Source organism: Ziziphus jujuba, chromosome 1 (genome assembly GCF_031755915.1).
Source record: "Ziziphus jujuba cultivar Dongzao chromosome 1, ASM3175591v1".
Lineage (NCBI taxonomy): Eukaryota > Viridiplantae > Streptophyta > Magnoliopsida > Rosales > Rhamnaceae > Ziziphus > Ziziphus jujuba.
This window is the reverse complement of record NC_083379.1, coordinates 32,629,390-32,683,953: the sequence shown is the minus strand read 5'-3', so window position 1 is coordinate 32,683,953 and position 54,564 is coordinate 32,629,390. Positions and strand designations below refer to the sequence as shown.

General features: G+C 31.3%; 5 protein-coding genes across 19 annotated transcripts; 3 read left to right on the top strand and 2 right to left on the bottom strand.

The window, feature by feature from the left end:
• The first annotated feature begins 8,531 nt into the window (after window positions 1-8,531).
• On the top strand, window positions 8,532-14,785 carry LOC107404743 (UDP-N-acetylglucosamine transporter UGNT1). 2 transcript variants are annotated; one of them, XR_003054058.3, is made up of 10 exons: window positions 8,532-8,861; window positions 10,186-10,262; window positions 11,092-11,250; window positions 11,332-11,465; window positions 11,932-12,062; window positions 12,161-12,205; window positions 12,288-12,332; window positions 13,492-13,599; window positions 14,130-14,186; window positions 14,297-14,378. XR_003054058.3 is itself a non-coding variant. In XM_016011733.4 (10 exons), exons 1-10 carry the CDS (start codon window positions 8,753-8,755, stop codon window positions 14,369-14,371), a joined length of 993 nt encoding a protein of 330 aa, XP_015867219.1. In that variant the 5' UTR covers window positions 8,535-8,752; the 3' UTR covers window positions 14,372-14,785. The 2 variants fall into 2 exon arrangements, 1 of the variants encoding a protein (XP_015867219.1); XM_016011733.4 differs by having other exon boundaries at window positions 8,535-8,861; window positions 12,288-12,385; window positions 14,297-14,785.
• A 771-nt stretch (window positions 14,786-15,556) lies between these two features.
• On the top strand, window positions 15,557-25,238 carry LOC107428221 (U11/U12 small nuclear ribonucleoprotein 25 kDa protein). 8 transcript variants are annotated; one of them, XM_048470587.2, is made up of 8 exons: window positions 15,591-16,200; window positions 17,367-17,432; window positions 18,981-19,037; window positions 20,063-20,152; window positions 22,646-22,794; window positions 22,922-23,021; window positions 24,046-24,145; window positions 24,652-25,236. In XM_048470587.2, the coding sequence occupies exons 4-8, from the start codon at window positions 20,103-20,105 to the stop codon at window positions 24,688-24,690; spliced, it is 438 nt and encodes a 145-aa protein (XP_048326544.1). In that variant the 5' UTR covers window positions 15,591-16,200; window positions 17,367-17,432; window positions 18,981-19,037; window positions 20,063-20,102; the 3' UTR covers window positions 24,691-25,236. The 8 variants fall into 8 exon arrangements, with proteins under 8 accessions (XP_060671616.1, XP_060671614.1, XP_048326544.1 ...); XM_060815623.1 differs by having other exon boundaries at window positions 15,592-16,200; window positions 18,981-20,152; XM_048470585.2 differs by lacking the exon at window positions 17,367-17,432 and having other exon boundaries at window positions 15,593-16,200.
• Window positions 25,239-25,757: 519 nt separating this feature from the next.
• Window positions 25,758-31,061, bottom strand: LOC107428205 (serine/threonine-protein kinase PBL35). The gene is made up of 7 exons (XM_016038701.4): window positions 30,558-31,061; window positions 29,520-29,842; window positions 29,272-29,407; window positions 27,955-28,088; window positions 27,747-27,870; window positions 26,492-26,939; window positions 25,758-26,058 (listed from the first exon to the last, which is right to left on the bottom strand). Exons 1-7 carry the CDS (start codon window positions 30,676-30,678, stop codon window positions 26,040-26,042), a joined length of 1,305 nt encoding a protein of 434 aa, XP_015894187.2. The 5' UTR covers window positions 30,679-31,061; the 3' UTR covers window positions 25,758-26,039.
• Window positions 31,062-35,124: 4,063 nt separating this feature from the next.
• Window positions 35,125-38,845, top strand: LOC107404747 (uncharacterized). The gene is made up of 5 exons (XM_016011739.4): window positions 35,125-35,905; window positions 36,182-36,344; window positions 37,731-37,930; window positions 38,091-38,264; window positions 38,463-38,845. Exons 1-5 carry the CDS (start codon window positions 35,642-35,644, stop codon window positions 38,547-38,549), a joined length of 888 nt encoding a protein of 295 aa, XP_015867225.3. The 5' UTR covers window positions 35,125-35,641; the 3' UTR covers window positions 38,550-38,845.
• A 9,239-nt stretch (window positions 38,846-48,084) lies between these two features.
• Window positions 48,085-53,704, bottom strand: LOC107420605 (calmodulin-like protein 3). Of its 7 annotated transcripts, none has more exons than XM_060812407.1 (9): window positions 51,339-53,704; window positions 51,130-51,239; window positions 50,764-50,826; window positions 50,275-50,676; window positions 49,634-49,759; window positions 49,404-49,470; window positions 49,100-49,229; window positions 48,902-48,987; window positions 48,085-48,762 (listed from the first exon to the last, which is right to left on the bottom strand). In XM_060812407.1, exon 1 carries the CDS (start codon window positions 53,507-53,509, stop codon window positions 52,820-52,822), a length of 690 nt encoding a protein of 229 aa, XP_060668390.1. In that variant the 5' UTR covers window positions 53,510-53,704; the 3' UTR covers window positions 48,085-48,762; window positions 48,902-48,987; window positions 49,100-49,229; window positions 49,404-49,470; window positions 49,634-49,759; window positions 50,275-50,676; window positions 50,764-50,826; window positions 51,130-51,239; window positions 51,339-52,819. The 7 variants fall into 7 exon arrangements, with proteins under 7 accessions (XP_060668390.1, XP_060668389.1, XP_060668384.1 ...); XM_060812406.1 differs by having other exon boundaries at window positions 48,085-48,987; window positions 50,275-50,477; window positions 50,532-50,676; XM_060812401.1 differs by having other exon boundaries at window positions 48,085-48,987.
• Between the last annotated feature and the right edge of the window lie 860 nt (window positions 53,705-54,564).

Sequence of the window (54,564 nt, the reverse complement as noted above, 5' to 3'; positions counted from 1 at the left end):
AATAGATTTTTACTAATTTATGTTAATTACATGTTTTATGATAATATATACTTATATATTTTTATTCAATTAAAATAATGAAACACCTCGTTACACCCTCAAGCTTATAAAGCTTAGAGCTCAATCTTTGCTGCTTTATTTATTTAATTTTTTTTCGGGATAAAAAATATGCCTCGTGGTAGTATTATAGGCCCGCCATGCGACATCAAAGGTGTGGGATTATTCGAGACAATAACATGGCTTATCAAAACTCAAATCTCAACTTTTCGGATCTGCAGATAGAAAGCTGAATAGCTTCTTTATGCTAAGTTACCACCTTTCGGTGGTTCTTTGTCGCTTTATTAGATCTTACGTCTTTTAGAATCTTGATTTTTATAGATTTTTATTTTAAAAGATTGTATAGAATTTGAATTTCCTATGTGAATAAATATTTTTTTAAAAGAAAAAAAAAGGGTTATGAGTGAAATTTTCTATGATAGATATAAATTAAATATCCTTTAATATATATATATATATTATCTAACAAAAATGAAAACGTATCATATCAGTAGCTCTCATGATCAACAAGCAAATGTGATTTTGCAATATATATATATATATATATATATATAAGCAAATTCGTAAACAAGAACATTCCCATATCATCGTCATATATAATATATATATATATATATATATATATATATATATATATATAAATACTTTTTTCACCAGATAATTGATTCTTGTCCCGTTAATATATCTCCTGGACACACAAACAACATATACGGTCAATTGTTATAAAAGTTAAAAAAAATATATAATAATAATAATAATAACAATAATAAAAAGAATGAGTTAATTGTGTCCATGGAAAAGGTATAGGGAAATTATTTTTATGCTATTTCTTTTCTCTAAAATGCTAGGGGATATTAGAGAAGATACAAGAAAAAAATAAATAAAAAGAAAAAGAAAGAGTTAATTGTATCCATGGAAAAGGTGAAGGGAAATTTTTTTGATGCAATTTCTTCCCTCTAGATTGCTGGGGGCACATTACAGAGGAAAAAAAAAGAAAAAAAAAGAAAAAAAGAAATAGGCAGGGTGAAATCATTAAAGCCCAGTATGGTGCTGGAAATGTAACGGGAGAGTAGATTTGAAAATAAGGTGTAATGTATAGTTTCAATTGAAGTAATTTAACCCAAAAAAAAAAAGAAATTAAATCGGCAAAAGTTTTTAGGGTGAAAAGGGAGAAATTTAAAAACAAATGTTTCCCTTTTTAATTAAAAATCTATAAAAATCATTGACATTTTAAATACATCTAACTTTTATAAACTATTAAACAGTCTTCATTTAATACTATATGTCTTTTATAAACTTTTTAAAGGTCTTTAAAAGTCGCATCTATAATAATTTTGTTTATTACTAGATTTTTTTACTTTATCAAAAAAATAGATAGCTATTAAAAAATTTTTTCAGTGACTTATCTAAACACCTTATCAAGTTAATATGGTATTAAAACGAAAAAATATTATTAAAATAACCCTCTATTTCTAAAGGGTTTATTAACATTGTGAAATTTTTTTAAAAGTAAAGTTTTCTTAAAAATTTATTTTTTTTCAAAAAAACTTAATAAAATATATATAATTAATTAACAATTATAATTTGTGTTTTGTACATTAACATCAGAGAACAATTTTAAATTTACTGTATATTTAAAGTATTTTCAATAGTAAATATTGGTTTACTGCTTATGTAGCATATACATTAATATTGTTTGAATCTAAATAACCGTATAAATGTACAACTAATTAAGTATTTTAATGGTTTATTTTCTATTTTGAAATAATTGACTTTTTAAAGAAAATTTTATATTTTAGAAAATTGTGAGAATGTTTGAGAGATTCTCTAAAAGTGGATGGTCACCTTGACAGTATTTATTATTTTTTTTACCACATTAGCTTGATAAGGTGTTTAAATAAAACCTTTGAAGGTTTTTAACAATAAATAGAATCATTAGAGATGCTCTTATATCACTCAAATTTAGATGATATCAATTTTTATGCTACATAGGTAACAATCCATATTCATTAGTGTACATACTCTTAGTCCAAAAAAGCTCATTTTATAATAGTAAATGAGTCCAAAAACTAAAAAAAACAGATCTAATTAATCAAACTAATCCAATCCAATAGAAATCTAAATCGATTAATAGATGCATCACCAACTGATTTATAATGGATTGGATTGAAGATCGAGATCAAATTAAATTAGATAGAAATTTTCAAAACCAATTAAAATTTTATTGATTTGGTTATTCCTCAATGATAAATATCACTATAGCCCCATTTATTTTGCTATTTTTAAAATGCTACATTTCTATTATGAAAAGTATAAGTATATAACCTCCCTTATATTTTGCTTTCATTACAATTTAGCACTATTTTTTAAAACTCTTAACAATAGAATTACAATTTAATGTCATCAACTTTATAACTTACTTATTAAATTTTTTTCTTCAAAAAAAAAAAGAAAATAGTTTCAAACATATTCAACGTGTTTGAAATAATAATGGTTATTACATACAATCTGTTTGTTATTTTTAATAAATTGGGGGAAGGGCAATTCTAGCACCAATATTTTGAAAATTTAACAATTTTAAAAGATATATATATATATATATATATATATATGTGTGTGTGTGTGTGTGTGGAGTCATTCTACAGTCAGGATTATTCGGATAGAGTTACATGCAGACCCCTAAAAAGCAGATACTACACAAGAAAAAAACATCGGCTTTTCTTTCAGGAAAAAATCAGAAGCTACCAAAAAAAAAAAAAAACATCGATTTTCCGAAAAACATTGATTTTGCATCGACTTTGCTCCTGGTCCGCACGTAACTCTATCTGGACGGTCCTGATCATAGAATCGCCCTATATGTATGTATCCATTTTTATTTTTTTTTAAGTACTTAAAGATCATAACAAAAAAATAAAAAATAAAAAAGCCTAGTCAAATGAAGAGTTTTAAAAAAGAGGCTATATTGAAACAAAAAAAATGGAATGTAATGGGAGATATATTAATATTTTTCATAATAGAAATTAAATGTAGTATTGAAAAATTAATAAAATATAAAGGGTTATAATAGTATTTACCCTTCTTTAAATAGATCAATTATTTATGATGAGTAGCCTTATAAACAACAATACTCTTTTAGCAAATATATATGATTATATATATTCATTCCATTGTATACTGAAGGGAAAAATGTTGCATTGAAGGCATCTTTAAAATACACCTCTGCATAATGGCTTGCCGTCTTCTTGGTCATTTAACATTTTCTAGTATTTCTTTTTAGTGTAAAACTAGTTATCCTAACTTTGCTTTTCACATGGGTACTCCATGCTTTCGTCCAAAGCCTTTTTCACGTTGGCAGTCTGTATAAAGCTACTATAGGATTTATGTAACGACTAAAAGTTTATTGCACCAAGTTTTTAGGCCTATTTGATGTTTTTAGGCTTATTTGATGGAACACGTTGAAAATCACCCCTTCTTAGAGACTAAGATTTTCATAAATTTATTATGAATAGATTTTTACTAATTTATATTAATTACATGTTTTATGATAATATATACTTATATATTTTTAGACAATTAAAATTATAATAAAAATAAAGAAACACCTCACTACGTATCGGCCTCACTTACACACCCTCAAGCTTATAAAGCTTAGAGCTCAATATTTGCGGCTTTTTTTTTTTTTTTTTAGGCTGAATAAAAAAAATGTCTCCTGTTAGTATCATAGATTCTGTGCCAAGCAGCATTATGGTATGGGACCATCTGAGAAAATAATTGGATTTGCCAAGACTCAAACCTCAATTTTCGAACTCACAAATGTGAAGACTGAGTGGTTTTCTTCAACTAAGTTACCACGCTTAGTGGTTCTTTGACGCTTTATTAGATTTTACGTCCTTTAGAATCTTGATTTTTATAGATTTTTATTTTAAAAGATTTTACAGAATTTGAATTTCCTATATGAATACGTATTTTTTAAAATAAAATAAAATAAGTTATGAATGAAATTTTCTACTATAGATATAAATTAAATATCTTTATATATATATCTATATATATATATATATATATTATCGTAACAAAAATGAAAACGTATCATATCAGTAGCTCTCATTATCAACTATCAAATGTGATTTTGCAATATATATATTATATAAACAATTTCGTAAACAAGAACATAACCATATCATCATATATATATATATATATAAAATACTTTTTTCACCAGATAATTGATTCTTGTCCCGTTAATATAATTCCTGGACACATAAATAACATATAAGGTCAATTGTTATAAAAGTAAAAAAAATATAAAAAATAATAATAATAAAAAGAATGAGTTAATTGTGTCCATGGAAAAGGTAAAGGGAAATTATTTGCTATTTATTTTCTCTAAAATGCTAAGGGTATATTAGAGAAGATACAAGAAAAAATAAATAAAAAGAAAAAGAAAGAGTTAATCGTATCCATGGAAAAGGTGAAGGGAAAATTTTTTGATGCAATTTCTTTCCTCTAAGTTGCTGGGGGCACATTACAGAGGAAAAAAGAAAAAGGAAAAAGGAAATAGGGAGGGTGAAATCATTAATGCCCAGTATGGTGCTGGAAATATAACGGGGAGAATAGATTTGAAAATAAGGTGTAATGTATGGTTTCAATTGAAGTCATTTAAGGGAAAAAAAAAAAATTAAATCGGCAAAAGTTTTTAGAGTGAAAAGGGAGAAATTTAAAAACAAATGTTTCCCTTCCTAATTAAAATAATATAAAAATCATTGATATTTTAAATACATATAATTTTTATAAACTATTAAACAATCATTATTGAATACTATATATCCTTTATAAATTTTTTAAAAGTCTTCAAAACTCACATTTCTAATGATTTTGTTTATTACTAAATTTTTTTACTATACCAGAAAAATAGATAACTATTAATTTCTTTTTTAATGACTTATCTAAACACCCTATCAAATTAATATGGTATTAAAACAAAAATGTATTATTAATATGACCCTCTATTTCTGAAAAAGTTTAGTAAACATTGTGAAATTTTTTTTAAAAGTAAAATTTTTTTTAAAATTATAATTAAAAAAAAACTTAATAAAATATATAGATTAATTAACAACTATAATTAGTATTTTGTACATTAACATTAAATAACAATTCTAAATTTACTGTATATTTAGAGCATTTTTAATAATAAATGTTGGTTTAGTGTTTATATAAGTGTTTATATAGCATATACATTAATATTGATTAAATCTAAATGGCGTATAAATGTATAATTTATTTTAAAATTGTTCTCTAATAATTACGAGCATAAAAGCTATATATGTCAATTACTTAATTAATTAAGTATTTTAATAGTTTATTTTCTTTTTTGAAATAATTGACTTTCTAAATAAAATTTATATTTTAGGAAATTTTGAGAATGTTTGAGAGATCCTCTAGAAGTGGATGGTCATCTCGATAGTATTTATTGGTTTTTTTACCTCATTAGCTTGATAAGGTATTTAAACAAAACCTTTAAAGCTTTTTAATTTTAATGACTACCTATTTTTCTAATGTGGTAAAAAAAATTTAACAATAAATAAAATCATTGGAGATATTCTTGTATCACTCAAATTTAGACGATATCAATTTTTATGTTACATAGGTAACAATCCATATTCATTAGTGTACATACACTTAATCCAAAAAAGTTCATTTTATAATAGTAAATGAGTCCAAAAACTAAAAAAACCAGATCTAATTAATCAAACTAATCCAATCCAATAGAAATCTAAATCGATTAATAGATCCATCACCAACTGATTTATAATGGATTGGATTGAAGGCTGAGATCAAATTAAATTAGATAGAAAATTTTCAAAACCGATTACAATTGTATTGATTTGGTTATTCCTCAATGATAAATATCACTATAGCCCCATTTATCTTGCTATGTTTAAAATGCTACATTTCTATTATAAAAAATATCAGTATATAACCTCTCTTATATTTTGCTTTCATTTCAATTTAGCACTATTTTTTAAAACTCTCATTAATAGAATTACAATTTAATGTGATCAGCTTCATAATTCACTTATTCATTTTTTTCTTTAAAAAAAAAATAGTTTCAAACATATTCAACGTGTTTGAAATAATAATGGTTATTATATATAATCTTTTGTTATTTTTAATAAATTGGGGGAAGGGCAATTATAACATCAATATTTTGAAAATTTAACAATTTTAAAAGAAATATATATATCTATATATATATATATCTATATGCATATATGTGCGTGTCCATTTTTTTTTCTTTTTAAGTTCTTAGACATCATAACCAAAATAATAATAATAATAATAAAAAAAAAAAAAACCCTAGTTAAATGAAGAGTTTTGAAAAAACGAGGCTATATTGAAAAAAAAAATGGAATGTAATGGGAGATATATTAATATTTTTCATAATAGAAATTAAATGTAGCATTGAAAAATCAATAAAATATAAAGGGTTATAATAATATTTTACCCTTCTTTAAATAGATCAATTATTTATGATGAGTAGCCTTATAAATAACAATACCCTTTTAGCAAATATATAAAATTATATATATTCATTCCATTGTATACTGAAGGGCAAAATGTTGCATTGAAGGCATCTTTAAAATACACCTCTGCATAATGGCTTGCCGTCTTTTTGGTCATTTAACATTTTCTAGTATTTCTTTTTAGTGTAAAACTAGTTATCCTAGCTTTGCTTTTCGCATGGGTACTCAATGCTTTCGTCCAAAACCTTTTTCACGTTGGTAGTCTGTATAAAGCTACTATAGAATTTATGAAACTACTAAAAGTTTATTGCACCAAGTTTTTAGACCTATTTGATGTTTTTAGGCTTATTTGATTGAACACGTTGAAAATCATCCCTTCTTAGAGACTAAGTCAAACACTTAGCACCATCGGCTAACCCTTGGAAAATACATTTACCTTATCTTAGCCACATAACATTATGACGACATGATAATTTTAATATCATATATTTTTTTATTAGCTAGCCATTAGACTATACTAAAAACTATGATTTAAAATTTAAATATGGTACAGTATGGACTTAGTGATATACTAAAATTCTATTTAAAAAAGTGAATCATATTAGACTCCGATAATTAATAAATGTAATTTTAAATCTTAACTTTTGATATCATCTCAGAGTTGAAAAATAAAATCCTAACATTAATTATGATATTAAATATTTAATATAAGTTTGATTGATTATATATATACAATTATAATTTAGTAGGCTACCTAGCTTATTACATGGTTAGTTATCTATAAGTAAAAATGATAAATAATTTATGATAATATATAATTCAAAAAAAAAATTAAAAGAATATAAGCTACCATAATGAAATGTTTATGATTTATCAACCTTCAATAAATTGAAAAACTTCATAATTATTTTTTTTTGGTTAAAAAAACCAAATTAAAAAGATCTTGAATTACAATTTTTGGTGGCTCATTAATTTAGAAATTTATCAAAATATATATATTTTAAATTTATCCATACGTATAAAACTAGTTTCGTATTTAGTATTTATTTAGAAAATATTGATATTTGATATTAATTGAGAGGTTTAAAGTAATAAGTCATAAATATAGAAAACAATCAACCATATTTTTTTATAAGATACATAAAAAAAAATTATTATGGAGAGGATCCTAATAATATCTTCAAAATCTCACTTACAAGATACATACATTATTAGAAATAAAAAAAAGTTACAAAATTGTAAGGATTGAAATATCCTAAAAAAAGAATGGCATTGAAAAACTTACCTAATGAAAATAAATGTGTGCAAACGAAAATGGAAAAAAAGGTAGATATGTTCATAAGTATTTATTTAGAAAATATTGATATTTGATATTAATTGAGAGTTTTAAAGTAATAATTCATAAATATAGAAACAATCAACTATATTTTTTTTTTATAAGATACATAAAAAAAAAAAAATTATTAATGGAGAGGGTCCTAATAATATCTTCAAAATCTCACTTACAAGTTACATACATTATTAGAAATAAAAAAAGTTACAAAATTGTAAGGATTGAAATTTCCTAAAAAAAGAATGACATTGAGAAACTTACCTAATGAAAACAAATGTGTGCAAGCAAAAATGAAAAAAAAAAAAAAAAAGGGTAGATATGTTCATAAAGGCATTAAATAATTAGGCTAATAAAGTTTAAGAAGGTTGAAAGATAATATAAGTATATAAATAAATAAAATAATATACGGATTACGGCGGGATCTTAGTCATAATTACAGCAGTCAAAAGTCAAAAAAAAAAAAAAAAATTGTACGCGAACGCCCTGTGAAACGGGAACTTTGGACCAGACTATATGTGGACCCTCACTTCCACGAACTTCGCCACGTGTTCGTTAGCAATGTAATTTTCGGCTCTGCAGCGCACTTAAAACATTCCTTTCCTTCTCATTCACAGTCTCACTCTCAATTAGCATATTAAAAAATATAATAATAAAACACTTATTTTATTACTTGCAAATAATCTCTCTGCTTCCCAAGAAAAAAAAGAAAAAAAGAAAAAAGAACAAAACAAAAACACTTTCATTTCGGATTCCACTCGACGCGCTTTCATTTCGGATTCACAGAGTGTGTTTTTTCTTTTCTTTTCTTTTTTTTTTGTTTTTTTTTTTGTTTTCCGAAATGGGTTCGGAGAAGTACCAGGAATTACCCGTCTCTGATTCTTCGGACAAAGCCTCCTCCATGACCAGGAAAGGAGCTTATGCTGCCATTTCTTACATGGCCTCTGCAGGTTTGTTTTTCCTTAGTACCTTTTTTTTTTTCTTTTCTGTTTTTGGGTTCCTTTTGCTCTTTTTTTTTTTTTTTTTTTTGGTCACCCACCTACATGTAAATTAATATACTGTGTTTGTGGTACTATATGTTTTTAACTTGCCAAGTAGATCTATATGCCATTTTTCGCACATGGGAATTCTTGCTTTTGTTTTAATATGTTGTTTATTTGATTTTTTATTTATTTATTTATTTGGGTGGGGGGTTGTGTCTCTGTTTGGTTCGTGGGAAAATGCGGGAAAACGAAATAAGTGAGATTTTGATACTATTTTGTTCTAATTGTTTGTCAACAATATAGTGCACAAGTATAGTATTGTTGATAAAATTAATAAATAATTTGCTGAAACACGCACCTGTTGGAAAGAAGCTTTATTTATTTTATTTTGTTTTTGGGTAGTGGGGTTGTGTTGCTGGTGCGCTAAAAGCGGTGAGAGAATTAGCTAATTGAATCCTGGCTAAAAAAGGCCAAGCAGATAAAAAAAGGGAGAGGAAGAAAATCAACTTTGTGGAATATGGAATTTTTGATTCAGGAGGAAAGAAAAGCATATGATACGGTTCTTGGAGAGATAATATGGTGGGGTCATGAAGATAAAGGCATTCATAGTGGATATACGATATGTTCAAGGGCACAAAATAATGGAGCAGTAGCAAAACTGTGATGTTGATTGAAGGGATTTTTGGGGTTACCGAGGGATGCAGTTTCCCAAGTTCACAACTGATAAAAAAAAAAAAAAAAAAAGAGAAAGTCTCAAAAGCAACACCAATTTCATTCCTTTCATGGCGTTTTGACTCCATGAGAGAACTCACCCCCCTCATGTCTCTGCTACCATCTTAGAATCCTCACAAATTATCACATTTAAACCTTCCTTTTGCTTATTGTAAAAAATCTATTTAAATGATAAACCAATTTCTTGTTTCACAAGCAAAGGCTTTCCTGTTGCACTTGGTAAATATTAGACAAAATGCCACACAAATAACATAAGCTTAGTCAAAAAAAAAAAAAAAAGGGGAAAAAGAAGAAGAAGAAGAAGAAGGAGAAATTGAATAAAAATCCCAAAAAGTAACGAGGGCTTTTTATGAATAAGAATAGAGAAAAAGGGCAGTTTCTTGCATGAAATAATTTGTTGATAACAGTAAAGCTTTTGTTTTTGCCGACTATTTGGCATTATTTTCTAAATCATGTGTGTTGATTTTCTACCGTATTTATCATGTATTTTTGGTGAATCTTGATGAAGCCAGCCGTTCTTCCTCCTGATAGATATATGTTTTGCCCCTCAATTCTGCAGTTCTCTTGATAATGTTCAACAAAGCTGCCTTTTCTTCGTACAAATTCCCTTGTGCAAATGTCATCACACTTCTTCAGGTAGTGCATTTGCTTGGTTGTTTTCATGCTTTTGGTGTCATTGAGCTTATTATTAACTATACATTTGTTTGTTCTAGCAGTATTTGTTCACTTATCATTTACCAAAATAGTCTATGTTTTATGATTTTAGAAAACAATATGTAGACTGTGTTTAAAGCATGTTTCAGTGCTTTATTTATCCTTCTACATTTTCCCTTTCTTTATTTAATAATAATGAGTGTAGAAATTAATTTTCTTACTGTTGGACCATAATTATAAAATAAGCTGATAATTGATGGGCAATTATTTATTCCATAAAATGTAATTTAAGCCATTCTTCCTAGTTTGTGATTTTCAAATTTTCGTGCACAAAATGTGTAAATAATAGAGTATCTTCGGCTTTCAAAAAAAAAAAAAAAAAAAAAAAGAAAAACTTTTACTGTAACAGTGTCATGTTCTTCCCAAAACTGATCATTGTGGTCTTGTTAAATTCTTAATAATGTAAATTAATAATGAAGAATCTTGTCCGTGTAAAAGATTTAGGCTCTTTAAAAGATCATGCATGTATTCGTAAATTATTGTGGTGAAATTATGTCCGAAACTTTACAATCATATGGGTAATAAACTTAGAATCAACCTGAAGAGGGTATCTGTGCAAGTAGTATTGAGAATTTGTTGATGAATTTCCTTATATATAGTCATTTATTCAATCTCCAAAATACCCACACACACACACACACACACACACACACACACACATTTTTATGTATTATGTTTGTGTGAAACCAATTTAAAATTTGTTTGCTGAAAGTTGTTTCTGATTTTTCTTTGCTTGCTTTGGTTGTCGTAGATTCTAAGTTCATTGATATTGCTCTATGCAATGAAATGCTGGAAGATCATTTCTTTCACATCTGAACCACAGAGCACTACCAAGAACCCAACAACCCTAGTACCCTTTAAGACATTGGTTCACACTCTTCCTCTTGCAATATCATATTTGCTATATATGGTATGTATTTGATGTTGTTTCCTTGCTGGGGGAGCTATAACTTCCAGTATATTGATGCATGCTTGTGTTTTCTGTTGAAAGTTGGTCACCATGGAATCAGTGCGTGTCATAAATGTTCCCATGTATACCACCCTCAGACGGACTACTGTGGCTTTTACAATGATCATGGAGTACTTTTTGACAGGGCAGCAACATTCATATTCTGTTGTTGGCAGGTACATCGTACTTTTCTTTAATGATGTTGTCACTGATTTATTGCCAGCAAGGAAATGATTATCTTCTGTTTCAAATCCATTTATTTGTATATAAATGCTTTTGAGGCTGAGCTACTTACTAAAACAGAAATGAGTATGAGATTTTTGCAAATTGCTTAAAGCAAAGGAACAATGTACTCTGCCAATTTAGCAATATGTTGTTAATAAATACACGTATGTGTAAAATATGTGCATGACATGTGCCCACACTCTCGAGTTGATGCTATCAAATCAAACACATGAGTTTTTGATGTGTGAGAACATTCTCACTAGAAATTGAAAGAGCCTTGCAAAAGAACAATGCAGAAACAAGAAAATTGTATATTTCAGGTTGTTATGCTACTGAGATTTCATCTAGCATATATTTCAAGACAGACTTTATATTGCTAACAACTTTCTCAATGGTATAAATCCAAGGATTCATCAGTGTGGGGATAATAGTACTGGGTGCAATTGTTGCTGGAGCTCGTGATTTATCATTTGATGCCTATGGCTATGCCGTTGTCTTTATAGCAAACATCTGTACAGCAGTATATCTTGCCTCTATTGCTCGTATTGGTATTGTTTTCATCTTTAGCCCTGTCATGCGTTAATTTTGTTTTTATACAGTTTTGGAACTTCTTAGTGATATAATACACAATATAAAAATGATTCAGGTAAATCGAGTGGTCTCAATACCTTTGGCCTTATGTGGTGCAATGGTAAGATAAGAATTCTCAGTGAGACGTTTGTAAGTTGATCTTTCAGCCTTAGTATGAAAATCTGTCTTCTGTGTTGTTATAGGTATAATATGTGGACCATTCTTGCTCTTTTGGACATCAATCAGAGGTGAAATAGCGCTTACCATAAACTTCCCCTACTTATTCTCCCCAGGATTTCAGGTCTTCCCTATTCTTGGGCATTGCTATTATTATAGCCTTTTTGTCCTTTATTGGCTACTTAACTTTTCCATTATGCCATATCTTCACCTGTAGCTACAGTTTATTTTATAACTTTGTCCTGTTTCTGCTGGTGACCATTTATTTGTGGATTATATCAAATTGTCCTGTTTGAGAAGTAAACGGCATCATGTATATGTTTACCTCTATAGTAATTTTTCATAGCCATCCTGTGCTATCTTTCTTCAATATTCATATTTAAGTCTGGAGACTCTAACGCCCTGTAATACCTCTGTTTTGTGTTTAAGCTACAATTTATTCATTTCACTATCAGCAGTCCTCTATTTAATTTATTCAGTTTCTGTTTGGCAGCAAGAACAAAATTCTACTTTTTCTTTCCAACTCTGGCCTTTTTTCAGAAGTTTTTCCTTATCAAGGCACTATTACCATTGTCAGAACAACCCGATCGCAATAGCCTTCACCCTGTAATTGTTCTTTTTGTTTTGTCCTTTCTGTTTGTTTTTTGTGTCTTTCGATGGTCGATATACTAGTCAAACCCACTTCTTAATGGTTCAAACTTTTGGAATTGATGGTCACTTAATAATTACCATTTAGAGTCTTATTAGCCGTTTGTTCTTGTGTTTGAAACTTCTAGTAATTCTTTTGGTTCTACACGTGTAAACCAGCATTTGCTTTCCAGTTGTTGAGGAACCTACATGCGAGGGGATTGTTAGTATTTGTTTATATTGGCTCAATATACATTGTTTTCTTTATTCCTTAATAGTTTAAATTTTTGGGTCTAATGTTAATTTAATCTTGATGTTTGCTCAATACATTTTTCTTTTTTTTCAATGCAATATGACTGTTCTATCAAATTTCTTGGGAATGCTTTCGTATGATCTTTCCTTATTCATGCATTTTAATATTTTTCGTTTTTGTATGAATGTGTTGGTGATATGTTTATGTATTTACTAAAAAAAATTGATATGTTTATGTAAAAAAATATATTCATGTACACATGTACTTTGGTGATTATGCATATGAATATCTTACTATATAATATGATGGCTGTAAATTAAAATTACTGTTGTAAATATTTTTTTTTGCAGGTTGTGATGCTTCTTTCCTGTGTTATGGCTTTCTTAATAAATTATTGTGTGTTTTGGAATACGGTACTCAATTCAGCACTCACACAGACAATTTGCGGTAACTTGAAGGTGTGCAATTCTCATTTCTCATCATATTTTAAACTACAAATATGCAGGCTTTTTACCGGTATTATTTTATGCACGTGCTATGGTGCATCACTGTTTTGTTTATAGAATGTCAAGCCCAAATTTCTTCCACATCATAATTTGTCTTCAGGACGTAAAATCTTCTGCTCAGCTGGTCATAGAATTCTCATGCATGTAGTCATCCTTTATATCGACTGCCTGATTAAGCTGCAGTTTTATTGCAATATTAGCTATTTAGGCCGTCATTTGGTACAGTCAATATTCTAGTATGTAACAATTTATTTATTGGTTTTGATCGGCAAAAGCCATATATACAAAGTTGTGCAAGTTTGAAATAAAACAGTGGGGGTTTAATTAAAGGTTCAAAATGCCGTTTCGGAAACAAAAGTTCCATTCAAGCCAAATCAAAAGGATTAGTTTTGGTTAACATGTTCATTTGTCTGCTAAATTCACTTAAATTACTGAAAATGTGTACTAGCAGGGATTGTATCTCATCCCTATACTTGTTACAGGATCTTTTGACAATTGGACTTGGGTGGCTAATATTTGGTGGGCTTCCATTTGATTTGGTGAATATCACAAACTGTCTATTTTTTTGTTTTGTTTATTTATTTACTTTATTTATTTTTTTATTTGTTTCCCTCCATTAGAATCACTCACTCTCTTCTTGTGTTTTCAGTTGAATGTTGTTGGCCAATCTCTTGGTTTCCTTGGGTCCTGTTTGTATGCGTACTGTAAACTCCGAGGCAAATAAGAGGCAAGCTTTCTGCAAGAGTCCTCCACTATACAGCTCTCAAATTACTTAATAATGCCTGGTTATATGCATCATCCCCTCAGCTTCCAGATTTTGACTTGCTGAACTAAGCTTCTCAAGAGGGTATATGTAGGAGAAAATAGAGAATAAACCAAAAGAAAAAAAAAAAAAATCCGTTCTTTTCCTTCGTAAGATGTCAACATCTCATCTTGGTCAATCGAAAAATTATCTGAATAATGCACAAGGTGCTTTTTTTGTTTTTATTTTTTAGTGGAAGAGGAATAATTCCATGGCCTTTTTTCTAGTTGAACTTGGTTTTTTTGTTTTGTTTAAATTCAGGGGCCAAAGGTCCTAGAAAGTTAAAGAGTGATAATAATATAATATATATATATATATATATATATTTCCTTTGCACTTTTAGCAATCTGATATTTTTCTTAATTTTTTTGGGAGCAAATTTCTTAATTATTTTTTATGAATAAAAATGGTAGCAATTGGCAATACCCTTAATCACTATATTTATAGTTTTGCAGGTACGGTCAAGCCCAAGTACTTTACCTTACCAACCCATATGTTAGCACTTGGGTTTTTTTTTTCTTTCCTCCTTAATTTGACTATATACTACTTTAATATGGTGGTCTCTCTCCTAGGGGGTAAGGGTGCTTAGTTTCATGTATGGACAATGAAATTTGATATACGGGGGATAGTGCGTATGTATTCATTCATATATATATATATATATATATATAATTGTGTGTAGCAACTGGAGTTCGAGGGAGAAAGTTGTCTTTCTTGTCTCCACAAGCTGACAAAGTGACCTTCGCTTAATTGCCATGTATAATTGAAACATGCCCATCAAACCCACATTCCAAAGGCTTACAGTCTACTGCATTTTCTTCCAGTTTCTTTTTCTCCGCACTTGGTCCTCATTTCTTGCAAACTATATGAAAGAGAAAGGGACAGAGATATATAGATCTTGACCCTTCCCACCAACCTCAAAGGGTGTTTCCATTTCAAACCAAAACAAACATAAAACCAAACATGAGGAAAAAGAAAAAGGATATATTTATTGGCAAAAGGAACAGCACCATTAAAAACAAAATTAAAAGAAGGACAAATTTTGAAAAAAAAAATAAAATGAGCTTGGTAGCTAGAGCCATTAAGTTTAGGCCACAACAAAATTTTCTTTTTTCTTTTAAAAAATTAAAGATTGCAAATATGGAATCATAAAATTATAAATAAAGAAAACATTTAATATGTTTCTGTTCAATGGAAAAGGTTAAGAAAGTATGTCTGCTTTTCTGATTAGAAAAAGGCCAACATGACCCACTTGGTGTAAAAAACAGGGAAAAAAAAAGAAGGAAAATTCTCACTTATGAGTATAAGAAACATGGGTGTTTCATTCATCAAAATGTTCACCCTCTTTAATAAGAAAAAAAAAAAAAAAGACTATAGTCTTGATTTTGAAAGAAACATTATACCAGCATTCTAAGTTCAGGCCCTTGAAATTGATATCTCCATTGTTCATTGAATTTTCTTTTGCTTTGAGACTACCTAAAAAAAAAACTTAAATAAATAAATAAACAAAAAAATAGAAAACAATGAAAAGCCAAAGGCAAAGGCAAAGGCAAAGCAGAGCTACCTTTTGAGCTCTTAAGTTTCACTTCCACACAAAAAAAAAAAAAAAAAAAAAAAAAAAAGGGAAAAAGTCCTAGGATCTGGTGAGGAAGGGAAGGGGTGGTAGTAAATGGAATGGTTTAAGGCGTGGGGGAATCTGTTTGGGTTGCTGCACGCGAACTTATCGCCCCAAATCATGAGATAGAGAGAGTGTAAGTTTTTATTTTTTGCATTTATATTTTTAAGAGAGCTTTTTATTATTAAAAAGGGTCTTTTTCTTTTCTTTTTTGCACTTCCCAAAATCTTGTTCTTGATAGAGAATAATAATAATAATAAGAATATGAAGAGGTATAGTGACTCGCTGAGTTGTGTTGGTGACCTCTAAAAATAAAGAAAAGAAATTTTAAAAAAAAAAAAAAAACAAAAAAAAGTGGCAATCAAAACCCAAGGAAGGTGTCCCCCAGTTGAGGCCCAAGGCAGTGCTCTTTCAGCGCCGGTGTCTCCGCATTGGGTTGTTGCCTATTTTCCCTATTCGCTAACCCCTGGCTTAAATCTTGCTTAATTATGTCTCTCTCTACCACGCACACAATGTGTTTGTGCGTGTGCGTGAGAGAGAGAGAAAGAGTGAAAGCAACTTTGTTACGTACTCCTTCCTCTTTCCCTTCAGAAACTTCTTTCTAGACAAATCCTTTCGCTGACATTCTGCACTCCTGTTCCCAAGATTCTCTCTCTCTTTTTCTACACAAAATTTGACCAATCTTTTTAACTTCCTACTTTCTACGTATAGAATCTTAATTTCTTGCTATTTGGGCACCACCAAGTGCTAAAATTAGGTTCTCTGGACAGTACTCTTCCTGGTAAAAACAGGGTATCCTTATTAGCTTTTTATGATCATTTTATTCCTGCTCTGTAGAACCTATATGTACCATCTTTCTATTAAGAGATTATTCATCTGATGAAACTCAGAGTTTTTGAGAGGAATAATGACCCATTAATGTCTTTATTAATGGGTATTATATAAAAATATGTTACAATGAAAGAAAACCCATATTTTAATATTTCGAGTGGATTAATGTGCTCAGTTTTGACAGATTTGTTTATATGGAAGGACGGGGTACATATAAGCCAACTATCTTATTCTCTCTTTTTACTAATAATAAAGTTGTTGTTTTTTTTTTTTTTTTTTTTAATTAATCAATCAAAAATGCGAGCATGATATATAAAAAAGGTGATAGGATTTAAAATAATAATAAATCAAAGATAGAAAGAAAAGAGAGAGAAAGAGAGTGCAATCAAAAGGTGTTTGTTTTGGGTTTATTTTTATTTTTATTTTTATTTTTATTTTTATTTTTTTTTTTGGGTGGGAGAATATTTTCAGGTGCATGCGCAAAAGCGAGTGAGTTTGATTTTTATTGAGTAGAAACCAAGCATGACAAACCCTAAAGTAAGTTTTGCTCCCTCTTGACATCATTCCACTCACCTTCTATACCTTCCCATCCCGAGGCAAAACCTACCAGTATAACATTCTCTGCCTCTCCACCCCTTCCCTCTTCATTCCCATCCCCTCTTTCATCTCCATCCTTCCTCATTTCTCTCACTTTTTTCCCTCCCTCTCTCTCTCTTCTTGTCTCGCATACATTTCTAATCACCATTGCCAAATTGATCGGGCCCGGTTTCTTTCCTCCCATGTCGCGTCTATGGTTGTTTAAGTTCCTTAATTCATCACACACACACACACACACACACACGTATATGTTAGTTCTTATCACTGTTCATCTTCTTCTCTATAAGCCCATTCCTGAGAACCCTACTTGGGTTTTCTCTACATATATTACTCTTTTATTTCATTGATTTTGAACTTGTTTGAAAGGTTCATTACTCTTCACCATATATATATATATATATATAGAAGCTAGAGCATACCAATTTTGGATGATGCACGGTATCATGAATCTTGTTTTCTTAATTACTAATACAATATTATGTTTAAATTAAGATCAGTATCTTTTAGTTGGTTAGAATAATTGATTTTTGATGCTGACTATTTTTTGTTTATTTTCCTCCTAGCATTTAAAAAAAGGCAATACATATATACATATATATATATATATATATAGTATATGAAATGGATTGGACGGCAATATAAATCATGATTTGAAGATCCCACTTAACATTAGTAGTGTCCCCAATTCCAACCACCAATGATCCACCACCTTGACCTTCCTGCACCTGCTTCCATCAAGCTAGATACCTCTCCTACTTGTAATTACCTAAAATCCAACCAAAAACATGGGGACCCCATTTGGTATTCTTTATTCGAGTACTTTTTTTTTTTTGTTTTTTTTTTTTTGGCCCTTTTTGTTAGGTAAGTGGTACCCAAGGCCTGTAAGCTTAAACGAACCCCCATACCCCAAAAAGGCCACTGCTATATCTCTTTAAACGCACATGGTTTTGAATAACTTGATTGATGTGTGTGTGTCTTTCCAAATTTCATTATTTGGTGAAAGAAACTTTTGTATAATTTACGTCCTTTTTTGCTTTTTCCTTATAAGAAAGAAAGAGAGAGAGAGCGAGAGGGAGAGAGAGAGAGAGAGTTTTGATGGATGTTCGGGAAGCAAAGAAAGCGATGTTGGTGAGGTTCAATCCGAAGACGGATTTACGCATTGAAGTAGTAAAATACGATCTCAGATTGAGCCGCGCCAATATCACTTTCTTTTGTGTTCTTCATTTTGCTTTTTCCCTCTAAATGTCTCATCATGTAAAATCTCCTCTCTTACAATTAATTAATCACAAATACTTATATGTGATCACCTTCATTGTTTTCATCGTTATATATATTTCTTTGCAGTATTACTTTTTCCTCAATAAATTTCAAAACGTGTACGTATATATGGCTCTACATATATATATATGTATATATACGCGTGGATATAATAAGATTTATCTCTCTGGCTTGCTTCATGATTATTCTTTCTTGCTTTCTCCCTTTCAGCAAATATGGCTGCTTTTGCTGGCCTTCCAATTTCAAAACCAGAAGTCCTCTACACAGGTACATACGTATACGTACATATGAATGCAGGTACATATACGCGTGCATATAAGAATATATCATATCTTAATTTGTTAGAAACTTTGTCTCCAATAATATCAGTTCATTTATTCTCTTTAGGTTTGTTGGATATATGGTACATTTCTATATATTTTTAGTTACTTTTGCAATTGTAGTAGTGTGTTACAATATTCCTATTCATATTCAGTATAAATTAATTATGAGTTAAATAAGTTCGTATCTTTTTTTTTTTCGTCTGAAAAATAAAAGGAAAAGAAAAATATATACCAGTCCTTAATTACCTAGCTAGTTCTATTAATTCATCAAGAAATTCTTTGATTCTATGAACAGGCTATCTCTCTCTTAAACTCGTATATTTAACTATTGATATCCTTGTTGTACAAAGATGACCGCAATGTCCTCTTATTTTAGTAGCCCACATTTGTTCAATAATGTATTTCTAATTTATATTTGGACTCTGCTTTTTGAAATTGGCTACATTCTTTTCCCTAAAAATAATATTAATAATTTTACCGGTAACATGTTAAATGTTACTTTATGTAATTTTCTTTTTGTTTTTCACTTCATAATTTTGAAACAAACAAATTATCATTTTCATTGTAACATGTTAAATGTTACTTTATGTAATTTTCTTTTTGTTTTTCACTTCATAATTTTGAAACAAACAAATTATCATTTTCATTGTTTATATGCATACTTAGTTATGGGGCCGTCCCTAGCTACAAGTGTTTTTGACCAATGTTTTTGACAAATTATCACGAGATAGTCAAATGGTGAATAAAAGGTGAAAAGCTAAAATCAAACATGGATGGAAAATTTTTAACTTTCCGTTGTTTTATCAACCATTATAAAAGACTACACCATTTCAATTTGTCAAAAACATTGAAAAAAAAACTTTGATACATGGAATCCTATCCCTTATTATGATTTTTAGTTTTGCAATGGTTTCTTATATATATACTTGGGACATATTAATTGTGTAAATCATTTTTTTATTTTTTCAGTATACTAATGAAATTGAAGAAATTCTAACTCTAGTAGTGAATGAATAAGGATCTTCAATGCCATTTTTCCTATTTCCATTCTCTGTTGAGGTATTTCTCTTTTTGTGCTTACTTTAATATTTTTCTTTGTTATTTTTATTAAAGGGGTAATTGGCGCAGATAGTTCTTGAACTAAACCTATAGTTACATTTTGGTTCTTAAACTTTTTTTTGGCACTTTAGTCTTTAAACTTTAGTTCTTAATGCATTTTGGCGTTTAAACTATTTTTTTATTTATCTATTTTAATAATTATGAGATATCTAGTGTACTTGTTGCAAGATGTAGAGATTTAAAGGGGTTGCTTGATTTTCAATTTTGTTGTTTTCTATTACAGTAAGTGTACTGCATGTCTCAAATCTATTAAAAATTAGATTAAAAATAGTTTAAAGAATAAAGTTGTTACAATAAATGTATTATATGCCTTAAAACTGTTAAAAATTAAACTAAAAATTAGTTTAAGGACCAACATGCACTAGCTAGAATATGAAGTTTAGAGGCTAAAGTACCAAGAAAAAAGTTTAAGAACAAAACTGCAAACATAAATATAATTTAAGAACTAACAGTGCTAATTACCCTTATCAAAATGATGCGATCTTGTTTCAATGATCAAATAATAAAATCGAACAGAAGATCTAGTAATGAGATTAGAGCATTTCCCCATCTCTTTACGAAAAAAAAAGAAAATAGAAAATGTTAAAAATAAATAAGCATATGAAGACTAAAATTTTTTAGATGGGGTGAGAAAATAAAAAAATGAAATAGAAAATCCGCATCTATTAACAAATATTCAGATGATCAAATCTCTCTAAAATATTATTTTGTAGTACTTCTACTCTAACATCTAACCAAAAATAAAAAAAATAAAAAAAAAATGATGAACGCACACTCATGAGACATCCATCACAATATTTTTAATTAGAAAATTAAAAAGTTATATGGCTTTGCTTGCACGGAATCCCGATTGCGAACCATGGAGGACTAATATGTGAAAAATTAAACACACTTTTCCTAAAAGCACTTTTAAGAAGCAGAACACAAGTAAACATTTGGTTCATTCAAAATACAAACTTATGTGGTTCAAGTTCATTTTTTGGTTTTGATTTTTTAATTTTTCTACTTAGTTATATGTATTTTCTTTAATTTTAATATTAGTTAGTTAGAGGGTGTTAGGCATTTCAATTAATTAGAAAATAAGTAAACATCAAAAGCCACCTCAAATACTTTTTCTTTTCCTTTTAAATTTATAATTAGAATAGGGTTAAAGATAGTAAGAAGTTTAATAATAAAATAGTGTCATTATTTAATTGATTTATATTTAATTACATTTATCTTTTCAATAGTTCATCTATCATTTTTTTTTATTTAAATTATATTAATTTTTCAACCAATAAAATCATAATATATCATTTTATCATATTATATCTTACTACCTTTAATATTAACTTTAACTATCAATAACAAATATTTAAAATAAACAAATTAAGCATAGTTAATAAAAAAATAAAATAAAAAACCAATTCAATACCAAACAACACTTTAATGATTGGATTTCCTCTCTTTTTCGGTTATTTATTTTTATTAATTTTGATCTTTTAGTGTCAAATGGAAAAAGGGGGTTTACTTTCTTAGTCATTGGTTTTCTTGTACGTACGTACCTTTGAGATCTTGGAGAAAAAGGGGAAGTTTTCTTCTATCCGTATCGAGTCAAATACTTAAACAAAGCAGGCCAACAGAGACGTAACTAACTAATGATTACATTCAGCTAATCAATTCAACTGAAACAGATCAGGCCTATTAGTTAGGTATGAAATAACTTCTGACCTGGCATCTTAGATGGACATTTGACTTTGACAATGTCAAAACTTATATATTTTCAACATATATAACAACATTTGCCCAAAAACAACTCTTTCTAACTTGGTCCTTTTATTCAACAACGTTAACTAACTATTATTTTGCAATTCTTACTATTCCTTAATCATGCTTATTCTATATTAGACGTACTAAATATTAATTCTCAAACTGTCCCTTACACGGTTTCCAAAAAAAAAAAAAAAAAAACTGTCCCTTACACGTCCAATATAACGAACTTGCTAACTTGTATAAAAAATTATCAATTCATATGTATATATGCACAGCATTTAATAAATATAGGTGTTTAAACAAGGGTGACAGTTTGTCTCCGCCTTGAATGCCTAGCCAACTATGAAACTTATAAACCCTTTCACTTGGTCTTCTCTCTTTCTGGTTATGACTTTTTGAAAATTGCAAAGAAAATATTCGGAAAAACCTACCCCCAAACACAAACTCTCAAAAGTTTGTGGGTTTCTTTTATATTCTTTTCTAGGGCAGTTCTTGAAGGACTTAGAAAAGGGGTATACTATTCCGATCGACCAAAAAAAAGCAAAATGCATTGACTCTCTAATATATGCAATAAACAATTAGGACCCTTTGGGGTTTTATTGAACTAGGGTAGTGGGTTTTTCTTTTGTCCTTTCCTTCACATTTGTCGATCGAAAGCAAGTTCTGCATGACATCTTCTAGGATCGGAACGAATTTGCCGGAGACCTGCCTATGCTGTGCGGTGTTGTCGCCTAGGCTCAATGACTCCTCGAGGAGGCATTTTGTTTATAACAGGCTGCCTCAAGAACCGCTTAGGCTCTCCATTTTCAAATTGGATGGCTCTTGTTTTGGTAATTTTTCATCATGTATATATATATATATATATGTATATGTATATGTATATTAAACATTTGCATATGTATGAATGAAATCATATTATATATGTGAATGTGACTCAATATTATGATGATACGATAGAGGTGAACGTTTCAAGGACGGCTACGGTAGCAGAACTTAAAGAGGCGGTGAAAGATGTATTCAGACAGTTACCTAATGAGACAGAAAGCAATATTTCATGGTACGTAGGGGTGAGGCAAAGTTAATGATACGCACACCAATTTATGACTTTATTTTCATTATTTATGAGCTATGACTTTCTTTACTCAATTAACATACAACAATCCATTAATTAAGGTGGTATTTTATTTATTTATTTATTTTCTTCTGTAAGTCAAACCTGTTTAGGAAGTATCAAACTTTAGTGTGAATTTGAAATTCTATGATAAAATGAAATTTTCCTGTAATTTTGGATAATCTTAAGAAGGTGGAATTTGTGGATTCCAAGGATAATTAATTCTCACAATATGGAAAAACAGGTGGAAAGTGATAAGGTTTTATTTTTAGATTCCAAATAAAAGTTGTTTTATATATTTTATTAAAGATAAATTTATTTTCAATTTAAAAATTTAAATCAGTTTTAACTATTTGAAAATTCTAAAGGCCCGTTTGGTATAGCTGATGAAAATAAAATTTTAATCTGTAGAGCTTTATATGATAAATCTTTTTGAAAAAATTTTTTTATTAAAAAGATAATAAGTGTTTGGTTGTAAATAAAAAAACTGTATTAAATGCTCATTAAACTGTATTAAACGTTTATTAAATTTTCATATAAGATAAAAGAAAAAAAAAATTTAAAAAAGTTCCAAATTTAAACTTTTCTAAAACAGCTTAAAAAAGTTTATGTTTTGGTCAATAAGTACTTATTGACTTTCAAACAATTTTATTTTTTGATAAAAGAGTTTTTAACCTTCCAATATAGCTTTTAAGCAAAAAATTTTTTTTTACCAAACATAGCCTAAATCTTTCATTACCAAACATACACTAAAAAACTTTGTAGGAAATTGAACCAATTTCCTTCAAAATTTTGGCACTTCCCAAAATGGGGTATTAAGGTAACATTACTCAAATGGAAAAAGATATAATACACAAGCTACACACCATATACAATATAAGGTAGCAAAGATTAAGATGAATTTTTGAGCTTTTAATTGTTATTAATTAGAATCTGTGTGTTTTGTATTAAATAAAATTTGTCTTTCCAGGTCGCATGTATGGAGTCATTTTTGCTTAAGCTTCAAAGGTCAGAAGCTAATCGATGACAAAACATACATTCGATTTCTTGGTATCAGGGATGATGATCAGGTCTCCTTACATTTCCATGCTTTATTTATTTATGTGTTTATTTATTTTTTGTTTAGTCCTTACATTTCCATGTTACTTCGATTTCTGAATGTGAAATGCCCGAAATCAAATGTTTACCATTATATTCATGAGTTAAACGCGGACAGAGTAAATTAAAAAATGTATGTAGGTTTATGCAAACAAATAACGTCACAAATTCATATATTTTCAAGTGTTTGTGATATAATACTATTAATACATCAATGACTTGCTTGAGGCACACGTATTTTCCAATTGTCCTATATAGAGGAGAAAAAAATACTCCATAAATTCTAATGGCGATTAAAGAAAGACATAAGAGTGAGTTCGCTATCTTTTAATCAAGAAGAAAGAGTGCTAGCTTGAAGTCATTCAGTTGAATTTTTCACATACATCCTGCAAATTTAACAGTTATTGTTTGTTTATTACTTCATTTTAACATTTCATTCTTTTTTTTTTCCTTCGTTTTTTTTTTGGAAATTATACAGCTCTACTTTGTCCAGCGTCTTTCGAAAGCTAAACATTGATATGAACATCTTATGCCGTAAACTATAATGGTTACAAAAGGCCCGAAAGCAGGTTATTGATTTGGCTGGAATGGAGTTCGTTGTAATTTCTTCATAGTTGTTTGGAACCAGAGATTGTGTAAATCAAAGTAAGGCAATACTTAAAAAGTAAATTAAGATCATTTTTGGGTCCAATTTTCACGGATAGTGCAAAGAGATAAGTGATGGGACAATGCTGCTGAAGACTTGCTCCAGTTAGCTGGCACATATGTTATTGTGTACCTAACTTTACAGCATTTTCACGATACTTTCTAGCAATACTCAAATTTATGCATGATTTAACAGCGCCTTGTAATACATTTTATATACAAAGTACAAATGAAAAACTTTTGTTTGGTCCTGCTTCTCAGGTTCAGATGGCCTGGTTATCAGTTAGAGAGTATATAGTTTGGTTGTAATTTTCTTTGATGACCATGGAATATTGAATTAGTTACATAGTTGTTTTGAATTTGGTTGAAAACCAATTTGGTAGGATTTTATTTAAGGAATGCCGGCTATTTGTAATTGATTGGATTAGATTTGACAAATGGTTATTTATATCATTCATGCTCAAAAGAGAGTGCTATAATAAAAGGGAAAACAGTATTGGCTTCTAGATCTCTTCAAAGTTGAGAAATAGAAGCAACAGTAATGGCTTCTAGACCTCTTCAAAGTTGAGAAATAGAAGCAAAGAAGGGCAGACTAGGTTCCCTAGAATTAATTCCTTTTTATGATGGCAAGCATATTCTCTCTCAACGGCAAATGAAAACCCTTACACTTCTCGAAATGGTATGTGGAACATGTTAAAGGAAAGATAAGATTCCAAGTTAGGTGTGATATCAAAGACAACCAATTGCAAAAATGCGTATATATTTCAGACATAGATGCCCAGCATAATGACCTAATTATATGCTTTATCATATATATATATATATATATATGATATTGGTTGTGGAAAGAGACCTTTTACCATATATAAGGACCTAATTATATGCATAGTATTATATACATAATTGTTAGGGAGTCATGATCAGGTAGAGATTTGGTAATGTGTCAAAACTAAAAGTTTCACATCAAGATTTGGTAATGTGTCAAAACTAAAGTTTCACTTCAATTAACGATCTAAAACTAAAACCATTTAAACAAGTAATAATCCTTAATTAGTACTCCTCATATCAATAAATTTCTAGCAGATCAAAATACTGTATGCCAGTAAAAAGGTTTGATGGGCTATATATATAGCTTGCCTAGGTGCGGATACCTATGTATATGAGGAGATGTACAAGATCATTATGGGAATTGAATCAGCTTCCTAATTGGAGCAAGCTCTTTTATGGTTGTAGTGCGATCCTGTAGAAGAGATCAGAACAAATTTAGTAGCATAATTTTTCAGTAGAGAAAAAGAAAAGTTTGCAATTCCCAAAACTCAAAAGCAATTGACATTCATGTAGATAATAACAATCTTGGAAGTGGAGTTTTATCTAATTACAGGATATATCTCAATTACAACACAGGCAAATCGTGAGCAACGTTCCAAATTGATGGTTAGCTCTCTAATTTTTGTAAAGAGTTTAAGAAGAAAAGGAAAAATGATGTAGCTTTCCTCTTCCATTAATGTCCCTTCTGGCTCTTGGCAAATTTCAAACACCCAAAAAATTATACAAGCTTGAAATATTGTCTTCATACAACCCACTTAACAAAAGATGGGTATCCCAACCTTCTGTTTTTTCATTCAATAGTTGAGCCCAAGTCAAGCAAATGATCATTTTAAACTGCCCCTCACCTGCGCTGCTTTCCAGTATGTAGTGGAGAGTCTCTGATGCTTTTGGATTGTGTGTATGCGAGCTGCTGGGTTCCATCAGATTTTTTCTTGCGCCTTCCCTGTTGAGATAAACGAGAGTGATATGATAAGATGGCAAGGTCGTTAAGATCTTGCAATGGAGTCAGAACCTTCACCACTTCATCCATTGTAGGGCGAGATTTGGGGTCCCTACTGAGGCAGCTGTAAGCTAACTGGGAGACTTTCTGTACACCTTTAAGGGAATAATTCAGTTCCAAGCGCGGATCAACTAGTTGGTAGAGCTTTCGTTTGTCAGCTAAATATGGTCGAGCCCATGCCACAAGGTTCTGTTCTCCACTAGGACGTTTCTTGTCCATTGACCTTCTTCCTGTTAAAATCTCAAGTAGCACTACTCCGAAGCTGTAAACATCACTTTTTGAAGTCAAGTGCCCTGGGAAAGATAAAGAGCCAAAGTCAACCACTTTGTTAGGCATCATATTTATTTCTTATGGTGCAGGAAACAAGAGGCAAGAATCTCAAAGCATCTGCTTCCAAGAATCTGAACAGAAAGACATCTTGAATATAGAGGTGCTGGATCAACTAAAATACTAGTGTCAAGCTCTAGATTCTGAACTCCAACTAGGGCACAACGAAAAAAACCAATAGGAATAGTCCGGTTTTTAATGAAGATCATATCCTACAAATAGTTCCAATTCTAAAATGTAGAAAATACTTCCAGATAATGCAAGATCAATTAGCCATCTTACTATTTGATAACTCTTATATAAGGTTGATGAACATCATAATTGGAAAACAAACATATTGTGCTTACGGTAAACTTCCTATCCAAGGAGGCATGTATTCATGTGCTTGTAAGTGTCTGCATATAATATGGCCAAAGATGCCAAGACGATCTTTGTTCATCTAGTTTAAGGCGACTTGTTGGTCTTAACACTTGTTTTAGATTTTATAACCAACATTTTAGTGATTTTAAAGATGGCTAAAATGTTATGCAACCTAGCCTGTCTTACAAATTATATGTAACTATTACCATGAACCAAAATGGAACTCAATGCCAATTCTTGTGAAACAATTGCCGTGTACTTGGTTTTGTTATTTTGGTCAAAATACATTGAATTTTTTTTTTTTTTTTTTTGGTACTGTTAAATTTACATTCCTATCCCAGAGTTTGTATGTAAATCATGCAAAATTAAGGAGGATTCAAGCCATACACCATCTACAATTATGGTAAACTTACCTGTCATTACATATTCTGGAGCAGCATAGCCATATGTTCCAACAACCCTGGTAGAAACATGTGTTTTGTCTCCTTGAGGCCCTGCTTTCGCCAAACCAAAATCTGAAAGCTTCGCATTGTATTCCTAGAAAAGAAAAGACACAGTTAAGTAATTTTTTAAGAAAAAGTACGGAAACTGCTGCATTAATTAGTTTCATCAATTATATACCGAATCCAGCAAAATGTTGGATGTCTTAAAATCTCTATAAATGACTGGTTCAGGACCATTATGGAGAAAGGCCAATCCTTTTGCTGCGCCAAGTGCAATTTTAATCCTATTGGACCATGGAAGAGGAATAGTCCCTTCAAAATTTTGAATAACATCAGTGTTTATTTGAGAATACAATATGGAGTATATCAATGTGAAAAGGAAATGATATCAATCAAAGAACTAAAAGAGGAAGAAATTGCAGTAGAAAAATGTGTGTTTCAGTTTCTGTCATATTGAAGTTTTTAAGTGCATGAAAGCGTACAAGTGTGTCAAACGGATATTAAAACATTAGAACAGCCAGGAAAGGATAAGAACACTCTAAACAGAAAACTTAAATTTAATATCAGGTCTTTAATTTAATAAGAACTTGTGCTTGATATATATCCCAATCGCCTAATCAAATATTTGTCTACCCCACAAAAGAACAAGAAAAATAATTTCAATTGTATACTGAAAGGCTGTTTAGAGAAGTTTTTGAATTCTTCATTCAAACAAACTATCTATTTTTTGCTCATCAGCACTAAGGATGTTCAAGTGTTTTTTTTGTTACTTCAACCAGGTAAATCTTAAGTTTTTGAAAGCAACAGCTTAAAATAAAAATACCACGGGTATCTACTGATTTTTTGCAATGAAATCCCATTTCAAGTGCAGATAGGGTAAAAAAAAAATGTTCGCTTTTCACCAAAAATAATAATAATAATAATAATAATAACACACTCATTTCCCCCCCCCCCCCCCCCCCCCCCCCCCCCTTCTTTTTCCCTAAAAAGTCGTAGAGAACACCAACCAATAATTATCTAGAAGTTGTTACAATTTAAAATATATACATATAATATATATATATATATATATCAAGTGGACTCAAGCTGCAAGCCACCCAACACATGAACACTATTATATGTTCACCACCAAGTGTTAGGATAAGACAGGAGTATATTAACAATATTCAAGTACACCTGATATATCCACCACAAAAACCAAATAAAAAGGGAAATCAATTTTCTACCGAAATTATGACAAGGAAGAACCACTTGAAATAATTGCTGCATGTATTTATTTTTTACTGCCACGTTGTTTAATAAGAATAGAAAAAATGTAGTAAAAACAAATGTAGTTACCAAATTCATTTTTTTCCATCCTTGAATAGAGAGGTAGGAAACTATGAAAACCTAACTAACAAGCTATAAAAAGATCTAGCAAGAAGACAAGAAAAAGGCAAAAAATAAGATTAAAAAAGAAGAGGGGGGGGGGGGGGGGGGGGGGGGAGACTCTTACTTCTAAAAAGATGATTTTCAAGACTTCCACGGGTCATGAATTCATAAACAAGCAGCCGTTGATCATCTTCGATGCAATATCCGATAAGCTTCACCAGATTAGGATGGTGAAGCTGTCCGAGAAAGTCAACTTCAGCCTGCATTAAAGAAAAACAGTCACGTGTTAAAGCTTTTCAATTTTAGTGCCCATGGTGGACAATCCCTTTCAACATCAATCTACTACTAACCCAAGGCACATATTCTACTAACCACCCATTCTCTATGACCTTGAAGACCATCTGGCTTTAAGCTTTTAACAGCTACTGTAATTCCTGATCCAGGTTTTGCTGGTGCTGTACCATTTTCCTCTATCCATCCTTTAAACACATACCCAAATCCACCTTCCCCAAGTATGCTATCAGGCCTGAAATTCCCAGTTGCAGCTTTCAGCTCCTGAAATGCAAATTGGAGCAACTGGCATGTGGATTTGTCATCTGATGGTGGAGGGATTGGATTGTCAGATGATGATAGTTGAGCTTCATTTGGGGGACAGAGTTCTCTATTGCTGGCGTTTAGATAACGTGTCTCAGTAGCTGCAAATCACAGAATGAGTATGAAAAGGCATTTCGTCAGTCACTGTGATAGATTTCAGACTAATAGGTTTTGAAATTGTTACCAATAATTGTGAGGAAACAGATAATCTCTTTGAACTAATGCAGTCAAAATTCATGTTAAAGATAAAAGAGGGTAATCAAAAGAAACTCAAAAATTTAAGCTTATGACTGGGAATCCAATGAAAACGTGTGGTACGAAATTGAAAGAGAGGCTGGGAGGTGGAATCAAAGAACAGAATTTAAGCGTTAATTCAGAAGGACAACAGGATTAATTGCATTTTTCTGGTGGTACCAACACCAAAAGTAGATTTGGAGGAGAAACCAGCAGATTCCCAGTTTGAGATCTGTCTTTGGAATTTTACAACCGCACCGGCTAGGCTGCTATAAAGCTGAAGACTTTTTTGGGGAAAACAGGGAAACACCGAGTTAAAACTCATCACCAAATCAAATTTCATAGAAAAAATAAAAACTTTTTTGAGAATTCATAGAGAAAGAAAGATATAAGATAACATCATCTGTGCAGAAGTAAAAAGAAAAACAGAGGAGACCCATATGAGGAAGATACTCATAGAGCATTTCAGAGCTAACTCATATCAATCTTTTAGATTCAAAATTTTAGGGAAGAATAGAAAAAACCCAAAACTTGAAATTCGAATTCACGAAGAAATTTCATACATCCAAAGCAAAAGGATACCTGCATCATAAACAAGACTAGTACGAGGAATAGTGTTAGCAGAGTCTCTAGAAGTAGAGGACTTGCAGGCACCTCTAACGCTGCGTGTCAGAACAGCCCAGCACCCGCACTTCTTCTCCATAGCTAAACGAGAATCCTAGCTTTCATGGGTAGTGACCATAAATGCATTTGGAATTGACAGTGAAAGAGAGAGAGGGAAAGAGATTAACCATGGTTATGGATGGCAGAGAACAGAGGAAGAGGAAGAGAAAAGAGAATGGAGAATAGAGAAAGAGAGAAGGGAATTTTTGTTGGTGGTGATGGTATTGGTGTTGCTGCTGCTGTTGGAGATTGCAGGCATCATCATCGCCATCATCGCAGTGTGTACAAAAAGAACTTTTTTCCCACCACCTTTATGTGTGGGGGATGGGAATGGGTCTGTCACTCTCTCTCTCTGTTTTCACTTGACAAAATTACCAAAAAACATTGTGTCTAAGAAAGTTTTGGCAATCAAGGGGAAAACCCCTCAATGTCTTTTGCAATTGAGAGAAAAAAAATTAAAAATTGTTCCTTTTGTTTTTTTTTCCCCATTTTCTTCTTTTCCGGAGTAATTTTCGTCACAAATTACTTTTCTAATATAAGAATCACTTTTTAATGATTATGTAATCTCATGCAGTTGTACCATTAGGTCTATCCTGGCATAGTAGTAAAAGCTTGCAGGGGGAATACGTATGCGTAAGGTACTTGGAATTTTAACTATTCCATAAGAAATCTCATGCATTTTTATACATAATTTTGGTGCTCAATTATGCTTAACTATACTATACAAATAAATTGGCACAAGCTGTGCTTCTCAAATTTTCTCTTCTCTTCCAATTGGGTATTTGATTTTCATTTGCAATTTGAATAGTGTGTAGGTGTAAGCCGCCAAGATAAGTGGGAAAAAAAAAAAGATAAGTGGGACAAAAAAAAAAAAAAAACAATTTCTCACCTTGAAAATTGGTAGACAGGGTAATAAATTCTTTTAGAAAAAGATGAAATATAGAAATGAAGAAGGAATAATTCATATGCAAATAGTACACTGCATGGAATTTTAATGTTTTCCCCACACTCAAAAGACAAAGATATATGGTTTTGATTCCAAATCCTCAATAGTACAAGCGTAAAAGCAATAATCTCATAAAGAGCACCAAAATAATAATAATAATAATAATAATAATTTACAAAAATCAGAGGGGAGAAAAGAGTACGGATGTCATAACCCCCCACCCAAAAAAAGAGAAAGAACTAAAAATTCACTCCCCATATATTGAAAACTGATGTTTTAAGCTATGATAAAAAAAGAAATCATAAAATAGAAATGGGATATATATAGAGTAATTGGCAATAACTAAAAAAATGAGTTGAACCAATTAAAAGTTCCAAGTGGAATAGCCCCCCAAGTTTCCAGATTTTTTTTTTTTTTTTTTGTGTGTTTTCCACATGGCTCTATGCTTTTTCGTGCTATGCAACTAAGATCAGCATGTTCAAAGGATGAAAGATCCAACAATCACAGCCATTCTTGATTTACAAAAGAGACAAAAACAGAGCATATAGTGGTTGTAGTATAGTGCACCATAATATTTCATCTTCCTTCGGTTCATCCAAGAAATTAATGTGCAATTAGATACTTGAGGACTTTATTGGCTTTTACTTGAAAACTTTTGCGTGTTATAAATTCAATATAAAGAAATTGTCTAGCATGTGACTGAGACCTTTACTCAAGCACTACTCCCCCATTATAGGCTGTGAACAAAAATTGTGGCAATTCAACTTATTGGATTTCCCAAGTATCATTCTCTTTTCTTGTTGATTGTGTTGTCTTTTTCCTCTTCTCTGTATATATGACTGGTTTTTGGCTGATTGCAAAATTTTACTGTGCGGCAACCACAATAGCACCTGAGCTGAAAGATTTTTCCCATCACAAGAAGCCTATAATATGAAAGACATCTAATCCTCCAAAAAGCTTTTTTCAAATAAGTTCCATTTAGAAAAACAATTCTTTGATGTATTATTGTCTGGTCAAAACTAATAGAAAGACAGTCAAGAGCATATTTGAGTGCAATCCCATCATATTCTCTCACTTTCTTTCTCTGTTTATGTATTGAAGATGGTATAGTGTCTGATATATATTCCTCCTAAATGAAGTGGGAATTAGGAGGTTATTATAGGTGGGTTTTCGTGTTATGAGAGAGTGGGATTTATAAACAGTGGGGAAGAGAGAAGGCGGTGCTTGGTGAGAGGTCATCTCATCAACCAACCATAAACAAAATTGAATTCCATGATGCTTTGGGTGATGAAAAGCAACGGCAGATTTTTTTTTTCTACACTGTGCTTTGCAACTAGACAACGCCTTGTTGGAAAGGAGTAATACCAATTGCCCCCACTAAGTATATGGGCCTACAAATGGCCCCCACCACACACAAAGAAAGAAAGGTAGAGAGAGAGAGATTGAATTTTATTTTGTTTTTATTTTATTTTTTGGGACACTGACCATTGTAGCCCACTCAAAATCATTATACAGGGCAAAACAAGATATCTTATATTCAAAGAGGTATAAAGTTACCAAAGCCATGTAATTGGTGCCAGAGAAAGCTCAAAGATATTTTCTGCATCAATTTATTTATTTATTGTTTTTCATGATCAATGCAATGCATTCCAATTTTACAAAAACATACCCATTACCCCTCTTTCGAATTGGACTAAATTGCTAACTGGGCAACTATTGGCCAACATGTGGGACCCAAAAATCAATCCATGCAGATGCTCTCTCTCTCTATCTGATCCTCCATGAACTCACATGAAATCCTATTACTACTTTTAACTGAAACTCATCAGAGGATGAAAAACTAGCTGTTGACAAACAGCTCCTCACACAGTGAACCACTTGTGCAACATGCATGGTTTCCATGTTAGCATAATCATCATGCCTAGGAATTGTTTGTAGAATGATTTGTATATAAGTATTGCCCAATATTGATGGATTGGTATACAGATAGATATCCCATCCCAAGAATATGTGATTGATGATCATTTGGAGGAGAATGGCCTCTTGCACTAGTTTCCACTTTTCCACCGTTAACACCAACACATATGTACATGTGTGTGTGTGTGTGTCTATAAGTAGTGCAGTTTGAAAACCCAAAAAACCAACTGGGTTATTTCACTCTCTAGTATTATTTCACTTCCTAGTAATAGCATCAATTTCAACTATGTATGGCGGTGGGTAGAATCTTTTAGGTTAGTCATTTAGACCTAATTCAATGCATGTTTGCACTTTTTTGCTGTTTTTAATGATATGATTTTGGATTTGAAACTTGGCCCTAAAGCATGCATGGGATGCTGAGTATAATGAAACAAGCCCTTTTAAACAGTATGATTGAGAAAGACTAGTCATTCATTGGCCTTTTTTTTTTCCTCATCATATTGATGATGTGCCAAGCAAAGAAGAACATAATTTGAATAATAAGGAGATTTTAGCATGTGAAATATCATTTTTTTGTGTGTGTTAGCTTTTTTTTACATGAATTTATTGAACTTGCTTTGATGAGTTGAAATTAGTTTATTAACTCATTTTCTGGGGCAGAGATGGCAACGAGTAACATTATCTTGTTTGGAGGAGCAATAAAGAATTGATATATATATATATATATATATATTTCAATTTTTCATGATAACTATATTAAAATATGTAACTAAAAACTTCGGGTTAGCAGAGAACTTTGATCCTTATTTTAAGTAAATTGTAAATCTGAATGGTTTACCCATGAAACATTATATGCCAAAAAAGGGGTTAAACCTTTAAACCTTGCCTGGTAAAAAAAAAAAATTTTTTTTAATAGAAAAAAAGAAATGAAAAGTTGAAAAAAATTCAAGTTTTGTCAAATAAAAATAACAAAATCTACAATTCATTATTATTAATTATATTTTTGGGGGTAAATACCACATGATTCATTAACTGGGTTGTGAGAATTCAAGAATAGTTTTGGGTTATAGAAAGAAGAAAGTAGTGTTGACAATTAGCATTTCACGTTTACCTGGGCTTTCATTCCCTACCAAAAAAAAAAAAAAATGTAGAAAAGGTTTACCTGGGCTTGGTGTTATGGTATGATATTTTATGGATTGGACTTGATAGGCCATTCCGAGCCCATTCGAAAAATTAAGAAATAAATTTAAATACTTTTTTTGGAAAATTAAATATTATTATTATTATTATTGTTGTTGGATTTTTTAGCACAAAAAATAAACGAATAATTTTTTTTTGGGGGGGTTTTGATAGAAATAGTAAACGAATAATTTGAAAAGAGATAAATGGTTGTGAGGTTAATGTCAAATTATGATTGAAAAAAGCAGCCACCTAACCAAATTTCTTAACGACCGTAAGAGATGGTCAAACAAGAAATATGAGTAACTTTAAAAAAAATTCTTTAAAAAAAAAAAAAAAAAAAAAAAAACCCAAACCCGTTGTGCCACAGATCCAAGGGCAACCAATAATATCCAACCACGTAAACCCCCTCCTAAATGTTCTTCGGATGTTGAGTTGACGTGGCATATTCCAACGGGTCCTTCATCCGACGAAGCCGTCACTGGATCATCATCATCATCATCACCATCATCCTCTTGGACCGGTGGGCTTGTTTTTGGCCTTGCCAGCAAATGCCATGCCAAACACCACATTCTCTCTCTCTCTCTTTTCCCTCGAACCAAACAGAAAACCCTAAATTCATTTAATCCGATTCGATTTTATTTTAATTTCTTTCTGAAGCCGTAATTAATCCGATTGTTTAGATTTTCGATTGCCGGCGAAAATTCGATTTGTTTTTGGATTTGGGGAGGGGGAGAAAATTTGCTGATCAGAAAGCTGTTGTCGGGGTTGTAATTTTCGATTTCGATTAATAATTTTCATTTTTGCCCCGAGATAAAACGTAATTCGTAGGAGGATCGGGAATCGAAACGGTGCGGTTGCATGAAAAGCACGACGGAGAAGGAGGATTGGAGTGCGGATCGAGCGCTGAGAGAGTAGAGGTGGGGGAGGTAAAGAGCCACCGAGCAGACGGAGGCGAAACATGTCTGCCATAGTGTGCGGTAAGAGATCCATATTTGAAGACCTTCCTACCACTCCTTCTGTTTCCAAGAGAATTCGCTGCTCTTCTTCCCCTTCTGCTTCCTCTCCTCCTCCTCCGTCTTCTTCTTCTTCTTCTTCGCCAGCTCGCTTTTCTCCTCCGAGGTCTTTCCCTGCCTCCGCCTCTGCCTCTGCCTTCGCTTCTCCATCGCAATCGTCGCGCCTCATCGACCATCTCAGGGCTCTTTTCCCGGACATGGACGGACAGGTTTCTTTTTTCATTCTTCAAATTTCTCATTCTATTCTTTTTCTTTCTGAGGATTCGTTTTTTCTTTTTTTGTTTTTATTATTCTATGAGCTCTGTTTGTGTATTGAGGATTTATAGGAAATTTTGATCTAAGAACTCTGTTTTTATGTTTGAAAAGCATACAATTTCTGACGAAACATATAAAATTTTCCTGTTTTTGTTATTTAAATGCTTCTTCTGTTAATGTGATAATGTTGATGAAAATCTGGGTGTTATTATTATTAATATTAATGATAGGTTCTGGAAAGAGCACTGGAAGAATGTGGAGATGATTTGGATTCTGCTATTAGAAGTTTGAATGAGCTTCGATTAGGAACTGTTGATCGAAAAGCTGGTTCTGTTGCTGGCACATCTGATATACCATCATCAGCAGAAGCTAACCTTCAACTCCAATCCCAAGGTTCATTTTATATATATATATATATATATTTTACAGATATCTGGAAGTATAGAATTTAACTATTTAATTTATTTTCTCGTAAATTTTGATAATTCATAGTTCTGGTATTTAAACTTAAAACTTATTAGTTTTTTCTCTTAATTGTTGTATTTAATTACATTCCTTTCTTGAAAGAATTCAAGAAAACAAAAGTGAATAGAAGTCTTCAGTGTTCTTTTATTAGTTGTTGAAAGCTTTCACGTCTACCTCCAAATCTCTGTAATGTGTTTCTCTACTTTCTTACTCACAGAAATATCTCTTCCTTCCATCACTATTTTTTCTTTTTTCGTTCGTCTCCTTTATATTCTCTCTCATTTCTCAATTACATTTTATTTGGTTAACCAAATATGATGAGGAATTCAATTACTTATGCATGCATCAATTCCATGTTTTAACCTTAAAATGGATATCTTATTCCACTTGATTACTTGCTCGATTTCTATCCATTATTGATTTCTTCTCTATAACTAAAGGCAACCTAGGACCTGGCAAATTACTATATTCAGGTAGTTCTAAGTTCTGGTTTAGAAAACTGCAAGACAAAATACAAATTCATAATTTGTATCCTGTATCCTGGATTATTTATTTACATTTCATATGCTATCTAGTTGTGAGGAAACAAAATTTGTCTTTCTTATGTACTTTTCATTTGTTTAAAATAGTATATAAGTCAGTCTCATTGAAGAGAAATTTGCAGTGTGGATAATGACCACAAATATATCCCATTCTGTTGTCCTTGGAACTTGCATAAAAAGGTGTTTTTTAGAGTTCATGAGAATAATGAATTGATACTGATACACTTCACATCTCAGGTAAACTTGGTAGGAATAAAATTCTGGGATTTATTGAACTATATATATATATATATATATATTTATGTATTTGTGAATGTAGAAATTATTAGTATCCATGTGAATGAGAGTTTTAATCTTGCTAGCTTGAATCTATATGACTCTAGGCAAACCTTATGTGAAAGGTTAACTGTTGTATGATGTGAAAAGAGCAATGGTATTTTTCCGGAGTTATATTTGGTAACTACGGAACTTAGTGGGAGGATCTGAAAGACAATTGGTGAATTAGAGGAAAACTATAAGGATCTTTTGTCATCCGTTTGAACTTGAGGGGATTACCGTATTATCTATGGATATATATACCTGAATCTCCTTTCCAAAATTCAACTATTTATCAAGATTCTGTCAATTGTTCGTTTTAGAACTACTTTTTCTTTTTCCTTCTTTTGAGTTATAACCTAACCTATTTCCATAACTAAATCTTCTTGTCTTAGTGATTTCTGAAGAATGTAAAACACTGTTGCTGCAACTAATGGGGAGAATGCATTGTTTTCAGGTGTAGTTACAAATAATGGAGAAATCGGTGACAATAATCTTCCCAACGATGGTGCAGACTGGGTGGAGCTCTTTGTTAGAGAAATGATGAGCGCCTCCAACATGGATGATGCCAAAACTCGTGCATCAAGAGTGCTTGAGGTTTTGGAGAAGTCCATCTGTGCACGTGCAAGTGCAGAAGCAGCACAAAGCTTCCACCAGGTTTGGTATTCTTATACTGTTATCTTCTGTCCTTTATTCCTGATGAATTTGTCGTAATTTTTAATATACTATTTTTCCCCCTTTTATCTCTTTGCTACCACGAGAAAGAACAGCTTTTACTGATGACGGTCACCGTGTTGTTTTCAATCTTTTATTATAGGAAAATGCGATGCTGAAGGAACAAGTGGAAGCACTCATACAGGAAAATGCAATTCTGAAGCGTGCTGTGTCAATTCAGCATGAGCGTCAGAAAGAGTTTGAAGATAATGGCCAAGAATTGCAGCGACTGAAGCAACTGTTGTCTCAGTACCAAGAGCAGTTGAGAACGTTGGAGGTAGATTTTACAAACCTATTGACTTTTTATTGGTTTATATGGTATTACAGTTTATTGGATGTTTTTGATATTTCTTATTGTAGACTTTTGAGTTCTTATTTACATTCTTTATCTTTTATTTTTTTATTTTTTGAGTTTGCAACTTTGTTCTTTGATGCTTTCTATGTTGCAGACTAATCACTATTTGATTGATTTCAGGTCAACAACTATGCACTTACAGTGCACCTTAAGCAGGCTCAGCAAAGCAACTCCATCCCTGGGCGCTTCCACCCTGATGTTTTCTGATGATTTGCTTCAGTCGACTCTTGACCGTTATTGTTTTCTAATGAACTGGAGGTCCCAGGCCGGCCCAACTTTATTTGTGACCATAGGGAAAAAAACAAAAAAAAGAAGAAGAAGAAGAAAACCTTAGACAGCAATTTTTATAAATAATACTGATTAATGTATGTTTATGATATATTCTTTTTTTTTTCTTTTTTTTCTTTTTTTAATATAGAGATTATGCTTTCGGCTCTAATGTCAAATTTTATTTTATTTATTATTATTTTTTTAATATAACAGAAAGGAAGATTTTAGCAACAGGTTTTGGATTGGTTATCGTGGTGGTCCATTATAATCATTTTTCAATTTATGAAGTAGCATCAACAATTATTATTTTTGTATGATAATTTTGTATTTTCATACAAACAAACGACAAATATAATCTTTAAAGAATTTGATCATTTTGAAATCATTTATGATATACTAGTAACATATTTTTGAGAAAATTATTATTTGATTAGATTAATTCTGCGTACTAAATGCAATATATTAGTAACTCTATGTTGAGAAAATAAGGTTCAAGGTTAATAATCTTTAATAATTATCTAATAATTATATGATCCTTATTAAAATATTTTTATTTTATATCTCTATTGGATATTTAGATTTAAGAAATTTTATATTTTTCTCAAATAGGTTTCTAAATCAATATTTGATAAATTTGTAATAGATTTGTAATCAATATTTTGATAACTTTGTAATAGATTTGTATTTTTTAAATTTATGGTGAGACAAAAAATTTTAAAAAAAAGTGTACATTTATAATAAACTTATTTCCTCATTTATTATTATTATTATTTTTTTTTCTAAAGTGCTATTGTTAGGGATTTGTTTAAAAAATATTGGAGGCACTGTCAAATTATTTACCAAATCTATACATGTTACTATTTGATTAGTTTATATTTAGTTACACCTACATTTTCAAAAATTAATTAATCCATATATAGGTTATATTAATATAAATTAATTAAATAATAACAAATGTATATTTTGATAAATAACTTTACAAACTAGATGGTGCCTCTGACCATACTCTTTGTTAAATTTACTTTTTACAATACAATAAGTTGAAAAGAAAAATTATTATTTAAGTTGTTAAAATTGACATTAAAAGATTTTAAATAACATTTTTATTTGGGACTAAAAAAGATTTTAGAAAACTTTATTCGCTTTTCTATTAAAAAGAAAAAATAAAATGACTCTATCTTTATTATTATCTATTAAATATGGATTTTTTTTTTTAATTTTAATATACTAGAGTTATTAACTTATTTTTAAAAAAAAAAAAAATAAAGATTTGGTTCAAATCCAAGAATTGGAATTGATTAACTAACATGACATTTAAATATGTTGCCAACTTATCTTTCCTTTGCTTATAAATGAAATATGCAAGTGGTAAGACTCAAAGAAAAAATAATGAAAATGGGATAAATGACTTAATAAAGATCAAGAGTGAAGATTCACCAAAGGAAAAAGAACAAATGTAAAGGGTTTTTTGTATGCCCATGCGTGCAAGTAAAGAAAAAAAGCCCCTTCAGACAGACGACTGACCAAAAATGAAAAAAAAAAAAAATTGATCGTGATTTGTCATTAACCGAATTAAAAAAATGTATATTCAATTGATATCGATGTTAGGTTTTCAAAAATCGACGGTTAAGTGAAACCAATTGAAAAAATATTAATATTATATATATATATATATATATAATATTTTTAATAAGTTGTTTGAGAATTAAAAAAAAGATCGAAAATTTAAAAATATTGATAGACAACCAAAAAAACCAAAATAATAATAAATAAAAAAAGGCGTCCGAATAAACTTGAAAACCAAATTAAACCTTAAACGTTAAGCCTCCCAAAATTTACCACAACCATCTTTTTTTGTTATGAGAAAACTCTTTTCTAATAGAATAAAAAGAAGAAAATTAAGGTGTCATTTGTTAACTTGTTCAGGTTTTTTTTTTTCTTTTTGTTTTTCTCTTTTAAATTGTATATAGTTTGCTTACTACAATAGCTTGTTAAAATTAGTTGATAGCAATTTAAAATTTCTGTTAATTATAAATGTAAGGAGGGAAAAAAAAAATTAGGTTTTTAGTTTTTGTTTTTTTTTCCCCCCTTTTTTCACATTTGTAGGTAATTGATATACCTAACAAATTCTAGTTACCACTAATTAACAGTAGCACACAATTAAAATAAATAAACTACAAACGATCTGGAAGAAAAATTATAGAAAAAAAAAAACTGTTTAGGTTAACAAACGACACCTAAGTTAGTGGGTTTCAAGTTGCTTATATGAATAATGTAAGCTAAGCTAGCTCAAGGTTGAACCTTAAGATCAATAATGGAGTAAGTGAAAAGAAAGGGATCTAAGCCAAACTTGTAAAGTAGCAAGGTCGTTATCTGAAAATAACTCAAAAGATGTTGATCACCCGACTTTAAGCCCAAAAATCCAAATAGTATAGGTTGTGGTCTTTTTCAAAGTCAGGGTTAGGGTTCGAGGTTAAGGTGGTGAAAATCAGAGTGGTCTAGGATTTAGGTATGGGGTTCAAAAACGTGGGTTCCAAAGTTATACCATGTGAAAAACTCCAACTTGTAACGGAATCCCCAAACTGTTGAAACAAAAAGACTTCTCTTAAAATCAAAATTTGTACTTAAGTTTACTCAATAAGAAGGTATAACCCAATTACAACAAATCAAAACAATAATCCTTGACAAACTCTTTCTTGATGAATAACTTTACAAGCAAAATCTGTATGTAAGAATTGTGTGAAATGAATGAATGAATATCGTGGCTAATAGGGGCCAAGAGGGGTTGCATGTGAGATTGTTTGCATTGGTAAAAAAATAAACATTGTTTATGTGTGAATGATGTTGCAATATTTAATTGGTTTTTTTTTTTTTTTTCAATTCCGAAATAAACACTGTTTATGTGTGAATGATATTGTAATATTTAATTGGTTTAGTATTTTTAATCTATTTATCCATTTAAGATAATATTTAATTGATCTATTTATTTTTAATCTATTTATCCATTTAAGGATTCATTTGTTTATATTTAAATTATATAAATATGTTTATCAATAATATCTTAATATTTGTGATTTAATAAATATTTGGTCAATATATTAGTATCTTTTATTTTACTTTAAAAAAAAAAAAGGAAAGAAAAAGTAAGGGATGGAGGATAAATTTAAAAATAATATTAGAGATATCAATAATTTGTACCAAGAAGGATATCAAAATGAATTGGAATATAATGTAGCAACCAATTAAAAAATCTACATTATTGCCATGTCAATAATAATTTATTAACAAAATTATTTATCCCTAAAATTTTATTAGATATCCTATTAGATTTTTTAAAAATAAAAAATAAAAATAAAACATGAATAAATATTGCATTCGAGGCTCCCTATCTCAAGAATAGCCATCACCGGAAGTTGAAGGCTTTTGTGCATTGTCGACACCCCTCCACACACCAACCTCCTCTCTATTGGCCACAACTATAAAATCTATATATATATATATATATATATAAACAAATGATAATAAACATGTTGGATCAAACAAAAATCAACTGCAACAGTAATTGAAAGAATATCAGAAAGGTAAAGTTCTTCAAAAGTACAGCAATAGTAGTGAACCCAATATTTTTGGTATTTTTTTTAGAGCGTGTTCATTATCTTCTCTCTCAATTTGTTGTATTGTGATTACCAAATGTGTGCAAAACCTATTGAACCCAAATCAGTCTCTTTCTTTCGCACTACAAAAGAAAAAAGCAAACCAACAAAATATATCCATTATGTAAGAAATTGGTTCAGACATATTCTAATCAATATTGTATATATATATATATATATATGTTAAAAAAACGTCAATTTGAAGATTATCATTTCCTTCTAAAACCGCACAAGAGAATCGGTTGGTTGGTCTAATAGTTATGCACGTTAATTAGGTGCTGATAATCCAATAAGTTAAACTGATATAACAACAGGGGAGGAAAGAATAAAGAAATATGGCTTACCTGCGGTGAAGAAAAAGACTGAAGCATGTAGTTTATGGGTAGAGAGGAGGCTGGTGGGTAGAGTTGTGGCTGAAGCATGTGGTTTATGGGTAAAGAGGAGGCTGGTGGGTAGAGTTGTGGCAACGGTGCGACAAAGCCTTTTGCTTCCGGCTATGGTTGTTTATGAGATGGGGAGCCCTAAACGGAATTTCTATTCATGTTTTTATTTTTTATTTTTAAAAATCTAACAAGATTTCTAAAAATATTAAAAATTTTGTTAATAATAATATGGTCATTATGTGGATTTTTAAATTAAATATCACGTTAGATTTCACTTCATCTTAATATCCTTTTTGATATAAATTATTGGTATTTTTAGTATTGCTGTAAATTTAACAGCTATTATAATTTGTTTATATAATTTATTGAATTAAGAATCTTATAAAATGACATTGTTATGCCAATTCAGAAAAAGAAAAAAGATAGCTTATGATCCTTGAACATATAATAATTTCAAATTTTTGAAGTTTTTTCTATCTCAATTCTTATAGTAAACTCACTTGAAATTAGTAATAATTAAAAATAACCAAGTTTTTAATCTTTTATACTTCAAAAACTCTATGTTGAATACCTATTCGTATCTTCAAGTTCATAACAAGTTCATGTCTGCAAGTAGATTTAATATCAATAATCATTATTATTTGTTAGAGCTGTCACTTACAAGTTTTTTTCTTTTTCTTTTTTTATTTTATTACTTTAATAAATTGGAGAGGAGGGATTTTTATCAAGGATGGTCATTACTAATTATCCTAAAGGAACCGGTCCTTTATAAGTTGTAAATATATTTGTGACAACGAGAATCTTGATTTCTTAGGTGCAAGGGTCTCATTTGCTACTTTTGATGTGACACAACTTTTTCCATATTCGAATGGAGATGGTGATATTATTACCATATTCGAATAATTATGGATATACTGTTTGGTTAATTAATGGGATATGAATATATATATATATATATAAGTATGATAGAATATAGAATCCATTATGAACGGAATAAAATTTAGAAAATCATGGTATATATTAAATGGGTTAAATTTTGAAATCGATTGTGAATGTTATCAAAAATGAAAAATAGAGTGTACATAGTAACTCTAATTTAATTAGTTATATATGATATTTATGTCATTATTGAATCAAATATGTGTTAAAAATATGGAAGATGAAAGAATAGCTAGAGATAAAGGAAGGCAAATTAATAAATTATATCAGGAAGTATAAACAAATAAATTAATGAAACAGACTGTATCAGGAATTTGAGAAAAAGTATATTGAAATTAGATACACAAACTTGTAAGTAAGAGAAAATAATATTTTGATCCGTACTGCTGATGACTTATAATTGAAATTGATTTTTTTTTTTTTTTCCCCTTCTTGTTGTAGATGGTTCTTTGGGCGGTTGGAACACCATTATAAAAGTTCGTAGAAACTTTACCGCAGGGGCCCAAATGGACATCTTTTCGTTTCTACTTTCTACTTTTGCTTTTTTAAAATGTTTTTTGCTTACCTTTGGAAATTTCAGTGCCAATTTTTTTTTTTTTTTTCTAACACGCCCATAATGATACGATATTAATTTAAGTAAATTAGCAGCCATGGAATTTGCAATTGATCAAACATACATGCGCATACTTTTTATGCATTGAAAAGTCCAAATATTTCGATTATATTTTAGTAAATAAAAAAGTACATGTACTTGTTCTAGGTTTTGTTACTACATCGGTGTCATAAATTTATAAATTCTACGTAATCGTGCACTGCAACCCACTATGATATGTATATATATATATATATATATATATTCAAATTCCTCAACAAATTTTTTTTTTATCTACAATCTATGTTCATTGGCTCCTATATTTAGCACATGAATGCAGGCCCTACACTTCCAAAATATTTGAAAAGAGAAATTTTTTTTTCTTTTTTTTTTATGTATATTTATAATTTTGTTATCTGATGATATATAAATTCGTCAAGACTAAGGACTGAAGAAATAAATTGATCAAGTTCTCTAGCAAAACTAAAAAAATATTTGCTTCAAAATTTCTCATACATTGACTAAAGGGTTTTTCCCATAAATAGCCACCTTATAACTTCATTTTAGAAAAATAGCAAAATTTTTTTTTTTTTAAAAAACTAGCCACCTTGGGACAAAAATACCCTTGATAAAATTGAAAATTACACAAAAGCTTTCCTTTCTTCTACACAGCCGTTCGTTCGTGGGGGTGGGGTTTATACAAAACTGTTCGTGGGGTTTCTCTAAACTCTTTGCATCTCATCGCCTCTCACTCTCATTTTTTTGTATTTTCTCATATCTCAAACTAAAATCAGGTAAAAATTTTATCTTTTTTCTTATTAGATGAAAGTAAGGAAATATGTGTTTTTTTTGTTTTTTCTCTTTCTATTTTTTCTTGTAAGTTTTATTAGTTTAGGGTTTTTTAAGCTTTTTATTTGATATGGGTATGCAAGAAATTGATTTATGAGATGTTCTATGTGATTTTAAAGATACTTTAGGTGGCATATGGTTTGAAAATGGAAGAAATTTTGTGTAAAACTGAAAAATCGCGGAAAACAGTAAAAACGGAGGAAATTTGGCGAAAAAGATGAATTTCCGCCAATTTCCTCCAGTTTGTCAGTTTTCGCAAATTTCCGCCAATTTTCCGCCAATTTTCCGCCAGTTTTCCGCCAGTAGGAAAAAGCTATATTTGGCCCAAAAAAAAAAAACAGAATCAACTTTTTTAATACAGTTAATATGTTTGTTTAATATTATTCAAAATTTTATATATTTATTGATTTAGTTTAATGTTATTCATTTAATTTTGTAGTCAAATGGAAGATGATGACATTGTAATTGCGGTTTTATACAATGGAACATTGGTACAAAATGATAGTGGTGATTGGGAATATCGAAATGGTAAAAATGATAGTGGTGATTGGGAATATTAAGAGGTTTTACCCGTTACTTTGCTGAGGGGTATTTTGTGCCAATTCACATGTAAACTCGTCAACGGAGTCTACAAGATCCGGCCGCTGCTCATAAAAGGATGCAGACCGCAGTAAATATGGTAACATTATGCATAATTTCTGGAAATAAATTTGTCCCTTGTATCGGTTACCAGCCTTATCTGAATCATATACAGTCATGCGACGCTTTTTTAAGTCCACGTGCCCTACCACCCAATGTATGTTGCGCTTGTTTAGTGGAATCAACAACTGTCAATACATTACAGAATTTCAGTTAGCACAATAAATAAAGGAAGGCACATGAATAAATAAATAGTTAACATTACACAATTTGGACATGTATATATTACATGATTTACGTATTTCCATGGCTTGGACTCCTTCATTCGAATCCCCAACACATATTCTTGCATTGCGTATGAGAATTGGAACTTAGATGGATTGTCGATGAACTTTCCATGACATTGCTCAATGTATACCTACAACAAAATAATTTATTAGTTATCTAAAATCACAATAGCCACATATAGGACACATGGCCGTTACTTACCCAAAATCCTCCATCTAGCACCTCAAAACTAGGATAAAAAATATCAGGAAATTGATTGGCACGTACACGAAATAGGTAAGGCAGGACTTCCATATGCTGCATTGAAAGACGAGTTAATTTTAAATTACATCCATGCAGTTGAACAACTATCTATGGAATTTATCAAATTATAAAATAAAAATCTTGATACTTACATCGTGATTCAGCCACTTCTCACTGTTTATAAGCAACTGGAAAAAGTCTTTACCCGCAGTCAAAATGTCCATATCAACCTTTGATGCCCAACCAGACTTCATAATATGCCGATATATGCATGCTCAACTTCAGTCACATTCATTAAGCCATGAACGGGATACCGCAAAAGACAAAAGGGATTATAATCAAGTGATTAGCAAGTAATACTAATATTCATACAAATGCCATGTCCGGCAACTTCTTTCCGAATGCTTGACCCAATGAAGGAATTGTCTCAAAACCCCAAATCTGTCAAACAATTAATTAGTAATCAATAAGTAACGAAATATACACCATACATACAAGTGTAACGAACTTTAAATAATAGTGTAACAAACTTACCATAAAAGCCAAAGGATCTAATGGTGGTAGTATACGATAAAATACCCCATGGATAGTTATTGAAGTACTCTAAATCGTCCACCATCTCCAAGTGATAATGAGGTGTGGTGGCCATGCTTTCTTTGCCTAGAAGAACCGTCTCTAGGAAATATAATAAAGCCAACTTCAATCTATCATCGTCGGCTTCATCATTGTCTTGACATTGTGCAGTCAGGAAAGCTTCGGTTATCTCCGAATTAGTGACCTTTCGCTTTCCGCCAAAATACGTGTCACTAATACGAGTAGAGATGTTAACCTGCCTATTGGGTTCGTAACCAAACCGTAGACCTGTAATTATGGTGAAGTCCCTCTGTGTAAATCTAGCACCACGCCCTCCAAAATTGAATACCATAGAGTCCTTGTCGTCGCAAACACATTGCCTATACAGCATGCTGTTGACGATGTGGCCACTAAATTGTATCTCGTTGGCCTTCAAAAAGTGGCCAAAACAGCTATCCTCAAACTTCTTTATTTGGGCTGGAGTCAGTTTGAACTTAATATCCGACACGGCTTTCCAGAAGTTCGATCTACAATTAACCTTTGCCCTCGATATCTCCGAGTCCCAAGACCTTCGTTGGTAATCTGAATCCATTTATCTGCAAATCAAATACAACAAAACATAACAGATGGAGGAAACGTTTTTTCCGACACGAGAAAAGCCTGAAGGACAATTTTTCTGCCTGGAGGAAAAAATTTTCCGCCTGAAGGAAAAGGTTTTCCGCCTGGAGGAAAACATTTCCTCCAGGAGGAAAAGGTTTTCCGCACATTTCCTCCAGGAGGAAAATGTTTTCCTCCTGGAGGAAATTCGCCTGGCGGAAAAAATTTCCTCCAGGAGGAAAACATTTTCCGCCTGGAGGAAATTTTTTCCTCCAGAAGTAAAAAAATTCCCGCCAGGAGGAAAACATGGTCCCTGTGTCAGTTTTGTTAGATATTTGCAGTACCATCTCAATTCTAGCAACCCTACATGTCATGGATTTGATTTATCTCAATTTAGCTTCACTATTTTATTAACTTATGGCCTTTATTTGGAGAAATATTTCAATAGCATTACCATGGTGCTATTTTCCTTTTAGTCTTTTATGAAGCTTCCCAATAATGAAAAGCATTATAAATCAAAGATACTTCAACAAATTTAATGATCTAATAGCAAAATTATAAATACTTAATTTGCTTTTGAAGGCAGTTTAACACCATTTTAACGCTATTAGCTCTAAAATGCTTCCCAGATGAAGGGTTTTTTCCGGGTATGGAATAAAGCATCACCAAATCTACGAGACCAAGAAAAGCAAGATTCTAGATCACAGAACAAGATAGATCACCAAATGATTTAGAGGTCTCTTAAAAAATGTGGAAATATGAGCTTCTTCATTTTTTTATTGTTACACATTACAAGAAAAAGTAGTCCACAACAAAACCCCCTATAAGCGAATGCTATCCCTTTGTATAACATCAAGAAATATTACAAAGAATGCTCTATCAGTACTCACACTAATTCCTAGAAAATTATCTCCTCTCTGCATCTTGTTTCTGCTCCTAACACATTCATAAGCAGTTCTTTCATCTCTGCAATCCATCCATTCATCCAACAACAATTTGATCCCAAGTTTTGCCAAGCTATAGCCGTATCTTCAAAATTGTATAACTCCAGATTTACAACAGATGGGTTAGCTGCTTTACAGTTGCAAATCCAATTGATTTCAAAGTCCTTTCACAGAGGGGAAGCTATGATGAAATATTTTCTATGTTAGCTGACTCCTGGCTGCAAAATGGGAAAGAAAGTCCAACCGTTGCCAGGCTTAGATTCCTTTCCAGATACTTTTTCATTAGCCCACCACTCTGAGCCATTGGTAGGCTTATCTAAAAATTCTGACTTTGTGCTGTCAAAATTGAATTCCTTTATTGACCCAAGAGTGATGGATCGATGCTTTCGGTAGCACTGATCCTCCCATTCTCCATGATCCGAGACTCCAGCAGCTACCCCATCTTCTTTTCTGCAGTCAAATGAAATAAGGATATGAATGAGAGGGAATTTCAGCACAACCAATATCTGTTTTCTTCTTTAGCCAGTAAAAAGTCAAGCACATTATAAGAGAATAATCCTCATTAGATATATTAATTTGGTGTCTCAACTTGTAGGATAAGATAAGCCAATGTCTAGATTCATTTATAGAAGTTGTCATCTTCTTCTTGCAAACAAGAAAACCTTTATTCTCTCTCTGCAGCAAGAAAATTTATCCAAGCATTATAAACAAGAAAAAAAAAAAAATTGTAGTCTAGCAGACAAAGTTGCAATTGGCAATGCACAATGGATATCTAAAATGAACTTACAATGTAACCTTGCCAGGGAAGTTTTCCTCTAAGAAGAAATATTAAAGTATAAGCAAGAGACTCAAGGTCATCTCTCCGGCTCCCTGTCTTGCCTAAATGAGCATGGACACTTGCATAGCGAACAGTTCCCCTATCAGAAAAACATAAAACATATCAAGCTATTCAACGATACTAGTATATTGAGTTGAAGAGGCAAAATAATAATATGCTAAAGAAATAAACTAATGTTAACAGAAAGAAGAACGATATATAAAGATTATTAGACAACATATTTTTTAATATAAGGACTTAAAGGAAAACATACTTCTGGAGGAAAACATAAAATGGATATTGCCTCCACTGCTATACAAGCAACCATCTCTTCAGATAGCCTTTAGATGAGCAAATAAATTATGAGATCCAACACCATAAGGGATGGGGAAAAAAAAACTATCTCATTTTCTGCGCCACACCCCCCAAACCCCCGGCCTCACAAAAGAATGATAATAATAGTATAAATAAAACATAAAAAAATAATAAATAAAAAAGAATGACCTCAAAGGCATCAGGCCCAGAGCAACCGCTGCCTCCAGTCAGCCTTCTTCCAACATATACTTGTCCAAAACCTCCTTTTCCCAGCTTCCGCTCCAACTTATACACTGGGGAGTTGCCAATCTGTATCTGCAAATGCAAATAATAGAACATGATTTATATTATATAAATATAAACTTAATCCACAAACTATGTGGAGATAAATATAATAACCAAGTTGTTAATAACTTGCAATAGACATAATAATACATGTGAAACAATACAGTTTAACTATAACAGTACGCATCAGGAAATGAGACTACACAAACCTCCTCTGGGAATTTTTTTAAGATTTGAGAAATTATCTCAGGAAACTATACAGTTCATACATTTTCTAATCAAATGGAATGAAAAGCAAATCAAATGTGGTAAAATAAAACAGACAATGTAAATAGAACACATTTCATGAGATTAAAAGGTTCAACAATTTAGTCTAAATCAACTTACAGGACCATGACCTCTTATAGAGTGGTCTAGAAAGCAAAGCATCTGAAAATTGGCAGACTGTCACCTCAATATATAAATGGACAAAACAGGACAAAACAAGAAGCAACAGAAATAAAATTTGCAATATGCAGATAATAGCAGAAAGGCCAAAATAGTACCCTTTCAGGAAGTGGACTTGTGCTTCCCTCATCCTCAGCAGCAGCCAACTTTTCTGCACTTTTCTGAGCAACCAAATCATCACGAACAGCAACCAACTTTCCGATTGGCAAGTCCAATCCTGTGTGTCCCTGTCCACCAACTCCAGCACCAATTGGCTTGGCATTCTTACCTTGATTCATAGCTCTGGTCCCTCTTCCTCTACCTCTACCAATTGGCTTGGCATTCTTACCTTGATTCATAGCTCTGGTTCCTCTACCTCTACCAGTTGGCCCTGGCTAATACCAATGTATATCCCTGGAACCAGAATTTGTTGAAGTTCAGCACACAATTACCACTATAGCCAGTAAAAATGGCTCATCAATCTGAGAAACTGCATCAGTGAGAAGCGAAACCTCCTCCATCTGTCAATCAAAACAATATTCCAGGATTTACCTTAAAAATAAAGACATGTATATCTCATTCAGTGAATTATTGTATCTGAGACTTACTTGTACTGTTTCGTTCCAATAAAGGAAGCAAACAAAGTATCACCTGCTTCTGCCAACAAATACCTTCAACGGAAAAATAATTATAACAAAAATTTTTAATCATTGTAAAGAAGTTAAAAAGTAAGATCGAATAAGTCAAAATTCTCACAATATACTGTAGGTTAGCATTTGAATACAGCAATGAAACCTCCTACTTTCAAATATAAAATTTCGAACCATTCCGTAACTACAAATACTATTAAAACATAGAAGATATAAAACTTGGCAAAGAAATGTAATCAGCACCCAAAAAAGGAAAAAAAAAAAAACAAAAAAAAAAGCAGCAAACGGAGACTAATGCAAATGTAATAGCAGAGAAGCGCATACCTGTGAGGAACATGATCTGAAGAAGGTTGGACACGCTCTAAAGAAACAATTTGTCCTCCAAAATCGGCCTTGAATTTGTTAACCGCTCGAACCAATTCGCTAGCAGGTTTCTAATAATTATTGAAACGATACGAATTTAATTAACATTATTACAAAGTTTAATAGATTTTTTTTTTTAATAAAAAAAAATGAAAAGAAGAAAAAAGTACCTTGTAAACGCACTCGGAGAGGACCATGCAGCAGAGGATGTCCTGCAAGTCGGAGAAAGAGTCGGCCTTGACGGCGAGGCAGAGATCGTGGAGTTGCTTCTTGCGGCGTTCATACTCCTGCTGAAGCTTCTTCCGCTGCTCTCTGTCGTCGCTGTTCCACGGCCACTTCATCCTCCACTGCAGTGGTCCCCACGACACCTTCAAGATCTTCGCTCTCTGCTCCCTGATCCACGATTCCACTCGGCTCTGTAACGCCTCCATTCTCTCTCTCTCTCTCCCTAACTGAATTTGGATCGACGAAAATCACGAAGCGCCTGGCGGAGTTGCCTCTGCAGTTTTTTTTTTTTAATTTTTATTTTGTTTTTTCCTATTTTTCTTGAATCTTGACTGAGAAACTGCATCAGTGAGAAGCGAAACCTCCTCCATCTGTCAATCAAAACAATATTCCAGCATAGAATCCCACCACTTTCCCCCACTAGTCACTGTCATCTATCCATCCTATTCATTTTTTGTTACGGCGGCAAACGGTATGGAAGGCGTTGCCTTTTGTGTGTCTCCTCTGTCTCTGGTAGCTCTCAATCGAACGACTCTTGCCGACACAACAATGGACGAGGACGATGCCGGCGAATGGGAGACGAATGTCGGTGAAAATGGTGGCCGGGATGGTAAGATGTGCATATGCCCTAGCTGCGTTTTCAAACGTTTTCAAAGGGAAAGTAAAAAAACAAAACCGAAACCAAAAAAAATAAAAGGCTTTTTGATAGAGAAAAGAACAAAAAAAATATATATATATATATATAGATAAGGATATTTTAGTCCAAATGGATAAAATATTGATTAGTTTTTAAAAATTTAAAAAAATTTGTTATTTTTCTAAAATGCAATTGTAAAGTGGCTAGTTATCGAAAAAACCCTTGACTAAAGGCTGAATGACGGCCCTTCTAGTCCTTAATTAATTTGACAACCCCTCTTTACTCTTTCACCCTTCTGCAATTTTTTTGACCATAATCTGCTTACTTTTGACTTCATCAAAATTGGAGGAATTCATAATTTACAACAGTGTAAAATTCATTACAATTTTCTTGAGAAAACTTTATTACCCATAATATGATTTTGCCTTCCATGATCAAATAAAACAGTTCCACAGCTAGAGATTGATTTGGAGATCCAATTCATTGAAGATATCTTCACAGATAGATATGCATAGATTTCATCAAAAAAGATAGGTGCATATATAGTTATGTGTGTGTGTGTGTGTGTGTGTAGATTAAGGAAATAATAATTGATACACACCTTCATTAATTTCGTTCGTTTTTCTGTACAATTTTTGTGAACTCGGTGTGTGTATGTTAGAGAGGAAAATAGATAGATATATATAGATCTATGTAGCTAACTAAAGAGGTTTGAAGACGTAGCTTACAAACTAAAAATTGGGAAATAAACAGCTTAAATAGAGATGAAAGATAGACTTTTAACTACAATTAATTAGATTTTAAAAGGACGCTTCCTCCACCTTTCATCATCTTCTTGAACTCGTCGAAATTAACCATTCCATCTCCGTCCATATCAACCTTCTTAATCATCTCTTTACAATCTTCTATCTTATTCCCTTCTTTCAGACCCAGAGAGCACAATACCAACCCCAATTCCTCCACCGAAATCAACCCATCTTTATCTTTATCAAACACATCAAAAGCCTCTTTCAATTCCTCACCTTCTTCTTCTTCTTCTTCCTCTCCACCTCCTTTTCCACTACTCTGTCCGGCCGCATCTCGACTAATAAGGGACTCGCAGAGCAAGCAAAACTCGTCGAAATCGATCAAGCCGTCGCCGTTGGAATCCACTTTCACCACCATCTCTTCCAAATCTCTGTCCGTCATGAAGATTCTGATGTTCTTCAGTGACTCCCTCAGCTCCTGCTTCGTTATGAAACCGTCGCTGTTCTTGTCGAAGGTGGCGAAAATCTGTCGAAGCTCTTGGGTCTTCCTCTTGGAGCTCCTCTCCTTCTGCTCTTGTGATAATGAAGGAGTAGAAGTAGTCCTACAGGAAATTGATGCTGGGAAGATGAAAGATTGAATCCATGCAAAGAGTTTGGAAGTGGGTAGAAAAAAGAATACGTTAATAAGGCCAGCAACGAATAGAATTGCTAGCAAAAAAACGGTGAGCAACATGTTTTCTTAAATACTAAGCTAGAAAAAAAAAAAAAAAACAGATAAGGAAGAAGAAGAAGAGGAGGTAGTGGAAGAGGAAGAGAGAAAATTTGTCTGGTTATGAGGATTTTTGTGAGTTTGAATTAATGGGATTTTCTTTGAGCATTGAAGAGGATAAATTAAAACGCGTTGTTTGGTGGTGTACTTTTATTTGATCCCACAAACCGCGTGAACTCTAATAACTATTAAGAGAAATATTAGTTGAAATACACTGCTGCATTAAAAATAAATACTATGCTTTTGGGTCACTTCAATAGACGACCAAAAGAAAAGAAAAAAGAAAGGTGACTTCAAATCCACTAGTCCATTCTTAATTGGTCGAACTTCAGGCCCTTCTTGTTGCCAAAGAATCTCTGTGTCTTATATGTATATAGTCTTACTCTGCATCTTATTAGTAGCGCTTTACGTTTTGGACACTTCCCCTGTGTTAAAATTGGAGAGTTAAGTTAATATATATATATATATATGTATATATATTTTAGGTTTTACAAAGTCTCGCTCAACCCGTTAATATAATACAAACTGGTATAATAAATTATTTCACTAAAACTTAATAAAATATAATAAATTATCAGATGTTAAAAGTCAAACACAATAATATACAATAAACTCATTAAATCTGTATAAAAAATAGCAATTCTATAATTATACAAGTATCATAATTTTAAAAATATTTAATTTGCTATTTAATATATATATATATATATATATATGCATTGATTTGTTTTCATTTAATTTAATTATTGTAGAAATATGAAACAATCAAGTTCATTTGCAATACTAAAAATTTAATATAAAAAAAGTGAACCTTCTTGAAAAGTTAATTATATTTCCATATAATTGAGGTTCAACCAATCATTATAATAACTTAATTAATATTGACAATGTCGCAATATTTTAAAAGTGAGATATTTTTTAACTTAGTTTATTTTATTTCTCATTAATTTTAAAGTGTTACACATCAACAGTGGACATAAAAAAAGTGGTTTAGAAATTAAAAAATAATTTATGGGTTT

Coding starts and splice junctions, on each gene's coding strand:
- LOC107404743 (XM_016011733.4), top strand. CDS start 8,753: ATGGGTTCGGAGAAGTACCAGGAATTACCCGTCTCTGATTCTTCGGAC. Junction 11,251..11,331: donor TATCATATTTGCTATATATG/GTATGTATTTGA, acceptor TTCTGTTGAAAG/TTGGTCACCATGGAATCAGT. Junction 13,600..14,129: donor CAATTTGCGGTAACTTGAAG/GTGTGCAATTCT, acceptor TACTTGTTACAG/GATCTTTTGACAATTGGACT.
- LOC107428221 (XM_048470587.2), top strand. CDS start 20,103: ATGAATAAGGATCTTCAATGCCATTTTTCCTATTTCCATTCTCTGTTG. Junction 22,795..22,921: donor ATTGGATGGCTCTTGTTTTG/GTAATTTTTCAT, acceptor ATGATACGATAG/AGGTGAACGTTTCAAGGACG. Junction 24,146..24,651: donor GTATCAGGGATGATGATCAG/GTCTCCTTACAT, acceptor GAAATTATACAG/CTCTACTTTGTCCAGCGTCT.
- LOC107428205 (XM_016038701.4), bottom strand. CDS start 30,678: ATGGAGAAGAAGTGCGGGTGCTGGGCTGTTCTGACACGCAGCGTTAGA. Junction 28,089..29,271: donor TGAAAATCATCTTTTTAGAA/GTAAGAGTCTCC, acceptor AAAATTTTGAAG/GGACTATTCCTCTTCCATGG. Junction 26,940..27,746: donor TCCAGAATATGTAATGACAG/GTAAGTTTACCA, acceptor TATCTTTCCCAG/GGCACTTGACTTCAAAAAGT.
- LOC107404747 (XM_016011739.4), top strand. CDS start 35,642: ATGTCTGCCATAGTGTGCGGTAAGAGATCCATATTTGAAGACCTTCCT. Junction 36,345..37,730: donor CCTTCAACTCCAATCCCAAG/GTTCATTTTATA, acceptor CATTGTTTTCAG/GTGTAGTTACAAATAATGGA. Junction 37,931..38,090: donor CAGCACAAAGCTTCCACCAG/GTTTGGTATTCT, acceptor CTTTTATTATAG/GAAAATGCGATGCTGAAGGA.
- LOC107420605 (XM_060812401.1), bottom strand. CDS start 53,509: ATGTTGCTCACCGTTTTTTTGCTAGCAATTCTATTCGTTGCTGGCCTT.